This window comes from Balaenoptera acutorostrata, chromosome 3, assembly GCF_949987535.1.
Source record: "Balaenoptera acutorostrata chromosome 3, mBalAcu1.1, whole genome shotgun sequence".
Classification (NCBI taxonomy): domain Eukaryota; kingdom Metazoa; phylum Chordata; class Mammalia; order Artiodactyla; family Balaenopteridae; genus Balaenoptera; species Balaenoptera acutorostrata.
Window position 1 is genome coordinate 46,139,997 of NC_080066.1, and position 72,089 is coordinate 46,212,085.

General features: G+C 41.5%; 1 long non-coding RNA gene across 2 annotated transcripts; it reads left to right on the forward strand.

Moving 5' to 3' along the window:
- The first annotated feature begins 505 nt into the window (after positions 1-505).
- Positions 506-55,775, forward strand: LOC130707681 (uncharacterized). Of its 2 annotated transcripts, XR_009007688.1 has the most exons (6): positions 506-757; positions 1,202-1,285; positions 38,469-38,595; positions 46,204-46,281; positions 53,500-53,730; positions 55,669-55,775. It is a non-coding gene; the product is annotated as an uncharacterized LOC130707681 (long non-coding RNA). The 2 variants fall into 2 exon arrangements; XR_009007689.1 differs by lacking the exon at positions 46,204-46,281.
- The last annotated feature ends 16,314 nt before the right edge of the window (positions 55,776-72,089 follow it).

The window sequence follows — 72,089 nt, forward strand, 5'->3', positions numbered from 1 at the left end:
AAGGTTTTAAAAGTCCTGCTATTTGCCACAAAGTGTGCAGGCAGGTTGGAGAAACGAATAAGCTGAGAGATATAGCACCAAAACGGTGGTCTTCAAGGATTCTGAGCTGAAAGACCGGTTTTCACATTTCCAGTCCTTGGTGGACAGATATGTGGTCACAGTGCACAAGACTTGTTGTAGCCTGGGCCATGTGCACCTCCGCGCGTGAGCCCAGTGACGCCCAAACTGGTCTACATGCTGATCGACCAGCCAGATCCCTTGATCTCATGCTTGGATATCATGGTGAGTTCAAATTGCTACACAAGTTCCTAAGTGGTCATTCTCAATTTGTGGACCAGTAAGAACAGGTCTCAGATGGGCACTGGTCTGTGAATCACATTTTAAGTAACACTACACTAGAGGAAACTTCTAGAAAATTAGTACCCTTATAGTTTTCTTCCTGGTTCTCTTTTTTTTTATACACAGATTCTTTTCTCCTAGGTCTTAGTCACCTCCTGGGCTCAGCCGTGGCCTCTGAGCTTCCCCACAAAGCCACGTTGCCATCGGGAGGCAAGTCTCAAATGCTGCTGACAGGCGGTTTAGAACTGGAGCTGGAGCTCAGCCATGATCTCACGCCCTGCACAACCACACGTGATCTCAGCTCCAGTTTCCTGATCTCTGTGGATACTCCTGGATGCTCAGACACTCAGCCGTTTGGGGACCAGGGGAAGAAGCAGAGCTGGGAGCTTCCAGGCCCTCAGGCAATATTTAAAGAGAGGTCAGTGGCTAGGTGCGGATAGTTACCCGATGCAAAACTGTAATAATAGCCGAGTACTGGGAAACCTTTATTGAGATGTAGCAGTCAAACCACACAGTTGTTAAGCAACCATAACGATGTCTTAAATAATCAGTTCAGCTGGTCTCTATTTAACATAATAGCTGCCTATTAAACATAAATTAAATACAGAGTTAAGTGTCTCCAGGACACAAAAACCCCAAAACAACTGCCAAACCTAGGATGGAGCCTCTGGCTGGAATGAGCTAGGAGAGCGGCCGCCACGTCTGGGTGTGCTCTGGTCTGGATAGAGCAGGAGTCCCGTCGCACTGCCCAGCTGTCTGTGCTCGAAGAAGAAGATTTCCCAGGGTTGGGGTGGGGTGGAGGGACTGGCTTTGCAGTACACTTCAGTCCTGATTATGTTTCATAAGTCTTTTACTTTCATAGACATTCCCGAATATGCCAGAAATATAGAAGTGCCTCCAAGAAGTCTTGTGAGGCCTCTGTGGCCTCGAAAACGCCAGAATGATTGTAAGTTCTGCCCCTTCTCCCCACTCCTACTCCTCTGCCATAGACAGGTCTTTATCCTGTGCTTGGACCACAGTAAGAGATTTCCAGCCCTCAACCTCCTTCCAAACCATTCTCTACCCTGCCATTATCCACCCTCCCTCCCTCCCTTTTTCCCTCCCTCCCTCCCTTCCTTCCCTCCTTCCTTCCTTCCTTCCCTCCTTTCTTCCTTCCTTCCCACCTCCCTCCCTTCTGGAAATACTTACTTTGCACCTACTATGTGCTAAACACTCTGGTAGCGATACAGTAGCAGCAAAAACAGACCCCTGGGGCTTCTATTTTGGTGGGCGAGGCAGCCATTGATCAGCGTGCTCTTTCTAAGACACAATCTGACCTCAGACTCTGGATCTTCTCTCCCCTGATCTCTAAGTCTCCAGGAATAAAGACCCTGTTTATTTCCATGCTCATTTCCTGCATCTTCCACCTTCCTCCCTGCAGGCCAGCCACTAAGTACACCCATTTAGTTATGTTGCTTAGGGCTCCTTCTGGGGAGCATATTCCCAGGATCCTCCCCAGATCTACAGAACTGGAATTGTTTTGTTGGTTGGGCTGGAGAATCAGCCTTTAATTCTTTTTAAAATTTATTTGTTTTAAAAATTTTTATGGAATATAGTTGATATACCATGTTGTGTTAGTTTCTGCTGTACAGCAAAGTGAATCAGTTATACATATACATATATCAACTCTTTTTTGAGCTTCTTTCCCCATATAGGTCATTACAGAGTACTGAGTAGAGTTCCCTGTGCTATACAGTAGGTCTTTATTAGTTATCTATTTTATATATAGTAGTGTGTATATGTCATTCCCAATCTCCCAATTTATCCCTCCCCCACTTACCCTCTGGTAACCATAAGTTTGTTTTCTACATCTGTGACTCTATTTCTGTTTTGTAGATAAGTTCATTGGTACCCTTTTTTTAGATTCCGCATATAATGGATTGAAGACCATTAATGTTTTATCAGGCTCCCCAGGCAACTTTGCTGCATGCCAAGACCAGTAAGTCACCACTGGTCAGCCTTTCCCCAGTTTTTGCTGCATCCAGGCCTTTGCTGCCAGCCTCCCTTGCCCTGGATAGGCCCTCAATCCTGTAGATCTGCCTGGGGACTTCCATCTGTCAAGTCTCAACTCAGTGTCTCAACCCCTATATCTTTTTCTGACCCTCCCCCATAGCTGAGTTGTTGGCTCCCTCCTAGGGTCCCGCCTCTCTTTGCCAATGCACATACCCACAGAGATGGCTGGCAAAGGCCTAATCAGTTCAGAGCTCTGTTGATATAGCTGTGCCCTCTGGAACAGAGTCCCCTCAGGCCAGCTCCTCTGCATAGCTCAGTCCCTGGATGGCTCACTGCTAGCTGGCCCCAGCTCCCAGTGGAGGAATGCAAGAACTGCAGTGTATAGTGATCAAGAGAAAAGGTTCAAGTCCTGGCCCCTTCACTCTCTGGCTCTGTAGCATTGTGCACGTAACCTCTCGGAATCTGTTTGCCCAAGTATAAATGGGGATGTCGACTGAAAAAAATGACAACCTAAAAGTCGAGTTACGTTTTATTTGGTGGACAAAACTGAGGACTTAAGCCCAGGGCACAGCATCTCAGATAGCTCTGAGGGACTGCTCCGAAGAGGTAAGCGGGGGAAGCAGGACATATAGGAGTTTCTGCAACAGAGACCAGGTAGTTGGAACATCAAAGGATTCTAATTAAAGAAAACCAGATATCTCAAGTTAAAGAATTTAGCGCTTTTCTATGTATGGGAAGATGCAAGAGTCTGGGCTCACTGAAATCATTCCTTTGATAGCACCAGAGCTATCTGGGGCCAGTATCCTGTGCTTTCTCATCCTGAGTCTCCTCAGGGTGCACTGCTGGGGTGGCGGTGGCTGCAGCGGCTGATAGCTTGGTGGCAGGATTTCTGTTTCCATCCCGAGTTCCCTCAGGGCTCACCACTGCGGGCTGCTGTAGTGGCTGATGGCTGCAATATCCTTTGTTTACTAATATGGCAGGCAGCATTCTTAGTCCACAGGGATAATCCACCTGACTTGTGGGGTTGTCTCGAGGAATGAAGAATAAAAGCATGTAATAATTCTCCAGACCAATGCTTTCACACTTGAATGTGCCCAGGAACCGCCTGGCTGCCTTGTTGAAATGCGGGTTCTGATTCAGCAGGTCTGGGTGGCGCCTGTGGTCCTGCATCTCTAAGCCAGTTCCCAGGTCATCCAGTGGTGCTGCTCCGGGACCCCACTTTGAGTAGCAGTGGCTCCAAAGGTTGGTTATGAGTAGTGTTATTGACATTAAAACCAGCGTGCATATGAAAAATCCCAGGGAAGCTTTTCATTAAAGCACAAAGAACTTCAGTTTGGAAAGGGAAACCCTAGGGGTGTCTGCTACCAGTCAGTGTAGAGGCCAGAAAGTGGCTCCCACAACCTGTCAGTTATGCACCCCCAGATGTGATACAGTCCTGTTCTCCCCTCTACCCCGGCGGAAGTGGATGGACGGCTGTGAACACCGGGACGGCCACTGGCTTTTCCCTGGGCGGAGTTGCAGAGGTACCCGGCGCAGAGCCTGACCTTGCCCCGCCTCTGCCAAGAGCGTGCATGCGCAGAAACTTTGTATTTAATGCGTCTAAATGCTATGGGAGATATATTTGGGGCGCTTTGCATCACTTACATCTTCATTTTCTTACTGCCACTCTTCATCCTACCCCCCCCCCACACCACAGAAACAGCTCTTGCTAAGAACATTAATTACCTTCTGTCACTGCAAATACCGGATATTTCTCTGTCCTCTTTCTTGACCTCTCATCAGTGTTGAACAATGACGATCACTCCCTCCTTCTTGAAGCACTCTCTTCCTCTGACTATCCTGAGTGCCACTCTCCTGATTTCGCAGGATTGCAGGATTGCCCTTTTCTATTGGCGTTAAATGTCGGAACTGCTTAAGAACTGAATCCTAGGCTCTCTCTCCTCTCCTTCTGTCTTTATCCTGGGGAAGTCTCATTCACCCCAATTGTAAGTCTTAAGTCGGTAAGTCGTGTCAGTCTGGTACCACTTAGATGAGAATAGCACAGTCATTTATTTGTATGTCAACTCCACAGAACTTCTGAGCAATTGCCAACCCCCTCTTAGAGCTCTCAAAGGCACCTCAAGATCAGAACATCCAAAACCACACTTGTGATCTCTCTTGCTTCAATCTGTCAATTTCCAGGTTTCCCAAACCAGTGACTGACCCCAGTTTATAGGGGGAACACCTAAATATCATCCTCAACACTCCCCTTTCTCTCACTGCCCACATTTTATGCATGCACAAGTCTTTTTGATTTGACGTCTTAGAGTTTCTCTCAAAATCTGTCCACTTTGCTTAATCCCCATCACCACCACATCTGTAGGGCTGTGATTGTTATTTTGGTTTTGAGCATCACCTGTCTTTTCCTCTACTGGAGGAGACCGGGAAAGCCAAGTATCCCACAAAGTCGAGGACAAGCAATGGATTTCATCTCTTTTCTCTAAGGGTAGTTTCATTCAATATGGTGGGAAACAATTCTTGTGGGATGGCTTGGACCACTGATGCAGGATGGCTTGGACCAAATTAGTCCAGGCTTGGTTTTCTTTTGTGAGGTGGGATTGGAGTTCATCTCTTGCCGCCTACCAGAAAACTCTTCCTAAGGGTGTAGGCACTGCTGTTTCACGTGGATGACCTGACTGATAAGGATAGGAGTGAGAAATTGTATCAGTGTCTGTGGTACGATCAATTTTGCTTTCCACATTTTAAGAGTGAATTCATTTGCTCTACATAATAGTCTGGACACATGTTTTCTTTGTTCATCCATTTACTCATTTGTCTGGGAAGATCTGTTTTGGGGAGTAATTTTTGCTTTACTGAGGAGACAGTGTAATCCATAATGAGAAATTTTCCATCTTCATGCTTCTGCTGAGGACTGTGTGAGTGTAAGAAGCGTGGTGATGAAGAATGGCAGAGCCTGTCCTGGTCCTCGACTTTGCCCCTTGCCTGAAGGGCTCTCTGGGAGCAGGTGTCATAGCCCCCAACTCAACTTTGTGAGCTGAAACCTCGGTTTTTAGATTTGTTTGTTTGTTTATTTATAGAATTTTGTTATAAATCTAGATCCAAAGCACAAGTTTTAATCCTTGGTTTTCTTTTATTTAGCTGGAAGTCAATGTACAGTCTTTGCATTCAGACTACTTGGTTTCAAATTCTAGGTAAGCCTCTTACTTACTAGCTGTGCATTCTGGGGCACATGACTTACCTTTTCTTTGCTGTGGTCTCCTCAAGTGTAAATTGGGGATCATAATAATACCTCACCGTTAGTGTAGTGAGGATTAAACAGGATGGTGTGTGCTGTAGAGCACTTAGCCCAAGACCTTGTTTTTGGTGGCTATCTTTTTCTTTTCTTTTTTTTTTTTTGACATCACTATCTTTGTTTTTTTCCAGTTTGTTCTTTCTCATCATCTTTTCTTGGCATACTGTTTCTATCTATGCCTCAAACATGGACTTTCCTGAAGGTTCTATCTGTAATCTGTTTTTTTTTTTTCTTACTCAACACATATTTTGGAGGGTGATTTAATTTAATCTTGTGGTGTCAACTCTCCTTTCTTTGGCTATGACCCCAAGATCTGGGCCCCCAGCCCAGCCCCTTTACTGCAAAGCTCAGACCACATTGCTAGAGACCTGCTCGGTGTTTCCACGTGGATGTCTCTTGGGCACTTTTGAGTCTGAGCCCACCTTTCTGTCCCACCTCCTCTCCTTGACAACAGCAACTCAGCCTTCTCTTCCCCCCTTGGTGTCTAGATTCTAGCTCCTTAACATCCTGGACATCGCCTTTGAACATGTGTCAGGCTCTCTTAATAATAATCATAATATTACTATATGACTTCAATAACTTTTAAAAAAGTAAATCAGATAATAAAACTCTTATTCTTAAAACATGGTAATGCCTTTTAAATGCAAAAATGACTATTTCCTTTTGTCCAACTTGGCTACAAGTTAGAAGTTCCCAAGACCCCCTCCTCAGGTTCTATAAGTTGTTCACAGAACTCAGGAAAGCAGTTTACTTACTAGATTCCCAGTTTATTATGAAAGGATACAACTCAGGAACAGCTAGATGGAAGAGATGCACAGGGCAAGGTATAGGGAAAGAGTACAGGCTTCCATGCCCTCTCCAGGTGTACCACTCTCTCAGCACCTCCATGTGTTCAGCAGTCTAGACTCCAAAATCCTTAGGTTAGGGTTTAAAAAAAATTTTTTTTTTAATTTTTATTTTTTATAGAGGCTTTATTATGTAGGCATGATTGATTGAATCATTGGCCATTAGTGATTAACTCAACCTCCAGCCCCTCTCCTCTCCTAGGAGGTCAGGGGTGGGGCTGAAAGTTCTAACCCTCTAATCTTGTGGTTGGTTCCCCTGGCAACCAGGCCCCATCCCAGGGGTCACCCCATTAGCATGAACTCAGGTGTAGTTGAGAGGGGCTTATTATGAGTAACAAAAGACGCCTCTCTTTCCCCTATCACTCAGAAATTCTAAGGGTTTTAGGAGCTCTGTCCAGGAATTGGGGATGAAAGCCAAATATATAATACGCACCATATCACGGTATCACATCTTTTCTTTACATGTAAAATGAAACAAAACTCTTCACTGTGGCCAACTGTGTGGTCTTTATTCTATCGTCTTCCATTGGCTGAGTGTTGATAGACTCTACTGTTGATCCAGCCCAAGTGAAATAAGCACCATTTGGAGAAATGACTCTTTTCTCCAAAGAATAATGCTTTTCTGCCAAAAGCAGAGCTTCGAAATTGCTCACAACTTAGTACAGGACAAGAAATTACTGGCAATCAGAAATCAAGGTTAATTTTGAAAATGGACAGAAGAGGAGATAAATAGAACCATGAATAATGCCAGCATATCTCATAGCTTGTTGTTTACACATCTGAAGAGTGAGGGGGATTCCCACAATTTCAGCTAATTGCCCTAATCCCTGACCTGAGAGTTAGCAGGGTCTGAATTTCATCTTGGCTTTCCCTTGAACAAGTCACTTTTTTTCTCCGAACCTCAGTTTATCCCCCTTTATAATGAGGGGGATTGGACTAGATCACTGGTGCTTCTAGGGAACATTCTGAAAATTTGTGGGAACATTTCTGATTGTCACAAGGATGGGGCTGGGTTCTACGGGCATTTGGTGGGGGGAGACCAGAGAGTGACGGTATCCTGCACTGCACAAGGCATCCTGAGTCATGTCCCACCAACTTTTCTCTTCTTCACCTAGGTAAAAAACTTGTTCATAATCACCTGGGCCTTGAACTCAACTCTGTTGTACATATACACTCAAGCTATTGTTTCATGGTTATGCTGAATTTTCTAGAAAGGCAAGTAACATGTAAATGGAAGAAATCACGTACTTTCTCTTGTTCGTGGCTCTGCAAAGAGTTGTTCACCATTGTGAAAAATCATGCCACTGATGACAGCATCATTCCTAGTGTCTGAGGTGCCAATACTGCTCTAACTCTGCACTTGTAGGCAATGAGTTCTTGGTGATTCTATACCGATTGTTAATGTATTTATTTAGCTCTTATTTCAAAATGTCAGCTAGAAAGAATAAACGTGGATAATATATCAAAGCTAGATATAAGCTTCTGATTTATTCATTATGTCTTCTATCTGTTCACAAATACTTGAATGTTGAAATTCATCTTATTTTCTTATAAATTGCTTTATTTCTCATTGTTTATGGTATAGGGCATTATATTTATTTTTAAAGTTAAGTACTTAGGTAGGCTATACATCTGTAATTCCATTAAGACTAGCAAAGGGGATATTGCAAAATATGTGCTATAAAAATAGGATCTTGGGTTTAATAGGATTAGGACTCTTTGGACTGGGTACTTTTCAGTTCTAATAATTTAGGAAAATGAAATGACATCAAATAAAACAAAAAGGTCAGCCAGAACTCCTAACAAAAAGAATGAACAGCACAGTAACCGAAGAGACTGAATATGCCCTTCATAGGGGCAGGTCTCCCCCACCTGCCCCATTCAAACAAATGCCAATTATATAACCCTCCATGTCTTCATCTCCACTGGGAGTTGAGTCCACCCTCATAATCTTCCCTAGCAACTGTTGCTAGGAAGATGCTGCCTCTCGAGCTGACCTTCCAAAGATTTGAGATCACAGCTGGTTGTTTCCCAGCTGCTGATGAGGAGGTCAGATTTGCCCGGCCAGAGAGATGGAGAAACATGCAAACAGCACAAATAGCAACAACACATATAGGATGCCAGGGACGATATATAAGACTTGGTGATCAGGAGATGTTTGATTATTGCTTTCCATTCCTGGAGGTTTGGGAGGAAAAAAAAAGACCATTACTAATCTCTGCATTGCATTTTCTTGTTATAACAGTGATGGAGACACTGCCAGGGAACTTACTATTTTGACCCCTTTCATTAAACCTGTTGGCAGAGCTCATGGCTTTCAGGCAGGCAGTGTCCACGTTTCACTGCTTCAGCTTTGGCTGTTCTGTTCTTTTGATATCGCTGAATAGTGATAATGATTATGATAATGATAATGATAGCTACCATTCGTTGATACTTGCTTTGTTCCTGGCATTGTCCTAAGTGCTTTTCATGAATTGCCTCGTTTAATCCCCACGGCAACCCTATGAGGGAGATATCACAAACACCCCAATTGTACTAATGAAGAAACTGAGCAGAGAGAGATTAAATCTCTTGTCTAGTACCACTTAGCCAGTGTGCACCAGAGTAGGATTTGATCTTGAGTCTGAGTGGCCCCTAAGCCCTCCACTCGTACCTCCTTTGTGTGCTATGTTTTATCCACTGATTTTGATCATTTGCTTTTGTCCTGGCAGTGGCAGTGCATGCAGTAAGATCCATCCATCCATCCATCCATCCATTCTTCACCACATGTGACCCAAACATGTGCTTGCTGCCAAGCTCACTGGGAACTTGGGTGAGTGAGACCCATGCCCTTTCCCAGGGAGCTGAGGGTCCAGTTCTGTGCAGAATTGAGATTTCACTCTTTGAACCTGTTGGGTCTATGAAGGTGGGGCTATGGGGTGTGGGGAGTACCTGGGTGCACTCCACAGACTGTGGCGAGATGTTTGGCCACACAGGTGCTCCTGAGACACTGGTTGATTTTTTTATCTTCCATCCTCAACTAGGGCTCCCATCCTAGGATGCTGACAGGCTTAAGGAAAGGGGCCAAAATAGCAATTTTTTTTTTTTCCTCCCAAACCTCCAGGAATGGAAGGCAATAATCAAACCTCTCCTGATCACCATGTCTTGTATATCGTCCCTGGCATCCTATGTCAAGGGGCAGAACAAAAGTCACGCTGACAAAAGTCAGCAGCCAACACTGGGGTCAAGCATTGCACTTCGTCTCATTTAATCTGCAGAATGATGTGGACTTGGCAGAATAGGCTCAGGAGGAAGATCACTGTTCCAAAGGGTCAGACTGTCAGGAGCACCTACCTCTGCAGTACCTGCTGTCCCCTCTTTACACTCTGCTTGGGTTCAGCTAGGCCTTCAACCCAGGTTGCCGATTCTTCTTTCCTTCCTTCCTTCCTTCCTTCCTTCCTTCCTTCCTCCCTCCCTCCCTTCCTTCCTTCTTCCCTCCCTCTCTCTCTCTCTCTCTTTCTTTCTTGTTAATTGAGATAGAATTCATATACCATAAAATTGCCCTTTTAATGTCTACAATTCATTGGTTTTAGTATATTCCCAAGACAGTGTAAACATCATTACCATCTAATTCCAGAATATTTTCATCACCCCATAAAGTAACCTCATCCCCATTAGCAGTCACTCTCCATTCCCTCACCTCCAGCTCCTGCCAACCACAAATTCTTCTGTTACTATTGGTTTTTCTACTCTCGACATTTCATATAAATGAATTACACAGGATGTGACCTTTTGTGTCTGACATCTTTCAGTTAGAATTTTTTTTTTAAGTTTTTTTTTTTTAAGTTCTTAAAATTAATTTATTTATTTTTGGCTGTGTTGGGTCTTCGTTTCTGTGAGAGGGCTTCCTTTAGTTGTGGCAAGCGGGGGCCACTCTTCATCGTGGTGCGCGGGCCTCTCACTGTCACGGCCTCTCTTGTTGCGGAGCACAGGCTCCAGACGCACAGGCTCAGTAGTTGTGGCTCACGGGCCTAGTTGCTCCGCGGCATGTGAGATCTTCCCAGACCAGGGCTCGAACCCGTGTTCCCTGCATTAGCAGGCAGATTCTCAACCACTGCACCACCAGGGAAGCCCCTGTTAGAATATTTTTAAGGTTCATCCTGTTGTATCATGTATCAGTACTTCATTCTCTTTTCATTGCCAAATAATATTCCTTCAGATGGAGATATATATATATACACCACATTTTGTTTATCTGTTCGTCAGTTGATGGACATTTGGGTTGTTTTCTCTTTTTGGCTATTGTGAAGAATGCTGCTATGAACATTTGTGAACAAATTCTTGTGTGAACATATGGTTTCAATTCTCTTGGTTATATACCTAAGAATGGGATTGCTGTGTCATATGGTAACTCTATGTTTAAGTTTTTGAGGTACTGCCAAACTTTTTTCCAAAGTGGCCATGCCATTTTATATTCCCAACAGCAGTGAATGAGGGTTCCAAAGTTCCCACATTCTCTTTAATACTTGTTATTGCCCATCTTTTTGATTATTGCCATCCTAACGGGTATGAAGTGGTATCTCATTGTGGTTTTGTTTTCCATTTACCTAATGGCTAGTGATGTTGAGCATCTTTTCATGTGATCACTTAGGCTGCTGCCTCTGACTTCCACTTGTTTCTGTTCAACAGGCTTTGGGTCTAATAGAAGAGAAGTCGAAAACTCAGGTGGTTGTGGTAGAACCTCTGCCTGCAGACAGGAAACTACTTGATTAGACTGAGTAGAGGGCAACGAGTCAGGTGCTGGGAGATGCCTTTCTAGGTCTTCACTGAAGGTGCCCATGGGACAGCTCCAGTGACTTCAGGCTTCCCTTTGCCCACAGGCCCAGCGCTAGAGGGTAATGCTCCGTCAACTTCCCCATCGGGGTCTCTGTCTCCACTTATACACACACTGGACCCAGAGAAGGGCCACAAGCCAGGCTGGCTCTTTGGATTGAGCAGGGCTGAGATGCCCATTCCTGTGGCCCAGGCAGTGGTGCTTGTGTTTCTTTCTCTCTTTTTTCCTTTGTATGGACATTAATAACTTCAAAAATTTTTTATTTTAAAATTTATATATAGTACAATTCACTTTTTTGGTGTATCGCTTTATGAATTTTAAACAATACCACAATGAAGATCAAGAATGGTTCTATCAACACCCCCAAATATCCTTCATGCTGCCCCTCTGTAGCCAGTGCCTGCTCCCTACACCCAGCACCTGGCAACAATTTCTCTATCCCTATAATTTTGCCTTTTCCACAGTATAATATAAATGGTGTTCTACAATATGTAAACTTTTGGATCTATTTTTACTTAGAAAATACATTTGAAATTCATCCATGTTGTTGTATTTTTCAAGAGTTCCATTCCTTTTTATTGCTGAGAAGTAGTTTATTGTAAGGATGTACCACACTTTGCTGGTCCATTCTCCAGGGAAAGGACATTTGGGTTGTTTCTAGTTTTTGGTGAGTACAAATAAAGCTGCTATAAACATTCAGGTATAGGTTTTTCTGTGAACATAGGTTTTTACTTCACTTGGGTAAATATCTGGGAGCAAGATTGTTGGGTCGTATGGTAAATATGTTTAAATTTGTAAGAAACCTTTCCAAAATGACTGTACCATTTTGCATTCCCACCAACAATGTATGAGAATTCCTGTGGCTTCTTTTACTTCCCAATACTTGGTATTGTCAGTTTTAAATTTTAAAAAATTTAATTTAAGCCATCCTAATAGGTAAGAGATGGTATCTGTGGTTTTAATTTGCATTTCCCTAATGGCTAATGATGTTGGCTATCTTTTCATATGCTTATTTGCTATCCATGAATCTTCTTCAGTGAAGTGTTGGTTCAAATTTTTTGCTCATTAAAAAAGTCGCACTGTTTATTTTCTTATTATCGAGTTTTGAGAGTGTTAAAAATATATATATATTCTGGATAGCAGTCAGATATGTGATCTTCAAATATTTTCTCCCAGTCTGTGGCTTTGGAGTGACATGTGTTATTTCCACTTGAGACCCATTGGCTAGAATTAGTCATGTGGTCCCATGCAATCCCCAGGGGGCCAAGAAATGCAGTTCTACCCAGTGGCTGGAAAGACAGAGCTGGAGATGTCTGGTGAAAGCAGGGATGACCATTCCACACACTGCTCTTACTGTTTCAGAGTCTGCTTAACAATAGTTCATGAACATTCTTCCATGTTAGCCAGCATTCCTTTATAGTATAGGGACCAGCAAATGCAGACAATGGCCAGTTTTGGTCTGTTTATCTTCAGCCTGAAAACTAAGTGTGCTTGTTACAGATGAATATTTGAAATCAATTTGATGATAAGGAAAACTGTCTTTGAACCCCAATTCAGCAAATGTTATTAGTCCAAAAAGAATTAGATTATTCTCACTCATTGGTTTGTATTACAAAAAAAAATATTCAATCATTAATGCATTTTGAATTTGTCAATAAAAACTTTGTGGAAATTTGTTTTCTCTCATTATTATGAGTACTACGCAATATCCTTGATTTTTGCCTCTTGGCCCACAAAGCCTAAAATATTTACCCTCTGGCACTTGATAGAAAATGTTTGCTGAATCTTATTAGAATGGTTTTTCAGAGCTGCATGGCATTCCATAATGTTCTATATACGTGCCTATTGTAACATTCATACATTCATATTGTTCAACTGCATTGTTTCTAGATTTTTCCTAGTTAAACAATGCAGCAATATGGATCCTTGTATACATGTCACAAAGATAAGCACTGATTATTTCCTTAGAATAGATTCTTAGAAGTAGAACTGCTGAGTGAAAGGATGGGTACATTTTGCAGGGTTTGACTCAACATTTGTAAGTAATCTGCCAGAAAGCTACCATTTCACATTCCCTCATCCAGTGGAAATATGTGCTTACTTACTTGACTGTCCTTTTTCCAAGACTGTTCATTTAACTCTATAACATCAGTAGTGATTTGATTGGGGATAAAATGGTTCCTTATTGTCATTTTAATTTGCTTTTTAAAAATTATGGATGAAGCAACACATACTTTTGTATGTTTTTAAGCCATTTGCACCTCTTCTTCTGTAATTGGCTTCTTCAAGTCCTTTATCTAGTGTTCTGTGGGATAAGTTTTAATTCTTTTTTCAGCACCCAGCAGTGCCCTGGACAAGTAGCTGAAAAGTTATTTGCAAGGCTGAATTAAACCCCGTGCAGCCATTCTTCAGGCGAGCCATCCAGCTACATTCTCAGACTCAAGGCAGATTGAGTCACTTTCCTCTGCTGTGTTAATCTGTACTGTGATTTTAAAAGAGACTCTCCTCTTCAGTCGGTGGATGGACATCTCCTGCTTTGCAGGAAGACACAGTTCCATTGGCCTCATCGGCCAAGGCTTGGGATTCAAGGTACGAACATACAGCTAAGAACGTTCATACTTACAGATGTGTTGCAAAAAAGTCTTCCGGTTCGGGATTCATGAGAATTTCTTGGCTCCCAACCAGACCCAACTTCTAACGGTGGCAGATGCGTGGTGGAATGTGGGGAGGATTCGGAGAGCACCACGTGGCTATGAGAAGCTTAGGGTATCTTCCCATGTGTTAGAAATGCAATCAAACCAATGTTTTCAGAAGTGGTGAGCTACAGATGGGGGGTTAGGGCAGGTGTCCCCTTGCGTCGCTGAGGATCCTGCAGTTCTCTCAGGAGTCAGAGATCACTAGTGGGGTGAAGGAGAAAGCCAAGTGTCTAGAGCTAGCCTGGCCCAGCCGTAGCCAGACCACGCTGTTAGTGGGAAAGCCAGGATCACTGAAGCATCTCCTTTGCAGGCTCCGATCCTTGGGAGACCCCAGATTCATTCCCTTTGATGCTCATGGTGTTTAAGGCCATGCGTGGGTAGAAGAAGACTTTTTCTAACCTTGACACCACTGATTTCTGGACTTCAGTTTAAAAAATTTCCAGGCAAAACGTTCACCTTTGTTTTGGGTTATCTCTCCATCGATAGAGTTGCCACCTGCAATGCTGGAACACTGAGAGAATGGATTCCAAATGAGCCCTTGACACCAATTAGCAGCTTCATTTCAATTTCCTCAGGTTCGGAGATGCGGAAATATAAGGAAAGAAGGCACAGACTTTGCTTTTAAGGATCTTGCTGTGAGGTGGAGGGAACACGGCTTAACCAATGATTCTAGTACAGTGGGACAGGAGTCTAGAGATGTATGACCAAGTTGTTCTGCGACCATTTGGAGGGAATGGGAGTGGAGGATGGTGGTCGGAGAAGGCTTCCCAGAAAAGGAAAATTTGAGTTGAGTTTTGAAAAAAAAAAAAAAAAAAAGTAACCAGCCAAGGCAGTGGAAATTGCAGGTAGAGGGAAGAGTGGGTGGGTGAATGTAGGCGTTCAGTTACCCAGCAATCAGCTAACCCAAATATTTCTCAAATTAGGACATACCAGGCATTGCTCTTCGTGCTATGTTACAATAATGTTCTCTAAGTGAGTCTCAGCTGAAAGTTTTGGTGTTACTCAACTTAACTCTCTCCACCTTACCCCTTACAAATTTCCAGGCTGGTGGGAATGGAGCTGTCAGAAAGGGGCTTAGTAGATTAAAAAAACCAAATCACTCCATTCCTTGTTTTCCTGGAAAGTTCCCCAGGAATACGCTGCCAAGTCCAGGAAGATACACATGTATGCAAAATATTTGCTGACCTCCAACCTCAATGCACCAGAGGCGTCTGTTAATAACACTCATCCCAGATCACAGTTCAGTGCAATTCAGCCCTGACCCTCATGCACGAGAGTTGACCACTGACCTCATTACAATTTAGATTTTCGGGAAGGGGCTTGAAAACAGGATGAGATAATGCCCTGGGACAGCTGGGAACCAGAGCCCTGCACTGAGGGATGAAAGTTGGGTTGTTCTAGAAAGACGTTCAAATGATTAGAAGGATAAAAAAGGCTCATCTTTGCAGAGCTCCTCACGGTTTAAAAACCAGTCCCTTCACCCTGATGGAGGCCAGTTTCACGTTTATCTCCAATTTGCAATGTGGAAACTGAGGCCTGGGGGAGACTGAATGATTAGTTACTAAAGGGCCAGGACCTGAACCTAGGCCTCTGGTTCTGGGTCTGATGTCTCCTCCCTTTTATTAACCTTATTGAAATCTCCACAGACAACATGTTTTCTGTAAACCTTGCTGGAACAGCGATTCTTCCATCTCTCAGGAAACTTCACCTCACTTTACGGTAAAATGCCTTCTGAGTCAATAGTGTCTTAAAATCTGTTACTTATTTCTTGATCCTTCTGTTCTAAATCCAATTTGGTTTTGCAATTCTGAGGCTCACCTAGGTTTTTAGAGCTTGTTCTCTGAATGTTGAGGAATTTCCTCACGGTAACTTTGGGGCAAGGCAGGAGGCAGTTCTTAATTGTACTGAGGGGAAAAAAATCTGTATTTTGGGGGTTCACTTTGTGTTTCCGTAGTGCAAGACCTCAAGTACAACAAACACCAAGAAGTAGGTCTTCAGAGTGGATAGGGAGATGGGGAGAAAAGTAGGGGGAGCTGGTAAAAAAGCCACACTGTGCTTGGAAGGATAAGCACTTAGCAAGCAGGAAATGGCAAGCACAGGGATGAGAGAGAGAGAGAGAGAGAGGGCGTCTTTATTCACGATGGCCCTCCCAGGGCCCAGCCCCGAGCCTGGCTCAGTACTTACCAAGGTGAGTGATTCCTGCTCAGTGACTGTGGGAACGGGGCTGAAGGAACAGGCGTGCTGACTAGTGATTCTGGAAGTCCCGTAGGGAGAAGCGAGTCTGAAAGCAGGAAGGCTCAGTCATGGACGCGCCTGGTCGTCCTAAAGTGCAAGTGGGTTGTAGAAACTAGAGGGACGAACCGGCAGATTCCACCACAATGACCTCCCCCCCCCGCCATCTTCACCACCTCTCCCATGCTCCCCTGCGCTACCAGTGCATCACCACCATCACCATTACTGCCAGCGGATCCCGTGCTCCATCTTCACCACCACCTCTAACACAACCACCACCGCTGCCGTCGGCACCTGCATTTCCACCATCACTAGCGTCACCACCTCCACTGCCGTCTCATCAACCACCACTACCACCATCACCATTGATGGGGCCCTTGTTACATGCCTAACACCATGCTAAAGGCTTTACGTGGGTTTAATCCTCACAACACTCCTCCACAGTAGGAATTATTGGTCCTGATTTCAGTGGAGGGGACTGAAGCTCAGGGCAGTGAAGTCTTTTGCACAAGATCACACCCTAGAAAGCCGTAGAGTCAGGATTTCACCCCAGGCTCTGTGTGCTTCTGATAGGCAAGGTGGAGTGGTCCAGAAGGCTGCCCCACTGGACACGAGGCATGTGTTGGGGGCTGGTTTTATGCACAACTGGGTCTGAGAGGCTTCTGTGGGCTGTGACCAGGCCTACCGATCTGTTCTTCCTTCCTTTTTCTAGTTTCCTTTCACACATTCTGGATCCTATGGTCTTTCAGGTCAGAGCAAATAAAAATGCTTTATGTCCCTTCTTTTCTAAGCTTTGCATGTTACTGTTTGCACACTGTTCTGGAAACAGACGGAGGCTGATAGAAATCCCAGATGATAACTCAGACATGAAAGCTCTGTGAAAACACCCACGTGGCATAAATACCTCTGAGCATATGAGAGACAGAGAGGAGAAAGCGACAGAAACAGTGAGAGAGAAAGACAGAGAGAGAGAGAAAGAGAGAGGCACAGAGACAGAGAAACAGAGACACATAGAGAGACAGAGAGAAACTCAGAGAGAATGATATATATAGAGAGACAAACACAGCAAGAGACAGAGAGAGAGGGACAGAGACACAGAGAAAGACAGACCGAGAGAAAGAGGGAGAAACAGAGACAGAGAGACACAAAGAGAGACAGAGGGAGAATGAGAGAGAACGCCTCATGACACCATTCACTGTTCATGCTTTTGGGCCTAGTTGTGCCGGGACCACCCCTGGGCCTTCGGGTCACCTGAGCCAATGACTTCTCAGTTTCTGTTCCTTGCGGTTGAAAGAATATGATGAACAAATGTAAAGCACTTAGCTGAGTGTTGGGCCCCGAGTAAGCGCTTGAAGGATAGCTATTCTCTTCATGAACAAGAGCATCTCTTTGCCAGTCGTGACTCTGTCCGATGTCCCTGCAGTTCCCCAGCCCGTCTCATACTCAGGAGCGAGGGGAGGAGGATAGGGGAGCTTCCACCATCAGAGCTCCTGGCGGAGCTGAGTGCTGCCAGCCTTCTCCCGCTGGGCCTTCTCCGTGCCTGCATGGGGTGTGTCTCCTTCCCAAAGAGTCCCCGGCTGGAGGTCAGAGTCAGGCGCGAACACAGCACGTTGAAGTCTGTTGCCAGGTACGCAATGTGAATTCAGGGACATTACGGCGTGGGTGGAAAGCACCCTGGAAACTGCTATTTCAAAAGTAAAGCCCCCCCCCTGCGTTTAAAGGGAGGCTCAGAGCACGGTGTTCCAGCGAAACGGGAGCTTGATTAGGGTTCTGACCCGTAATCAATCATCTGGAAAAAGGCTTTACGGGGGCATATTTGGTCTGAGAGGGAGGAGTTGAGCTGCCTTCTATTCTGGAGGCATAGAATGTGTTGAGGTTGTTGTGTGGAGACCTCGCTGTGGACTCTGCAGTGGAGGAGGAATTGGAGGCAGAGACGCGTTGTCCGTGGTCCTCACTTTGCCTTTTCTTTCAGGATGCTTCCCTCCTGTTTTGCTCCCTCCTTCACTCCGCCTAGGCTCCCTGGGGTAGCCTAGGGCCGCCGGAGTTTCAAGGGGACAACCTGAGTCTGCTTTCATCCCCGCCTCCATCTATGCTACCTCAGCAGAGTCACCAATTTCTTAGAGCCTCGTCTATGAAGTGGGAATAATAGTAGCCCCCCCTGCATACCTCGCAGGGGTGTTGGAAGGACAGGAGGAAACAAGTCATGAAAGTCCTTCAGAAAGAGTAAAGCCCAGTTCCAAAGCCAAGGGTTGATTTCTAATTCTATTGTTTTTATTTGGGGTTATTTTCCAGAGGTGGAGATGATCACCAGCAGCTGGTGGATATAATGCAAGTGGCTCTTTTATATGATCTTGACCTCTGTGACCTTGGCCAAGTTCTCTGGAGCCTGAATACCTTTATCAATAAAATTGGGAAATAGTAATATCATTGCCTCCTGCTTATGACCATTTACTATCAGGGCCCAAAGTCAGGCTGCAAAGCTGGGTTACAAACAGGATGTCACGGACTAGTGAACAAGCTGTAGGAAAGGATCCAATCCCCTACAGGGCTGCTCTCAGTGTGGGGACATCATAAGCTTTTTTTTTAAAGACTATTTTATTTTATTTTATTTATACAGCAGGTTCTTATTAGTTATCTATTTTATACATATTAGTGTATATATGTTAATCCCAATCTCCTAATTCATCCCCCTCCCCCCTTCCCCCCCTTGGTGTCCATACATTTGTTCTCTACATCTGTGTCTCTATTTCTGGGGGGCGTCATAAGCTTTTAAATATTTATTTTACTTCATTTGTACTTTGTAGATTTTCCATAATAGCAACCTAAATTTCCCATAAAGTGTTACCTTTATAATTGGGAAGATTTAATGAAAATCCAAATTTGGGTCTGCAGTTTATTTCCCAGTCTCCTTCTGCTGCCCACCAGCCTCCTTCCCAGGCAACATTCCCCGGCCCCTCCCAGCCGGGCTAGTTCTGCCTCGGGCTCACTTGAGGGAGGCCCTGCTGGGGTGGACAGACAGCAACTAGAGAGGATCCAGAGGGTCCTGCTGCCTGGGGCACTGCCTTGCTGGAGGACCTGGGCTGGGCAGCGTCTATCGGTTTGGGATGGGGGTAGAAGACAGCGTGTGATGATGGAGGCTACCCTCTGCTCAGCTCCAATCCTGCACCACAGTCTTTGTGAGCAGCGTCTTGTCCAATCTGCCCATCAGCCCCAAGAGGAGTGTGTTGCCACCAGCCCTCTTGATTTTGCAGATGAGGACAATGAGGCTCAGAGAGGTTAAGCAACTTCCCTAAGTCACACAGCCCATAAGGAACTGAGCTGGGATTTGAACCTGAAAGACTTAAACTCAAAAAGTGGGGCTCTTTCCACCAACAGGAGCCCCTCAGGGAGTACTGGGGGGAGATGCCTAGCGAAATGCACTGGGTGGGGAAGGGGGAGTGGGGAAGGGGGAAAGGAGGGAATGTTTAAGATGGGGATACTTATGCAACCCCACCTTGATCATGTGTCAGCAACAAAATATGGCCCCTCCTGGCTACACAGAGGACGTTAGTCTAGTTTTCCTTGCAAACAGGAGCAGGTAGGGGCTTTGTGGATCCTGTTGACTCTGAGCCTTTCAAATCCCAAAGTAGGAAGTAGCCAGTCTGGGTAGAAATTTGACTTTTTTTTACAAATTGATTTATCTCTATCTCTTGTTAAAAAGAGGACCTTATTATTCAACACACAATGTGACAATGTGATTTTGTTAAGAGACAGAAGTCCGGGTCATGAGAGGTTGATGTGGAATGATGCGGGGCCTCCTTTCTGGGGCAGCTCCCCAAGGACGGGGCTCTACACTGAGAGGGGCAGGTCACGTGGGAGCATGATGGATGGGGCCCCTGGTGCTTTTTTTTCCCGTGGTGGTCTGGGCCCTGTGGGGTGGGGTGGGAAGGCTGTTGGCACTATAGTGTGCCCCCGAGGCGCTGCGCCTTTCCTCAGACCCTGCCACCACACCCTGACCAGATCCTCGCCGAGGTGGCTGTGTATCCCCGCCATCCACATGCAGCCTCCCCCCCTTCCAGAGGAGGGAAGTTACAGGCAGCTAAGAAAGGATGTGCAGGATTCGAACCCACAGCTCTTGGGGGTCCAGATCACTTGCTGGTTCTGCACTACCTTGTTCCCCCAGGCAGAGCGGGAGCCCCCAGACAGGGGAGGTAGTCTTTTTGAACTAACAGTAGTGAAGGGGGAGGAGAGAGCAGCCCCCCAAGCACAAAGTTTCCTTTGACTGCACTGCTAGGACAGGACGCGGTCCTCTCTCCCCACCAGGACAGGGCACCGCAGGCGTCTGCCTTTGATTGGAAAGGGCTGCGGCCCAGCAAAGACACGACTCATACCTGTGGTCTGGAGCCTCTCTCACACACCGAGAAATGCCATTTGCAGATGGGGAAGATGGGGAAAATGTGAGAAGACAGGAAGGAGAAAAATCAACAGATGTAAGGCAGGCACCCTGGGAGGTCAGGTCACAGCCCGGGAGAGAAAATAGGCCTCAGCCATGGGTCAGGGCATAAACACAGAGGCCCCAGGGCCTGATGTGCTGGAGGGAACCACGCTGGGCTGGCTCGGGGAGAAGAGGTTTGCCATGTGTGTGGTGACTTCAGAGGGAGCCCAGGCTTCTGAACTGAGAGGAAAGAAGAGTACCTTTCAGGAGGCCGGGCCGCGGCCTGCATCTGCCCCCAGAGGCTCCCGTCAGGCCCTTTCCGGCTCAGCCACACCCCTCCCGCAGGCCAACCCAGGCCTCAGTGTGGGGCAGGGGAGACCTGTGACACTGTCCGAGGGGAACATTCTGGCCAGGAGGAACCCAAGGAAGAGACTCACAGGTCCTGGCACACGCAGGGGAGTGAGGGCCTCAGACCGTCTCTTTCCTTTCTGCCTTTTATAGGTAAAAACAATACTGTTGACCTGCTGAGGCTGTGAGCTGCTTGTCTGGGTGTGGAGGTGGCTCCTAGTGGCTTCTTCCACTTCTAGTCTGGGGACTGGCTAACTGTCCACTGGGCAGGGCAGGCCTGCTCTGTTCCAGGGCACCACTGTGTGCTCTGGGGGAATGGGAGGTCCTACTGGGGGCAGGCTTGTCCCCGGCACTTTGCTGGGTCAGCTTCCTTAGCCCTCAGGTGACTCTTTCTCCTCAGCAGGAGTGAACTGTGCTTTCCAGGTAAAAACACTGTGAAGAGCTGATTGCTGAAGTGGTCTGTGCTGGGTCACAGAATGACCCTGTGACACTGTGACTGGAGAGACCCTGCCCGGCTCCCACCCTGAGACTTGGTGTTACAGCCCAGAGGAAAAGACACACTTGAGACCCGCCTGTGCTAGCTTGTAAGACCAAGTGGAGGTACCAACAATGCCATTCTGTCCCCATGCCATGCAGATAAGAGAGGACATGGTGTCAGGAGGCCTAAGCTGCAGCCCCAACTCTGCCTATTATTCCCTGGGTGAAGCTGGAACTTTTCTATCGGGAGGTGGGGGCCAGGGAGGGGAAGATGGTGATGATTATGAGGATAACAGCAACAGTAATAATAATGCTTATTCTCCTTACTGCCTGGGTTTACTGTACAGCCAGAAGAGGTAACAAATGTGATTCTTTTCTGTGGACTACAAATCATGATTCACATATGTTATGGGCTGAATTGTGTCCCGTCCAAATTTCTGTGTTGAAGTCCTAACTCCCAGCACCTCAGAATGTGTCTGTATTTGGAGATAAGTTCTTTAAAAAGGTAATTAAGGTAAAATGAGGTCATTAGGGTGGGCCCTCATCCAATATGACTGGTGTCCTTATAAGGAGAGGAGATTAGGACACAGACACGCACAGACAGAAGAAAGACCATGTGAAGACACATCTACAAGCCAGGGAGAGAGGCCTCAGAAGAAACCAACCCTGCTGATGTCTTGACCTTGGATTTCCAGCCTCCAGAACTGTGAGAAAATAACTTTTTGTTGTTTAAGCTGCTCAGTCTGTGGTATTAGTTACAGCAGCCCTAATGCAATGTGTTAGTCATGACTGTCACTAGGGCTCCGCAGATATACTCAGACAGAGATGAAGAATGACACATTGGGGCCTGGGGGTGTGGCTATGACAGGCTCCAGAGAAGGGTGGGAAATGAGAGGAAGGTGAAAAACTGTCAGCTGGGGTCAGTCAGGACAGGCTTCATGGAGGAGACAGATTCAGCTTTGGTTTTCTAATCTATAAAATGGGGATGACAATAGTTCCTCTCTCAGAGCCATAGGGAAGATAAAATGAGGGAATCCATGTAAAGTGGGGTATGGTACCCAGCACAGAAGATGCATTTGGTGAATTTTACTGTAATTTTTACTATGATCATTATTCAAGGATGCTGAGATCTAGGAATGGAAAATAAAGTAGCATGGGAAAAGCAAAAATTAAGGGGTGGACAGTTAGAAGCCCAGTTGGCCTGGGGAGGGCAGACCTCATATGGTTGCCATGGAGAATGGAGGGAAAGGACGGGGTTGTTATGGATACTGGGAGGGTGGTGATTATTTACATATATCTTGTCATCTGAGCAGAACTCCCAAAATCAGTCTTAAATGCTCCTATCTGATCCAATTCCCTGGTGATAAAATCACCCATTAAAAACCGTAAGATCTTGGGACTTCCCTGGTGGTCCAGTGGTTAAGATGCCATGCTTCCGCTGCAGGGGACGTGGGTTTGATCCCTAGTTGGGGAACTAAGATCCCACATGCTGCATGGTGTGGCAAAAGCAAACAAACAAACAAAACAACAAAAAACCAAACCAAACAAAAAACAATTATCTAAAAAACAAAACAAAACAAAACAAAACAACTGCAAGATCTCAAAAAAGCAGAGAAAGAGTAAAGCCAGGCCCCTCAATTAGCACAGGGTTGTGTAGGGGTAGACCTGCAACGTCTCCCTAGATCCTCTGCTGTGGGAGAAAACCCTTATTTGGGACTCATCAGCCATTTTATATGAGGGTCAGGGGGCCAGGCTCATTGGAGCCTCTGTTTTACACTTGTCACTTGGTTGGTCTAATACCAATTCACTCCTTCCTCCCTCCCTCCCTCCCTCCCTCCTTCCTTCCCCCCTTCCTTCCTTCCTTCCTTTGTTCCTTCCTTCTTTCATCCCATAGATATTTATCAGTGTCTTTTGTGTGCCAAGCCTTTCAGCTGTGCACTGGACACTGGGCAGACAGCTGTGTACAAGGTGGACACAGCTCCTCACTTCCTGTGGCATTTATCTTACTTCAGTCTGTCTAGGTCCTCTGGCTGGGCTAATTCCTGCAGAGGGGGAAGAGGAGCAGAAAGTCTGTCTCACTAGCACTTCATCCCAGGCCCCAGTGCTGAGTTGCTGAATGTGCATTCAGTAGGAAAGTGAGGTTTGCTGTGGACATCAGTGAGGCAGCTGTAAGAAGAGGCTGTGAAAAACACAAAGGCAGGTCTGGGATGGTTGCCATCAATAACACCTGGGCTTTTAATCCTACTCCAATCTTAATGACTGCTGTAACGAAAGTTCTATGATGCATGCTAATAATAGTCAGTGTCTAATGGAAGGAGTGTAGCTTATTTTGGTAAGATCTCTTGCCAGAAGTTGCAGAAGACTGATATCTTGCAGTATGGAACAGCTGTGAAGCTCATCTTGGCCCTTGATCAGGGTTGGCAGATACACATCAAGCAGACCCTTATTCCTATTCCTGCACCCGTGGCAGGCAGCACTAATCAATCTGCTGATCTTGTGATCACTCTCAGGAAAGCCACTACCCACTGAAATTAGCACAGGGATCAAACCTATTTATTATCTCACCTGGGCCCTAGGGGCTTGTGTTAGTCCATTTGGGCTGCTACAACAAAATACCACAGACTGGGTAGCTTATAAACAACAGAAATTTATTTTTTACTGTTCTGGAGGCTGAGAAATTCAAGATCAAGGTGTCCTGGTGAAGTCCCTCTTCCTGGTTCATAGATGGTACCTTCTCTCTGTGTCCTCATATGGTGGAAGAAGCTAGGGAGCTCTGTGGGGTCTTTTTTTTATAAGATCACTAATCCCATTCATAAGGGCTTCCCCACCTCATGAATTAAGCACCTCCCAAAGGTACCACCTCCTAATACCATCACCTTTGGGAGTTAGGATTTCAACATATCAGTTTTGGGGGGACATAAACATTGAAACCATAGCAGGGCTTTTATGTTGACCTAGACCCAAGGTCCCAAGGTCTCATTTCCCAACTGGTGGTCCTTGAGCCAAGTTTATCAGAACCATTAGAACGCTGACAGCTTGTTTAACATGTAGATACCTAGGCTCCACCCCAAAGCTATGGAATTAAAATATTTGGGGTTGGTGCCTCATTTCAAAGAAGGTGCTCAGGTGATTCTTCTACAGATATTGCTGATCAGTATTCTAGGGACCAAGACTCATACTAACTATTTTCTTTCTTTTTTTCTTTTTCTTTCTTTTTTTAATTTGATTTTGCTGGGTCTTAGTTGCGGCAGGTGGGCTACTTAGTTACGACTCGTGGGCTCCTTAGTTGCGGCAGGTGGGGTCCTTAGTTGTGGCAGGCTGGCTTCTTAGTTGTGACATGTGAACTCTTGGAATCCACAGTGTGGAGACCTGAGTCCTGGCTCCCTCACATGAAGCAGCAAGAGAGGACAGTCATCAGAGCCTGGGCTCTGGAATCAGATGAGCCTTGATTTCATCCTGGCTTCATGACTTACTGCATCGAACAACCAAGGGCAAATAGTTTTCCTCTTCAAGACTGCAATTTTGACAAGGAGGTATCACCTAACACCAGTCAGAATGGCCATCATCCAAAAATCTACAAACAATAAAAGCTGGAGAGGGTGTGGAGAAAAGGGAACCCTCTTGCACTGTGGGTGGGAATGTAAATGGATACAGCCACTATGGAGAACAGTATGGAGGTTCCTTAAAAAGCTAAAAATAGAACTACCATATGACCCAGCAATCCCACTACTGGGCCTATACCCTGAGAAAACCATAATGCAAAAAGAGTCATGTACCATAATGTTCATTGCAGCTCTATTTTCAATAGCCAGGACATGGAAGCAACCTAAGTGTCCACTGACAGATGATGGATAAAGAAGATGTGGCACATATATACAATGGAATATTACTCAGCCATTTAAAGAAACGAAATTGAGTTATTTGTAGTGAGGTGGATGGACCTAGAGTCTGTCATACAGAGTAAAGTAAGTCCGAAAGAGAAAAGCAAATACCGTATGCTAACACATATATATGGAATCTAAAATAATAAAAAAAAAAGGTTCTGAAGAACCTAAGGGCAGGACAGGAATAAAGACACAGACATAGAGAATGGACTTGAGGACACGGGGAGGGGAAAGGGTAAGCTGGGATGAAGTGAGAGAGTGGCGTGGACATATATACACTACCAAATGTAAAATAGATAGCTAGTGGGAAGCAGCCACATAGCACAGGGAGATAAGCTCGGTGCTTTGTGACCACCTAGAGGAGTGGGAGGGAGACGCAAGAGGGAGGAGATATGGGGATATATGTATATGTATAGCTGATACACTTTGTTATAAAGGAGAAACTAACAAACACACCATTGTAAAGCAATTATACTCCAATAAAGATGTTAAAAACAAAAACAAACTGCAATTTTGCAAGGGTAAAATTGTAAAAGTGGCAGTAGTAATGATAACTCATCCTAAGAGTGTGCTGTAAAGCAATGCATATAAAACATTGAATGCAGGGCTGGACGTATTAAAAATGCTCAATAAATGTTGCTGATGAAGGTGATGACGTGGTCGCCTACCCATAAATATCTGCTCTGGTTGTCTAGTCTGCTTGTATATGTATACATACAGGACTGCATGTATATGAAAAGCTGAAATCCATCCATATATGTGTATATACACACATGTATATGACACACATACATATGTATGTACACATATATGTGTGTTTTAGCTTTTCATGCACATGCAGTCATGTCCTGGAGTTGGCTTATGTGCATCTATCTCTTCCCGCCTCTGGGCTCTGTAACATCATGTTGGTAGCTTGGCCATGGTAGGAATATTTTATAGCATGGAAATTGGCAAACCTACACATCAAGGTTCCCCAACCACCCCACCCCACCCCGGAGAGCCAATTTACTGGGATACCACTGTGTCTGTGTACCTTGCATCTCCAATTAGACTCACCTCCTTTAGGGCTCAGGATGTGCTGTATTCACCCTTTGATCTCCACAGGGTTTTGCATGTACCTTTTGTACAGTAGTCTTCAAAGTATAGTCTGAGTCAAAAAGACAAAGGGTGAGTGGATGAAAGCAAAGGAGAGAATATGCAGAAATAGAGTTAATAAAAAAGAAAAAGTTGTTTCAGAAAAACTGGTAGATGAGTAGCCAGGAAGGGAGAGAAGGATCAAGAGTGGAGTGTTTGGATGGGTAAAAAGGTTTGGTGATAGGAAAGAAGGACTCTAAAAATTAAAAATCCAGAGAGAAAATGAAATTCAGGGTAAGAGTGGACTCCATACTATTTCAGACCACTGCTGGTAGTGTAGTTTTGGGGTTCCATTCTTTCAGATGAGTGCATTTGTTTAGAATGTTGGGACAATTAAGGAATTGTTTATAAGAGCAAAAAATTGGAATCAATCTAATGTCCAAGAGGAGGGGATTGGTAAAGTAAATAGGATACATTCATTTTATAGAACACTTTGAGGTCATAAAAAGTGATGGAAAGGTCCAATAAAGTACAGTCAGAGCAATGAGAAAAAGCATGGAAAACTTGAACAATGTTATTCACAATGTTAAGGGGAAAAAGCAGCTTAAAAGCAGCATGTATAATCACACTTTTGTATAAATATGCATGTATAGAGAAATATCTGGAAGAGTATATATTAAAACACTAAAGGCAGTTACTTCTGGCAGGGGATATTTTTCCTTCTCTATTTTGCTTATTGCATTTTCTGTTTTTTTCCTACTTATAGGAAATTAATTAATTCTAATGTAATTCTGTAATTAAAAAAATGAAAACATTTAAAATGTGTTTTCCACCCCTCCCCCTCCTCTGTCTGTCTGCCCCTCTCTCTCTCCAGACGTGTGTGTGTGTGTGTGTGTGCGTGCGTGTGTGTGTGTATATAACTGACTTTTAAGGTCACGGCTTCCTGAATATTGTTAGCAAAGTGGCTAAGAAAAATGTGTGGACTAACAAAGGATTTTCTCTTACTTGCAAATTTATCTACATAAAAAGTCTTATATTGACTTAACAAATCACAGTTATAACTCTGAAACACTTAGTAAATTGCTTAGATTGAGAAAAAGTCAGCTTTATGAAATTATGATTGTCCTAAGGAATTACGAAGTCTGCACCAGTATTGGGGGCAGGCGTGTTGCATTGTTGAATGGTGACTCCCCAAGAGCAGCTGGAAAAGTTAGAGGGTTCCAGCAGAATGACAAGACAATTCCAAACATACCAGCCTCCCAGAAATGCTGTGCTGGTGATCTAAAGACCTCCAGACCCCACAAGAGCTCCACTGGATTCAGTGTCTAATGAATGGCAGGTGTTAAGATGCAGGCAAGAGTTTCCTGTGGCAATCCTGATTCACAGATGGAAGATGCATTTCTGCCCACAGGGAAGTAGTTTAGTGGGAAGTAGACCAGTGAGCTGAGATTTCCAATAAAGTACCATCAGAGCCGTGAATGAGCAAGCACAAGAGAGAGAGATTTGTTGGGGACTCAGTTCATCTTCCAGTAGAACAATGGATGAATTGGGAATTTTCTCCATATTCCATTTTCCCAAGAGGCAGAGTGGCGTAGTAGCAAAGAGCCTGGACTCTGGTGCTAGAGGGAAGGGGTTTAAGTTCTGGCTCAGTGTGCATCTTGGGTAGGTAACTTAACTACTCTGTACCTCAATTTATCAATCTGTGAAATGGACATAGTATGAGTCCCTGACTCATGGGGTTATTGTGGGGATTAAATGAGGTAATATATGTGAGGCACTTAGAGCAGTGCCTGGCACTCAGGAGGTGCTGTGAAAATGTTTCGTGTGTTATTATTTCTTGGTCTCCTTCTTCCTTTTCTCTCCTCCCCTTCCCCCCACCATTCTGTCCTCTTTTTTCCTACTCCTTTTTCTACTCTTCTCTGCCTCTCTCATCCTCCCCAAGATTTAGATTTCCATAATCGATGGATTAATCCCTGCCTTCTGAAAGAAAATTGAATTTTTCTTAGAGATTTTTTTCTTCCAGGATAAGACCTTTTGATACTGGTGCAACAGTTTGATTCTTCACACAATGTCCTAAGTGAATTTACTGAGTAGATTACTTATTTGTTTACTAAGAAAATACCTTAGTATTTACGCCTTAGAAGGCGTAACGCCTTCTCTACGCTAGGCATGAGGTTGTTTAACCTACATCATTTCATTTCATTGCATTATCATCCCGACCTCAGAAAAGATGTGACCCATTCAAGGTCCAACAGGTAATGGTTTCTGCCATTTGTAGCCAGGTGAGAACTGGCATCACACAGTTCTCTACAGTGCAGATGACCTTGACCTTGCATTACAGTGTGGATCAATCCCAAGGCCCCTGGATGATGTCACAGATATGAGCATCCTATCTTCCGGAACCAGCCAATGTTGATTTACTACAGCTCTTAACAATTCACCAGCACAGAAAGTAAAGAAAGAATTCGCCTGCACCAGAAGAGGGATCTTTCATTATTTTTATGGCAGTCTCTATATGATAGGAATAATCTTGCCATTGGAAAACTCCATGTTGACTGTAAGATTATTAACTAAGTGAGAAAGAATATTATGTGTGCCAGGTAGTTGATGGGTGGGTGGGTCATGGGGCAGCGTGTGTGTGTGTGTGTGGGTGCACGCACGTGTGTGCGTGTGAGATGGGCTTACACCCTAGGAATACATACGGACTTGTGTAGGACACAGGAATTACATGTGGTGGATCCATAGTTTCAGATGAATTCAGTCATGTTGCTGATGATTTTTTAGGGGAAGAGGAGGTGAAGAGTCTTGGAAAAGGGACACATCATAAAGTATGCCCTCCTTTATTTTGCCTTTCCCTTTTTCCTCCTTCTTCTCTGTAACATTTTCTCCTGTAGGCAGATGTCTGCCCACATTCAGGTTTGAGAAGCTCAGATCCTACCCTTAAATGGTTTTAAGCAAAGAATTTTCACTTTTTCTCAGAGAAGGTGAGTATCTCCCCACAAGGATTCTTTTCCTGGCTGCCATGACACAAAGACAAAAAAGGCATGTTGTTATTTTTGTTGTTTATAAAGGTTAGGAATTTATAAAGTATTTTTACATTTATCATTTTAATCAACTATCAGAACAAATATTTTAAGACATTCAGAGATATGTCTTGTTCAAGGTCATGTTCTCACTGGGTCGAAGAACATATGCATTTAAAATTTTTATGTAGTCAGTCAAAACGCCTTCTGCAAAGGCTGCACTGATTTCTATTCCCATATCCATGGTGTAAGGGTCCTCATTTTCTTATACTTTTTCAATATGGTCTTTAAGTTTTGCTAATTTGATGAATTTAAAATGTCACCATTTTAAACATTTTCCAACTTACTAGTGAGGTTGGTCATTTTTCATATATTTGTCATCCACTTATAGTTATTTTTATTTTTTGAATATTACTTGTTCATATTCTTTTGTCATTTTCCTATTGGTGTATTAAATTATATATTCTAGTGTACCATTTTAATTCCCTTGTTGCTTCTTTTACTATATATTCTTTTGAGTTATTTTCCTAGTGGTTGCCCTGGACTTACCATTAATATCTTAATTTACAACAATCTAATTCAGATTAATACCAACGTAATTATAGTAGTGTATACAAAATTTTCCTCAACAATATCTCCATCCTCCTTCCTCCTTTATGCTATTACCACAAATTAGATACACCCTGTGATCATCAGCATAGTACATTTATAATCATTTTTAAATAAACTTGCAATATGCTTTCATAATTTATAGAAACATTTATAATTTATTTTATTCAGTTGTCTTTTAAATCATATACAAGAAAAAAGGACTTATGAAAACTAAATTTATACTGTCTTTTATATTTATATCTGTAGTTACCTTTATCAGTGCTCTGTATTTCTTTGTGTGTATTTGAATTACAGTTTAGTGACATTTTATTTCTGCCTGAAGGACTCTCTTTATTATTTCCTCTAGAGAATTTCTGCTAGTAAAGAATTCTCTCACTTTTTGTTTATCTGGGAATGTCTTAATTTTTTTTTCATTTTTGAAGAACGGTTTTGCCAGATGGGGAATTCTTGGTTGAGTTTTTTTTTTTTTTTTTTTTTCCCCTTTAGCTCTTTGGATATGTCATTCCATTGTATTATGGCCTCCCTACTTTCTGATAAGAAATCAGTTGTTAATCTTCCTGAAGATCCCTTGTACATGAGTCAGTTTTCTCTTGAAGCTTTCAAGATTCTCTTTTGTCTTTTGACTGTTTTATTATGATATGTCTAGGTGTGGATCTCATTGAATTTATCCTATGTAGATTTCATTAAGCTTCTTGGATATACAGATTAAAGTTTTGGATCAAATTTGGAAAGCTTTTGGCCATTACTTCTTCAAATAGTCTTTCTACCCCTTTCCTCTGCCCTTCTGTCCCATTATTCTTATGTTAGTACACTTGATGGTGTCCCATAGGTCTCTGAGGCTCTGTTTATTTTTCTTCATTTTTTCCTGTTTCTTATATTGGATAATATCAATTGCCCTATCTTCATGTTTTCTGATTCTTTCTTTTACCTGCTCAAATCTATTGTTGAGCTCCTCTAGTGAATCTCTCATTTCAGTTATTATACTTTTCAACTCCATAATTTCTATTTGGCTCCTTTTTATACTTTCTATCTCTTTATTGATCTTCTCTACTTGGTGAGACATCATTCTCAGACTTTCCTTTAGTTCTTTGATATGGTTTCCTTTAGTTCTTTGAACATATTTAAAAAAGATTATTTAAAATCTTTGTCTAGGCTGAGCTTTCTCAGAGAAAATTTCTGTTAATTTTTTTTTTCCATTGAATGGGCCATAATTTCTTATTTGTTTATAGTTTTGTAATTTTTTTGGTTAAAAACTGGACATTTAAAATCATATAATGTGGCAACTTTGGAAATCAGATTTCCCCCCTCCACAAGGTGTTTTTTTTTCTTCTATTTGTAATAATTGTTTTTTTTTTTGTTTAGAAACTTTTCTGATCTAAATCTGTAAAGTCTGTTTTCTTTGTTATGTGTACTCACTGAAGTCTCTACTTAGTTAGCTTAGCGGTCATCTAATGGTTGGATAGAGATCTTCTTAAATGTCTGGAACCAATAAATCTCCCAGTATTTGCCAAAGTGCTCTGTGTGTGTGTTGGGAGCATGCTTCAATACTCAGGCAGGCAGTTTATGACTCTGCCTTAGCCTTCACCTCTTGTTGGTGCAGAGCACCAGAGTCAGCCAGAAGTGAGAGCTTGCAGCCTTCTCAGGTCTTTTGTGGATGTGTGAATAACCACAGATACATGCACAGCCCTATGCATGCATGTGGCCTTTGAGATTCCCAGGAATATTTTGGACATTTTCAAAGCCCCTATGGACATCTCACTCCCCACCTTTTTCTTTTAATTAAAAAAATTTTTTTGATCAGATTTTTGTTTGTCCCAACTGTTATTACTGCCTCAGGCAGCTATAATGTTAAACAATTGCTGCTGATTTTTTTTTTTTTTCCTAAATAAAAGCTCAGGGGAATCCTATTTGTACTGAGCAAGCTCTGAGTCAGGTCAAATAAAGAAAAGCTCTGTGAGTGGAATTTTCCAGGGGAGGACCAGATAAGACAAATTATGACAATTCTCTGGGAATGGGACTTTGGGGGAGTTCCCATTTCGTTCTTTCTTTTCCAAAGGCTGCTAGGGTGCTGTTTCTCACTGTGATTGCAAGGGTGTTGATTTTCAAGGCTACTGCAAGTAGGCTGGGGAGAAGGAGTTGGGAATAGGGCAAGTTAAAATGTCACAAAACTCACTGTTCTTACCGAGATTCATCCAGTTTCCCGAAATAACTGCTTCATGGACTGCTACAAGACTTTGGTTAATTTCCAGAATTCTGAAAAAGTTAATTTTAACAATTCTTGCCAGACTTTAATTTCTTTAGTGGAGGGGAGGAACTTCAGAGGTCCTTATTTCACTATTTTCACTGATGTCACTCCTTATTAATTTTAAATTGTGTGCATAGATATGAATGAGCTTTATGCAAACGCACACACACATACACACACAGAGCTATATATTTTCCTCTATCAACTGCCTTAGTTATACGTCATGAGTTTTGATATGTGTCTTCATTGTCATTTAGTTATTAATATTTTTAAATTTTCTTATTTTTCTTCCTAATCACTCTCCTCCCATGTTTTTATTACCAAGGGAGTTTACTATTTCTTCTCCTTCTTCTTCCTCTTCTTTTTGTTCTTCCATTATGCTTCAGTATTTTTTTAGGTTAAATTAAAACCTTTATTCATTTATTTGTTAAACATTATTTCTTAAATTGCACATCTTTCTGTTTCTTAATTAATTTTTCATCTTTCCATCTAGTACTTCAGTGGGAGTCTTTTTTTTTTTTTCCAGTGGGAGTCAATGCAAATATTCTGAGGGTTTTTTTGTTTGCTTTTTTTCTTTTTTTTCTTCAGTTAAGTTTCTGTTTGTTTTTAAAGTATTGAATATAGTAAAATTCCATTTTGGTTCAACAAAAGGTTTTGACAGTTTCTTAGATTTGATTGGAATTAGGCTTGAAAATGTTTGCCTTTGGGACCAAAAAACAATTACCCTTGCATAGCAACTATTCATCTGAGTCTTTAATGGCTAAAAATGTCTTTATTTTATGGTTATTTGTTTTGCTGGATATAGACTTCAAGGTTCAAAATAATTTTCTCTGTGCATTTGGTCTTCTTGTCTTCCAAAATCCAATGTTGTTGAAGAAGAGTTTTATGTCAGTCTGTTTCTTGTTTCTTTATCTTATTGAGATACTTTTCTTTATGAACATTTTAAGGAATTTTTTTTGGATCTTAGGTGTACTAAAATTTCATCAAGCACATAGCTCCATTAATGCTAGTTGTATGAACTTGGGCAAAGGTTTTTAGTATTTCTCTAATCAGTTGCCTCATCTGTAGCATGGGGAAAATGATGGTTCCAAACTCAGGTTTACTATGAGGATTAAAATATATATTGCATGTAAATCACTTAGCCCAGTGCCTCACTTTGAAAGAGATTACTTTTTTTTTTTTGGTATTATATTATTTACTCTGTTTTACTCAGTGGGGTATTTTAATCTAAATGCTCCCACCTTTTTTCCACTGAGCATGTTTTCTATTACTTGTCTGATTTTTTCCTTTTCTCCTTTTCTCTCTTTTCTCCTCCCAGTGAAGTTAGACCTCTTTGATAGATTCTTCAAATGTCTTAACTTTTCCGTCATATTAAAAAAAATCTACCTTTTTACTATATAGTAAGAGATTTTAATCCTTATACGTCACATGGTTACTTTTCCTTAAGTCTCTAGGGATCTCATTTGCTTTCTATATTTCAGGAATTTCTTACTGTATCTAGTCTATAGATTATGTGCCTTCTTGTTTTTCAGCACTTTTATGAATTTATTCTAAAAACAACAACAAAACTCACAAAACTATTCTTTATTATTTTTAGAGATCTGGGAACAGCGTAAGTAGTTAATGTCTTAAATCATCATTTTGATCCCACCTATTGCTTTTCTCTCCCCCCCCAAAGATCATTTTAAGGTAACTTTTGTTTTTTTGTAGATTCCAAAATTCAGGTTCTCTATAGAAATTTTGGAAGATTAAAAGTAAGAAATGTTGCCATTAATTCCACCACCATTATAGAGAAAATATTAACATTTTCTTGTTTATAACTTCCAGTTTTTTATGCATATGAAAACATGGAATCCTACTGTACATTTGTTCTTGTAACATGCTGTGTTTATGCACATATATTGTAAACATATTTATGTTATTAATCTTCTAAACATTATTTCTCTGTAAATGTATAACATATATATATATATACTGACATTGACTCAATCACCTCATAGTTGAACATTTCTGCTTTATTAGTGCAGCCACTTGCATCCTCACAGATAAATATTTGCACAAGTCTATGGTTATATTTTCAGAATACTGGAGTGAAAGGACTTGTAGAGACTTTTCTCTCCCATTATTTGAAAAGGATGTCCAGAGAAAGTCATATGAAATCATATCCTACCAGCAACAAGGGGCTGGCTGGGATTTCGTGTAAGAATTCCTAAACTTTGGTGGTGGATATGAAGAAGGAACACAACTTCATCAAATACAGTGCTCTCCAAAGCTAGCCAGTCATCAAAATCACCTGCGGTGCTTATTTAAATCACAGATTCTTGGACCCACCCTTGGAAATTCTGATTCACTAGGTCTAGTGCTGGGCCCAGGAATCCATATTTTTAACAAGCTCCCAGGTGATTCTAATGATTAACTGAGTTTAGGAAACAGGATCTCGCAACTGAAGAGCCTGGGGGATGGGAGTAGGCAGGGCGGATGGTGCAGGGGTGTCCCAGGTGTTTCCCAGTAGGGGAGGTAGAGATGGGAACAGAAAAAGGGAGTTTTGAAAGTAGGACTGACCACTTTGGGGACTTTTTCAACATGCAGAGCAAAGGCACAAGCTCTCAGTGAGGACAAAGATGTGAGATATGAGACTGCAGCAGCTCTCTTTCCATCTCTGGTCCTCAGCGTTTGTGTAAACTGAAGGGGTTGGACCCATCAGGGACTTTTCCAACTGTGGGAGCCCAAAGCCACAATGGTGGAGGGGTGGCTGAGTGGGTGGAAGTCCAGGCTTTCCCCAACCCACCCTCCCCAGGGCCCCCAACTCTGCTTTATATTGAGGTCTCTTTTAAGATTTTGTTTGGAAAACCGTTTTCCGCTGCCAAGAAGTTTGAACATCTCCAGACTAGATGACCTTTCAGTTCTAAAAAGTCACATAAGTTTGTGAACAAAAGCCAGGGGGAGGAGGAACAGTCCAGAACATGGGGTTGAATGGATTAGAAGGGGAATCCAGAATGGACATTTTAGACCTCATTTTAATCTGAGGGCTGACCCTTTGGGTTGTGGCAGTAGCTCCCAAATTTCATCTCAGAATCAGTGTACTGCCTGAGTCAACTCAGAGTGACCTCCAAGGAAAATTCTGGCTGCCTTCCCATCAGATTCTTATATTAAATTTGCAGGGGAAGTCCCTCCCTTCCCAGGACCCGGAAGCCCAGAGAAATCAAGGTTCCTCTGCTAATACTTTGGTTGTGTCTTGCTTTTTGAAAGTGTTTCAACAATGGGGTATGTTTGACCTTCTTTCAGCCTTCTTTCAAGCTGGGAATTTAAGGTGTTCTCTGAATGCAGAGCAAACAAAGCTTTGGCTAACTTGCTGCTTTGATCTCTGAGAATTCATAGGAGCAAGAAGGGAGGAGATGGGCCAGGGGCCCTGGAGGAATTAACTGTGAAAACCTGGCCAGTCTTTGTTGGATGGGGAAGCTGGGGTGGGGTGTCGGGTGTCTGGGGAACAGATGTGAGCCTGACTTGATCTTCTGCAGCTGCAGACAGAGTTTTGCCAGAGGTGAATGTGAGTTCCCACAGAGGCCATAAGTGCTCTCAGTGTAGCCCACCAGCGAGTGGTCTCTTTTCCCCCCCAGAGCTGGAGTTAGTGCAGGGCTTTTGCAATTTGATTCCAGGGACTATGTAACGGGTTGGATGGAGAAAAGACTTATTTTGAGAAACCAGGGATTTGATGGGTTTTATCTCTGTGTTATTATATTCATTTCTAAACATTCCAGAGAGGTGATGGAGGGACAAAACCAGCCTTCCTCAGTAACCTTTTACTGTTTTGTGATCTCAGCTGAAATGATGGGCAGGGCAAGGTGGGGCTGAGTCAGAAAATGAGCGACTTCATCCAGAACAGCATGCCTCTGAGTTTGTTCCGTGGAATACTAGTCCCAAGAGATACTCCAAAAGGTTAATGATCAAATAGGTTTGGGAAATTCTGCCTGTCGTGTTTTCTTCTGGAGATTCACAACACACATTTGAATACTTGAGGCTCTGAAATATCCTATAGTCAAGAGTAAGTTGTCTTTGACTTTGTTGAACTGAAAACTTCTCCAACTTAATTGAACCAGGGAAACATCGTCTTTTTTGGTGGGGCAGAGGCACCAATTAATATCAAGTGAATTGCACTTCAGGAAAGCCTGGTCTACAGGCTGGGGAAATAGAGGGTTTTGCTTAGAGTCCACAGAGAGGGGGTTCCTGAAGCTCCTCCTTTTGTCCTTGGTGGCTTCAACCACCTGGGAGTTCTTCCTAGGGAACCCACTCCTCTGCATTATTCTAGTTAGAGTAGCTCTGCTTTTTATCTCATTTGGAGAAAAAAAATCTATAAGCTGAAACATGGTTGAGTCAAATTCCCATATAGAGGAAAAAAATTCAGAACTTAGAATGAGTCTGTTTCTAATCCCCAGCTCCATATTTTCTTCCTACAGAAAGAGCCAGAGGTGGTGACAAAGTGGCATCCTCTTGGCTATAGTAAATGATTCAGGAATGGGTAGTTAACCCATTAACCAATCAAGTCCCAATAAAGCTTATCTTGGGACTTTAGGTTGAGCAACTTACAGGCAAGTATTGTCTTTTCCACTGCACTTGTGAGGATGTGAGTCTGTTGACATCCATCTTGTCATGAGGGAGAACCTGATAAAGGAATCACCCAAGAGATAGGGAGAGATTGGATCCCCATGAGTCATTTGTGTGCCTGGATCCAACCAAGCCTGAAGTCTGTGCTATTTGTTTATGCCAATGTTAGTGGTGTTTTCTGTTATTTGAAACTTGAATTGCCTTTATTGATACAGTCCTCATCAGAGATCTCTTGGAACTAAACATGTCAGATGACAAGAATTCATTTCTCTCTCTTCTTTTTAAATTGAAATATAATTGATTTATAATGTTTCAGGTGTATAGCAAAGTGATTCAGTTACATATACATGTTATATATATTATATATCATATATACATACAATATATATACATATAAATTCTTTTTTGTATTCTTTTCCTTTATAGGTTATTATACGATATTGAATATAGTTCCCTGTGCTATACAGTAGGTCTTGTTGTTTATCTATTTTATATATAGTAGTGTGTATCTGTTAGAATCAAATTCCTAATTTATCCCTCTCCTCTCCCTTTTCCCTTTGGTAACCATAAGTTTATTTTCTGTCTGTCAGTCTATTTCTGTTTTGTAAATAAGTTTATTTGTATCATTTTTTTAGATTCCACATATAAGTGATATCACATGATATTTGTCTTTCTCTGTCTGTCTTACTTCACTTAGTATGATAATCTTTAGTTCCATCCATGTTGCTGCAAATGCTTTATTCTTTTTAATGGCTGAGTAATATCCCATTGTATATATATACCACATCTTCTTTATCCATTCCTCTGTTAATGGACATTTAGGTTGCTTCCATGTCTTGCCACAATGAACACTGGGGTGCATGTATCTTTTCAAATTAGAGTTTTCTCTGGATATATGCCCAGGAGTGGGATTGCAGGATCACTCTATTTTTAGTTTTTTAAGGAACCTCCATACTGGTTTTAAGGAACCACCATAGTGGCTGCACCAATTTACATTCCTACCAACAGCGTAGGAGGGTTCCAACAAGAATTCATTTCACCACATCTCCCTGGCTTACTCCGCCCTTAAAACCAGAGCAAGCAATATTAAAGAAATGAAGTTATAATAATCATCATTAATTAATAAAAATTAACTTTTTTTTTCCTAGAAGATACATGAAAGTTTATCTAGTCCAAAGCCCCATCTGATTCTTCAGATTTGAATTCTGCCTGCCTGTCATTTTACTTTCTGGTCCTGGACTGACTGCAGACCAAATCTAATCCCTCCTCCATAGAAGAGTTTCCAAATTTTTGAAAATAGCTAAGACGTCTCTCTTACATACCAAAACGCATCCCCCGCCTTTCCTAGTAGAGCCAGTTTGGGTTTTCCTCACTGTTGCACTATGAAGATACCCTAGATGGCTCATGAATTTCTTTCGTCTTGGGTTGTTTTCATGTATGAAGCCTAAGGCAATGTATGTCCATTGTAGAATATTTAGAAAAGCAAGAAGAAGAAAATGAAAACTCACCAGCGATCGAGCTGCCAAGAGATGGCTGTTGTTGACATTTTGGGTGACCATTCCTTCATTTTTCTTTTCAAGTATGTAGATGAGCACACGCATGGCTGTGCTGGACCTTTGCCTCCTTTCCCTTCTCTTCTCGTTGCCTGGGAGGCTGGCCTTCAGTGGACCACACCTGCAGCAGATCTTCTGTGCCCGCCAATTCCAGGTGGGTTTGGACAATGGGGTGCTCTGGGCGTAGATCTTGCAGAGGAGAGAGGTCAAGGTGCTTATGTCTCTGTTTCCTCCCGGGAAGTTGTCTGGGGCTTGTGTGTCCTTCAGCAGTTCACTGCCCCTTCCAGGGCAGCTTCCAGAATTGCTTCTGCCCTTGACCTTCTGCTACTAGCTCTGGCTATCCTCTTGGTTCCATTCTCCCACCCCTTCATCCATAAATTCTCCTGTAAGTGTCCTATTTGAATGTGCTGTCTGTTTCCAGTGGGGATTTTTTTTTTTTAATTTTTATTTATTTATGGCTGTGTTGGGTCCTCGTTTCTGTGCGAGGGCCCCCTCCAGTTGCGGCAAGCGGGGGCCACTCTTCACCGCGGTGCGCGGGCCTCTCACCATCGCGGCCTCCCTTCCTGCGGAGCACAGGCTCCAGACGCGCAGGCTCAGCAATTGTGGCTCACGGGCCCAGTCGCTCCGCGGCATGCGGGATCCTCCCAGACCAGGGCTCGAACCTGTGTCCCCTGCATTGGCAGGCAGACTCCCAACCACTGCGCCACCAGGGAAGCCCTCCAGTGGGGATTTTGACTGATAACAATTGTTATTTTACAAATATGAAACATACTGTACAGAGTGATTTATAATCTGCTGTGTCATTTCTTGAAAACCTCTCTTTATAGTGTTTAACATTCCTCTACAACATTATTATAAATGGCTGAGTAGGTTTTATTTTTTTTAACAAATGTATCATAGTTTATTTAAATCTTGAGAATTAATTTTTTTCCTATTACTTTGGAAGTACTTTGATGAATATCCTTGTAGGTAAATCTTTACTTGTATTCATCATTACTTCCTTAGGATACATTTGTAGAAATAAAATTTCTGGATCAATAGACATGAACATTTGGAAAATGTTCTCTGTAAGTTGCCAGATTGCCCTCCAAAAAGTTTTATAGCAATTTATACTGTTTCCAATTGTGCATAGGAAGACTGTTTCTCATACTCTTTCCACTGTTTAATATTACAGTGAAATAATACTGTTTCCAGTATAATAGGTGGTCTCTGTCCCTTTTAATATGTAGTGCTTAGGAGTGAGCACAGACTCTAGGATGGAGAGGAGTGGATTTATCACCTTCTTCCTCCTGAGCATAATACCTTTATTGATGTATCCTAAGATGATAGTCACTGTGGTGGGCAGAATAATGGCCCTCTAAAGATGTCTATGTCCTAATACGTGGAACCTGTGAATATATTACCTCACATGGTAAAAGGGACTTCGCGGATGTGATTAAGTTAAGAATCTTGAAATGGGGAGATTATCCCGGATTATCCAAGTGGGCCCAATGTCATCATAAGAGTCCCTATCACAAAGAAAAAGGTAATGTGACAATGGAAGCAGAAGGAGGCTGGAAGATGTTATGCTACTGGCTTTGAAAAGCTGGAGGAAGGGGTCACAGGCCAAGGAATGCACGTGGCCTCTAGATGCTGGAAAATGCAAGAGAGTGGACTCAGCCCTGAAGCCTCTGAAAGGTATGCAGCCCTGCTACCACCTTGATTTTAGACTTCTGACCTCTGCATTTGTATTGTTTTAATTCACTGAATTTGTGGTAATTTGTTGAAGCAGCAGTAGGAAACTAGTATGGTCACTTTCTTGTTTGCTCTTGGTTCACATTGAGAAGAACATCTGCTAAATCCCATGACCAAATGTGTATATATATATTTATTTTTTTTTTTTGATATTTTCTACTGTGAAGCCATATCAGTCCTCTCTTCCATCATGCCCTTGGTTCCAGGACCTCGGTGTGGAACTCCCTTGGTCTCTGTGTTTGAAGTAGGGGTATGAGAGCAATCAGATAGACATGATGTTGGAACCCAGCCACAGGGAGCCGGGTGGAGAGTGTTTAGGGAAATGGCGCCCCACTCTCTCCATGGCAGAAAGAAGCCCTTTGTAGATTCTCTCAATTTTATGCCTAAAGCATTCTTTTCAAATCCTATAATCTGAATTCCTTTCCCGCATTTTCATTTTTCTTTTCCATACTTTACCACTTTTTCAAATTGATCATCAGAATATAGTAAAATAATACAACTCCTCATACTTGTGGAAGGATTTTCCCTTACCAAGTGCTTTCACGTAAATGATCTCACTGAATATTCCCAGCACTGTGCTTGGCAAGTAGTAGGTGTTCAGTTAACGGCAATGCCCACCCTGCCCTTCCCCACAAAGAAATGTATTTTTACCCTCAGGGTTTCCATCAATATGAGCACCCACATGCACAGTCACACCCACAGATATGGGTGTACACCCACAGGTCTTCTCACTTATACTTGCACATTGTGTGTTACTCCTGTGGGCTCAGTTAGTACAGTATTTTATTTTATTTTTTTTATTTAAAAAAAAAAACGTATGTATTTATTTATTTATTTTTGGCTGTGTTGGGTCTTCGTTGCTGGGCGTGGGCTTTCTCTAGTTGTGGCGAGCAGGGGCTACTCTTCGTTGTGGTGCACAGGCTTCTCATTGAGGTGGCTTCTCTTGTTGTGGAGCACAGGCTCTAGGTGCATGGGCTTCAGTAGTTGTGGCATGCGGGCTCAGTAGTTGTGGCTCGCGGGGTCTAGAGCGCAGGCTCAGTAGTTGTGGCTCACAGGCTTTGTTGCTTTGCGGCATGTGGGATCTTCCTGGACCAGGGCTCGAACCCGTATCCCTTGCATTGGCAGGCAGATTCTTAACCACTGCGCCACCAGGGAAGTCCTGTCAGTTAGTACAGTATTTTAGAAGTGATGTCTTTATTCATGTTACCAAGAAAGCCATCACCCTTTTGTAAACCCCTGGACAGAAAGAGATCCAGAGAGTCCCAAGTCCATTTGTGTCCTGAAAAAGGAAATCACAAACTTTGTCACCAGGACATGTGCAGCTGGTACATCCCCTGCCAGGGCTCAGGTTTAGTTTGAGTTCACCTTGAGGATGGAGGAAGCAGGAGAGGGTCTAGTGGAACAGTCCAGAACCTGCTCCCTCTGCCGGCTGCCCTACAGCTGATGCTGAATATTCTCCAAGGCTCCTTCTTGCTCCTATGGCTTCTGACTTGAACTTAGAGGTGACACCCATCGCACCTGAGTTCCCACGGTCTGTACCGAAAGGAATGACTGCAAGCTGCATTTTACCATCTCAGCTTGCCTGGGAAGTCTCCTAGAAAACTGAATGTTTTGAGTTTGGAACATTGGACCTTTCATTACTGCTGGCTCCAGAGGGCTTAATCCAGACTTGGCTTCCCCAAGGACTCTCAGAAAGGACCTACTGATGGATGGGTTACAACACCCCATCACGTTCAATGTTCTGTTTTGAAACAGCTTTGTTAGCGATGTCCAGAACGCTGTTCTCTGGTTTTATTTTTATTGGAGTTTAGGAATCAGACGATGACGCTCTCTGGTCCCCAGGGGCCTAGAAAGGCAACTCCTTAAGCATTTCTCACAGGCTCTGCTCCATGTGAGACCCAGACAAACACACAGTGTGGAGACCCACCCCCACGTGATACAGGTTTCCCTGGGGCCCAGTCACCCCACAGGCTCTCGGCCATGGTGTGAGCTTTCAGAGGTGTAGAGGGAAGCTGACTGCAGAGTTTTCTGAGGCTCTTAAGTGCTGAATTGGGCTGAGTTGTTTAGGGAAGAGGCTTGTAGTTAAGTAAGAGCCACGTACAATGTATTCCTAACTCATACGATTTATGCTGGAGAAGCCGTGTGGTGAAGTGGGAGGAGTTCTGATTTTGGGTTTGGAAGACCTGGGTCTAAGTGCTGTTGCCTCTCCGTACTAGCTGTGTGATCCTGAGCAGAATACTTTGTGTTTCAGTGTCCTCACCAGTAATTATAAAATCTCACAGGGTTTTTGGGAGCCTGGAATGACATATGCATCTGAAACCATGTTGTTTCTGAGTTTTGGTTCCTACTAAGTTTTGATTTTTGCTGGTGGGAATATCCTGCTTTATGTAGTTCCAATGTGGAGCACCTAGTTGAGTGCTAGCATGCGATGACACAGTAAGCACTTACTGACTCAAGAAAATTCCAGATTAGTGAAAAACTGAAATTAGGATGGGTTGTTTGCTTTTAAAATAATTTACTTCTGTGTTCTTTTTGATACCCGAATCTTTTAGAGAACAGTAACTGACCAATAGAAATATATGTAATTTTTTAAAGTAAGAAATTCATTGTTTTTTGGAAATCACAACATAATACAAACTTTAAAAAACTGAAAAATACCATGTATATTATGATAACTTAATATTGGTATTAGTCAGCTATCTGATAAGTCTCTACAATAATTTCTCCTACATTTTTGGCAGCCAGGTCTTTGATCACCTGTTCCTGTGACAATGATTTTGCAGTATTAGTTTTTATAGAGGGAATGGCAAATATAATTCAGTTATTCTTCTAGCATCATTGCATCATTGATAGTTTAGAAAAATTTCTTTTACTTTGCTGTTAATTACTGGAAATGTCTTCTTATATATGTGTTAAATGCTATAAATTTCCCTGTAAACACTGCTTTTGCTGTATCCCACAAATTTTGATAAGTTATATTTTCATTTTATGGCTGCTTTTAGTAGGTCTTCTTTTTCTTTTGTTTTTCGGCCATCGCTTTATGTTTTGTAAAGGTTATCCTGTTTGAGACTTGTTGCAATTCCTGTGTCTGAAGTTTAACGTCTTTAAACAAGTGTGGAAAATTCCGACCCATTATTTTCTTGTGAAATATTGCTTTTACCCCATTTTCTCTGATGTAAATATTTGTTAAACTTCTTGCTCTATCTGCCATGTCACTTAATGTTAGGTTCACAATTTCCAAACATGTCTCTCAGTGTTGCATTTTAGATAATTTATTTGTATCTGTCTTTCCATTCTCTAATTTTCCATTTGGCTGTGTCTCCTTTTCTGTTGAGGTTTTAATTTCAATTGCCATGGTTTTCATTTCTAAAAGTTCTTTTTTTCAATTTTGCTTGGTCTTTTAAAAAGTCTTTTACTTCTTGTTTGTGTTTCAAATTTCTCTTTTATTCCTTTAAATATAAAATTTATACTCTGTCTGAAATTCTAATGTCTGAAATATTTGTGAGTCTGATTCAGCTATTATTGTGTCTGCTGATATTCACATAATGCTTTGTTTCTACGTGTCTTTTGTTATGTTTGGCTGTGAGTTGTTAATTTTCCCTGGAACACAGATAGGTAATCTAAAATTTTCTAGTAGCTATGTTAAAAAAGTAAAAAGAAACAAGTGAAATTAATTTTGCTAATATATTTTATTTAACCCAATATGTCAAAAATATTATCACTTTAACATGTAGTCAATATAAAAATTATTGAGATATTTATATTCTTTTTTTTGTATGCAGTCTGAAAAATCCAGTGTGTATTTTATACGTCCAGCACATCTCAATTCAGACATTAACTTTACCAGAAACACTTGATCTATATTTAGAGTTCACAAAATTTACAGTTGAAAAAGTAGATTCACACACCCAAGATGTTTCAAAAGGGTTTTCTGATAATTAAATTGAGTATCAGTCTTTAAATTTAGATTTAGTAAAATAAAGTAAAAAAATTTAACTCCTCAATAGCATTGGCCATATTTCAAGGGCTTAACTGCTACATATGGCTAGTGGCTATTGTATTGGACCATGTAGTCTTAGAACAATTAAATTTTGCTCTTGACATTCCAGTTCAGACATACTTTCTAGGGTCCAGTCTTTGGCAAATACTGAGGAATAGTTGTACAGGTTAGACTTGTGGTTCTCAGGTCTGGGGATCTATTAAAAATATCATGTATGGGTCCTCTTGGACTAAAGGAAATGAATTTCTGCAGGTGGGATCTGGGCATGAGTATTTTTTTTAAAAACCTTCCACATGATTCTAATGTACAGCCCCAGCTAGATGCTCTGGAAGATGAATTTGGGGCTAATATTGCAATATGATGCTTCTTATTGTCTGAGCAACCTATGGAAACATGGAAAGGAATAAATTGGCATAGAAGGCTCTGGTACTTTTTTTTTTAATGCCTCTGTCAGAACTAAAATCTTTTTAAATTTAGATTTTGTTAGTATTCTTACCAAGTGGGAGAGCTCTATCAATAAGTTTTCAGTTGCTTTATTACTTTAGAAATAAAAAATATTTAGCCTGTTAGTCAACATTAAGTTGATGTGTCCTTGTGGCTTTTCCCAAGAACGTGCTGTTGCTATTTTATTTCAGAGTGTTTAGAGAAGCTTTCCATTCTGTGTAAATGCATCTACCTATACTCATTTGTGAACTGTAAGATCCTAGTGAGATCTTACATGCCAAAATTATAGCACAGCTGCTTCTTGCCAACCTATATTGACATAATAGCTATCACTCCATCATGACTCACCACTGTTGATGAGCCAAATTGGTTTTAGCAACATGTCTGACCTAACTTCAGTGACATCATTGTGGCTGAGCCAGTTTGGGTGAATTTCATGAAGATCTTCCTGTTCCATGTCTGAATTTGCCAATTGGTTGTTTAGATACCTGTCCTAGTTTTCATAATTGGGCATTTGTATTACTTAATTAATTTACTATTCTTATTTCCAGAAACCTAATGATATGTTTTCATTTCACTAATGAAATTTTTTCATTTCACTTATTCAATCAACAAAATTTTATGGTGCAGCTACCCGGCTCCAGCCAGTATGTTAAGTCTGATTGGCAATTAGGCTTCATCTCCTGTGCCAACCCTAATCGTTGATTGCATGGTGTTGAAAAGCATTCTGAATTTCCACCTAGGCTTAGTGGGAAAGAAAGCCATGGATAATTAGTCATGTCTGCCATAGACATAGGAGGAGAGAGTGGGGTCCCACATGCAAGATTTTTAGCAACCTGTGCTAGAAACTGGGGATATAAAATAATTAGCATTTGTTCCAGCAGGGAAGACAGACAAAAAAAATAAGAAAATCATGTGGTAAGTTGTATGATATTGGTTTCTAGAAAGTTCTATCGAAACATAGAGGAGGTAGCAATTAATATAGCCTGGGAGGGTGCAGCGATGGTGGTGGGGAAATCAAGGGAATGTGAAGAAATTGTCACAAAGATAATATTTCAAGGGAATCAGGAAGGATTTGTAGGAATTCAGCAGAAAATAAGGAAGAGCATTCTTTCTGTGTGTGCATTTTCATCCTTTGATAGGTTACTATCAAAGTAAATGGGATTGACTAATGTTATCAGTGAAGTTTGGATACATAAAAAGTATCATACCTAATATAAACAATGAAATCTGATAAACTGAGAACACTGAGCAGTTGGGAACAGTTAGGCACATAGTTGGTGATAAATATTTGCTGAATTAATGAATGAACATATTTCATAGTCATATTCATATATTTAGCATAAGTAACTGAGATCCTACCTTATGCACACTTTTACATGCAACTTGTAAACATATCATATGTATTTTCTACATCATAAGTATTCTTTAACGTAGTTTTTAAATACTTACCATATCACTGTAGCTAGTGCATATGCAAAAATTTGCTACACGACTCCCCTGTTCCTAGGTGGTTTCAATCCTTTGCTGTTTGGAAGACAGTCTTGAATCTTTTCTTCATGTTCTCTTTTCCTGTGTTCCCAGAAGCAGTCTTGTTGGATTAAAAGGCATGAATAGTTGAGTTCTTGATCCACGTGTCAAACTGTGGAGCTTCATTTTGAGGTGGGATTGCTTCTTCTTGTCACCTGGTCTGGTAACGGGCATGCTCTTAGTTTTTGGGAGGCACAGACCACATGGGAATAGCTAAAAGGTCTATGGTGAGCCCCTAGGTGTACTAGGGCTAGTGACTGGGGTCTGGCCTTGGGTCCATGAGATGAATGACAGGAAAGTAGGGGTCAGGGTAGAACGTGGCATTGGGTGGGAATGACTTAGTGGTGAGCTGCTGTGCTCATCCAGAAGTGGCTTTGTGATTGCGATAGATCCCAGACATCTTAGAGTATTGAAAAGAACATGGATCAGAACACCTTGGTTCAATCCTGCCCTTTCACTGACCAGCTCTGTGACTCTGAGCAGGTGACAATCTCTGTGAACCCCAGTGCCTTCCCTGTAAAAATGGAGGTAATAACGTCTGTGTGAGTGAAGATTACTTCATAACAATTGACCTTGGCTATCTGAATAAAATCCCCAGTCACCCTCCTGTTTTGGTCCATTCCAGCTGCTATAAAAAATATCATAGACCAGGTAGCTTATAAATAATAGAAAGTTATTTCTCAGAGTTCTGCAGGCTGGAAGTTCAAGGTCAGGGTGCCAGCATGGTAGCGTTCTGATGAAGGACTTGCTCTGGTGAAGGACATTTTCTGGGTTGCAGACTGCCAACTTCATGCTATATCCTCAAGTGGTGGAAGGGAGCTAGGGAGTTCTGTTGGGTCTCTTTTATAAGGACACCAATCCTATTTGTGAGGGCTCCACCCTCATGATCTAATCACCACCTAAATGTCCCACCACCTAATACCATCATATTGGGCTTCAGAGTTTCAACATATAAATTTGGGAGGACACAAACATTCAGACCATAGCCCTTCTTAAGGAAGACCTACCTCCAATTCCTGAGTTTGAAGATGAGTTTTGAGCCTGAATTTTCTATGTACTACAATCCCTTTAGTTGCAGATTCAAGCATCTCAGAAGAGATGCCAAAGATTCTGGGTCCAGACTTCTCCCTCTTTCTCTGTCTCAAGGGAGAAGAGATGTTTCTACACCTCGTTTGCATGTCCTGACAGGCCCTTGGGGAGCAGGGTGTAGGGAGGGCAGCAGATCTGGCCAGTGTTTGCATGGGCAGCTCAGGATCTACAAGTGAACGTGGCCAGTTGATCTCCCATGAGTGCCAGCACAGTTATGAAGCCAGGAGACTTGTTGATTAAACTGGAGAACTGCTGTTCTTAGTGGCAAGCTGTCATCCAGCCCTTTTGAAAAAGGAGAGAAGCCACTCAGCCAGGATCTAAAAATACTTAGGGACTGACAACCAGCTCTGGCCAGAACTTGGGTCTGGAACCTGGTTGGGATATACTGAGTAGGCGAAGGCATAGTACATCAGCAGGACCTTGCAAGATCACAGAACCCAAGGCTCAAACAAATAAACAACACTTATTTTTTTGTATCTATGGCACTTTAATTATTATTTATTATAATTAAAATAAAATTTGTAAATATTTTATATTAAGAATAATAATGATAAAAGCTGCTTATAGAATATTTCCAACATGGTGTATGCTGTTCTAAGCCATTGTGCACATTATTTGATTGAGCCCCGCAATATCCCTGTGGAGTGGGTAATGTTATCATTGCCATTTACAGATGAGAAAACTGGACCTAAGATGTGAGGAATCTGGGTCAGTCTAGTTAGCCTGAAGATAGTCTAGTATGTGGAATGGCCTGGCTTGGCCTTTGATTTCCATCCCTCCTCTTTGACTGCTGTGGGTTGCTTGATATTGTTTTTCTGGTTGTTCACAAGCTGCTCTCTTTCAACGTCTCCAGGGAAAATCTTGGTCGTTGGACCTCTTAGGAAAAATTCTCAGTGGTGACTTGACTTTGGGTCTCCTTGTGGAATTTATGCGTCATGTTTGGTTGAGCACAGTGGTCTGGTTTAATGATGCCTGTTTCAATTTGCATAGAGACGACACTCCCCTTCCACTGACACAAATGTTAACTGAGTTACTTGCAGTGTTGCTCGTGGATTGACTCGGTGCCAACAGGCACCATTCCCTGTGGATATGTTTATAGGCTTTAGCTTTTTTGAGCCAATTAATTTTCTCCTCCTGTACATTGGGCCCTAGGCATGGTGGAAGCCTCAAAGGCTTTAGGGCAATACCAACATGGGTTCAAGTCTAACTCATTACAGTCCCCATGTGACATAGCTACTATGTAGGCATGTTCATTTCTGTCCTACATTTGTATTTCAGAGATTCTTGGGAGGGACAGAAGATGTTGGGTGGATGAATTTCAGGCTGCCATCTTGAACCGGAAGCCGGTACCTCCTAATCCAATTTACATTTCTGTGGTTCTGATACACTTCACTTAACAGTTTCTGTTTTATGGTTTTCTTGTAGCCACCTCAAATTCTATGTGGCAGGGGCTTGGGCACAAGTTAATAAATAAATACCACAAACAAACAAACAAACATAAAAATGGTGACAATGCTTCCTTAGTCTGAAAAGACTGCCTGCCGCATCCATGCTACTTTTCTAGCAGGGGAAGAGAGGGAGGAAGGAAGAAAGGGAGAAGTACTTCACTAATGCTTTTGACAGCAGTAAGTCAAAGCCCCCTTCTCAGTGTCTCTGTGGAGTAAGAGCTGAGGAGGTGAGACATAAAACAAGATGGAGCAATTGAGGTGGCAGAAGGCATGACAAATGGACTGCCTCTTGCCCTGTTGTTTTTTGCCTTTTTCTAGTGTATGGCTAGAGCCCTTGTTGACAGGGGCTTCAGCTGGTTCATCTTGTAATATTTTGGATTACATTTTGTCTAGGGGGTACTGACTTAACAAGCCCAGAGGAATCAATGGTCATTCTCTGCAAATCAGCCCAGATGAATTCTTCATTAGCTGCTTCCCTCATTGTGGACCCATTGGCAGATCCTGAACAATGGGGGCCCAGTTAGAGACAACCCCCATCAGGGAGGGGCTGGAGCTGAGAGGAGCAGGCATATTTTCCTTGGGTCCAGCTGCAAAACACACCACAGGGCTGCCCTCTTTGGAATGTACATTGCTGTCTGAATTTTGCCATCTATAAATGCCTCCTTGGACCAGCCCTTGCCCACTCTGAATCCTTGCTTCTCAGAACTGTTTATAAACTAAGTGCCTCAGAGGTGGGTCCTGGGTGATAGCTCAGCAGAACAGGACAGAAGCTAGGCTGGCCTGTTCTTCTAGAAAGAAGAGAGGGGCACAGCACAGAAGTCCAAAACCAAGCTCTCTGAAGTGTTGGCCAAGAAAAGGGAAAGAATGCAGACATCTTTCATAACCCCCAGATGTGTCAGCAGTCATAAAAATGACTGTTTCTGGGTGACTTTTAGGGTTTTTTTCCCCACGAAGGAGGAGAAATCTCCAAAAACAAAATTTAATCTTAAATAGGTGATGTATCAACTGACCTCTTTCTTATAACAACCTGTAGGGCCAAAACCTAAAAAACACTGATTAATTCAGGACATTTAGGCAGCTTATGAATATTAGAGTAGTTGGAAATATCCACAAAGCAATAGTCTAGCACTTGGAATATCTGTTCTCTGAGCACCTTCAAGGGCGTTCTGTAAGATAAGGCCAATGGGTAGCAACGTGGCAAGTCAGTGATGACTCTGGTACTGCTGATCACATCGCTGGCTCCTGTACCTTTTTTAAAGAGTCCTTTTGTTTCATTCAAATGCTCGAACTGTGTTGAGGAGTGACAGTGTGCCAAGGTGAGGGAGCCTGCATTCCTAGCTCTAAGGCAGATGTAGCTTCCACGTGTCCAGCCTGCTGCCAATCAACGAGTTGAGGGATACAGCCAGTCACCATCGCTGTTACTCTAGGATCTCAGAGAATTCCTCTGGTGGCCACACCATCTGTGCAGAGCCCAGGCCAGTGGCCTGGCAGTTGGCCTCCGTGCCTCCCTTTCCCCATCCTCTCCCATCCCAGCAACTGTGTCCAGTCGATGCTACTTATCCAAGGTCCCAGGATTCATCCTGGTCCCTGTCTTCCTCATGGCAGCTCCTTGAGCTCAGGCTCCCATCATATCTCACCAGATGGTGGGTCTCCCACCACCAAGCTCTCTTGCCTCCCATACATTTTGCACAAGGCATGTGGATTTTCTGGGGTTCACGGCAGCTCCTAGCATCACCGACTCGAACCCCTTCAGGGGTTGCTTAGATGCTTGCAAATTCCGACCCTGATGTATGTGGACCTTCATGATCTGGACTCTTTTGGCTTTTTTATCTCTGGACAGCCCAGGCCTCCAATCACCTCTCCCTCTCCCACCCCTCTAGTCGTTTTGAACTACTTTCAGCCACTCACTAGCTGGGGGATCTTGGGGAAGTCAGTTAACCTTTCCATCCCTCAGCTTCCTCATTTGTAAGCTGGGGATAATAGGGGTTGCCAGGGGGTGTTGAGGATAAAATAAATTAATACAGGCACCGTGCTGTGATCAGAGCCAGGCACTGGCTGTGCCACCTTCTCTTGCTTCTTTGTTGCAGAAACACCGTTGGATGGACATAGAGATTATCACCCTAATTGAAATAAGTCAGACAGAGAAAGACAAATTTCATACGTTATCACTTATGTGTGCAATCTAAACACATGATACAAGTGAACTTATTTACAAAACAGAAACAGACTCGCAGACATAGAAAACAAAATTATGGTTACCAAAGGGGAAAGGGAGGGGAGGGGAGGGATAAATTGGGAGTATGGGATTAACAGATACACACTATTATATATAAAATAGATGAACAACAAGGGCTTACTGTATAGCACAGGGAACTATATTCAATATCTTGTACCTATAATAGAAAAGAATTTGAGAAAGAATATATATGTATATACATATATACATATATATGTGTAACTGAGTCATTTTTTTGTACACCAGAAACACTGAAAATCAACTATACTTCAAAAAAAAATAAAACTGTTTAAAAAAAGTGTAAAATCTAGGCACATTAGAATGCAAGCATATTGTTTTTCTGTAACCTGAGTAGTAAGAATAAATATCTCTATTTAAAAAAAAAATGTTCTACCTTAAACTACTTCTCACTTTCTTTAGCTCCCTCCCACTCACCCTGGAGGTCTCAGCTAAATAGTCAATGCCATGATAGCTAATTATCACCCAGAAACCCCCATCCCCAACTGGGCAGGGTCCCCTGCAAGGTGCTTTTGTAGTGCAGTGATCAGCACTTCTGGAGAATGGGCCCCATACACATTGTGTCATAATCATCTGCATCCCAATCTGTCCCTACAGCAGACTGAAAGCTTTTTGAGGTCAGGAACTTTCTCAGGTACCTGTGGCCTCTTGGTAAATAAATATTTGCTAATATATATATATATATATATAAAGAGCAAAATTGGCTCGGTAGGAGAGACCAGGCCAGCCTCCAGGTGGATGCTTGTAGACCCTGGGAGGGTCGTATTTCTTTTCATTAATGGATAAATGGTTAATTCTCTTTTAATGAGCCAAAGGAAAAACAAATTTACCAAGCTGACATTTAGCAAAAGTCATTTCGACATCTAGAGATGTTCCTGGTTCTGGAACTCAGAATGACTTTACACTTTAAAATGTCAGTGCAAGTTTGCTGGGCTGATTAGGTTTGCCTTTTAGCTCTTGCCTCTAACCCCCTTCCCTGCCCATTTCTTGCCTCAGCTGGGCTTTCCTCCAACACAGCCCAACTTTGGCTAGAATGCCACGCTCCCTGCTCTCCCCTCAGCCCGAGTTTCTCCTAGGCGCTGAGAACAGCTGGGGAAATAGACTCTGTATTTAGGTCTCATGTGGTTGTGACTGGATACAGGGTGGTGTCCTGGGGAGGAGGTATCTTTTGCCTCCCTGGACCAGCTGTGGCAGCATTGACATGGCTGAAGGATTCCGTCATTCCAGTTAGCCATGGCTCATTAAAATGCGTGGGATTGCTGGGGGCTAATATTTCCAAATCTGTGCAGCTCACAGGGCCATGGAAACAGATTATGATGGGTCTTTTCCAATGTGTCTGATTTGTCCATTGTCACATGCACTGGAGAGGGGAGGAAGGTGTATGATGCACAGAGCTGTTTCCCAAAAGCTTGCACCGGGAACCTCCCTCTGGGAATATGTAATCTCTTACCTCTTCTCATCCTATAGGAATTAAAAGAAAAAACCCAGTTTGTCACTTTTGCGTGTTATAAAAATTGAATTTAAGAATTTTTAGACATGTTTTTCCCATCTAATAAGCGATGCATGCTGTTCAATTTACTTTAAATTAATTATGTAAGAAAAGCATGATTTGTCAACGAAGACATTCATGAATTACATAGTTTATCATACTTGGTCAAGAAACACAATTTTAAAATGCAAATGGAAATTTAATTATGTATTGGCATTGAAAATAGGCAAGACCTGCTTTTGCAACCTCATGTTTGGAATTTCTGCATTTCGACTTAAAAAAATTCAACTGCGTAATTTTGAGTTTTATTTTTAAATGTTGACATAAAAGAGGAGAATAGGCCACTTGCCATTATTTCTTTAAAGTATCCCATTGGTGCAGTGGATAGCTTCATTCCCAGTAATGGAAGAAGCATGGATTTAATTCTCATTATAGTTTTCTCACTTTAACATTGGCTTCTGGAATGTTGAAGATAGCCTAAAGGACTACTAAGGCTTTTGACTAGATAAATGAAATATAGAGATTAGGCTCAGAAAATGTACGAGTGATTTGGCAGAATTATCATTTTTAAAAAAAATTTATTTATTTATTTATTTATTTATTTATGGCTGTGTTGGGTCTTCATTTCTGTGCGAGGGCTTTCTCCAGTTGCGGCAAGCGGGGGCCACTCTTCATCGCGGTGCGCAGGCCTCTCACTGTCGCGGCCTCTCCCGTTGCAGAGCACAGGCTCCAGACGCGCAGGCTCAGTAGTTGTGGCTCACAGGCCTAGTTGCTCCACGGCATGTGGGATCTTCCCAGACCAGGGCTCGAACCCATGTCCCCTGCATTGGCAGGCGGATTCTTAACCACTGCGCCACCAGGGAAGCCCCAGAATTATCATTTTTAAGCTTCTTGTGTAGGAGGCAGCTTCTGAGATGGTTCCTTCTTCTTGAGTGTGGGCTGAATCTAGTGACTTGCTTCTAATGAAGAAAGTGATGGGATATTTCTTCCAAGATTAAGTTGTAAAGGACTATGACTTCTCTTTTGCTCTCCCTCTCCCTCTCTCTTCTCACTTGCTCACTCTGATGAAGCTGGCTGCCATGTTGTAAGGAAGCCTCCACACACACCCTCCAGGGCAACTTCCAGCCAACAGCTAGTAACTATCTGAAGCTCTCAGTCCAATGTCCCGTGAGGAGCGGAATCCTGCTGCAACCACGGAGTGAGCTTGGAAATGGATTTCTTCCCAGTCGAGCCTTCAGATGACTGCAGCCCCCTCAGCACCTTGATTGCACCTGTGAGACATCTTGAGCCAGAGGACTCAGGTAAGCTGTGTCCAGAGTCATAGACATAATGTGAGATAATACGTGTTTTTATTTTAATCCACTAAGGTTTAGAATAATTTGTTATCCTGCAATAGATAATTAATATACTTTGTTATTTTCTTGTTGATTTCAACATCACTGTTCCTTATGCTTCTGGTCTTTAACCAGTGGTTACACATTAAGGGAAATCTGATGTACATGGTGTAGTATCAGAAATACAACAAGGTCATTCAGAATCAGCCTGGGCAGCTGAGCCCCAAACCACCCAAAGGTCTGAATCATGAATGTGCCCATCTGCCCTCTCAAACAGTCTCACTAAAAATACACAAAGAGGCTCTCACATAGCTTTGTTTGTTTTAAAGAGAAAACATATTTATTTCCTTGGTTGATTTAAAAATGATGCCATTGCCACCTTTTGTGATATGAAGCCAGGTGATGGCTAAGGGGAAAAAAGAACATCCATCTGGCAGCCAGGAAAAGAGAGCGTGTGGGGGACCCTATGGGAGGTTTTGATAGGTCAGGACTGGAGGTGGAAAATAGCCCCTCTGCTCACATTTGATTGGCTAAAATTAAGTCACACGACCATGTCACACTGCAAAGGAAGCTGGGAAATATAATCTACAACTGTGCCCAGAAGGTGGAGGAGACAGATTTTGGCAACACATAGCAGTGTCTGCCAAAATGATGAACTCTTATGAAGTTGAATTGAGCCTCTAGGACAGCAGTCCCCAACCTTTTTGGCACTAGGGAATGGTTTCGTGGAAGACAATTTTTCTATGGCCCAGTGATGGAGGCAGGGGGGGAAAAAGTTCAGGTGGTAATGTGAGCGATGCGGAGCAGCAGATGAAGCTTTGCTTGTTTGCTGCTCACCTCCTGCTGTGCGGCCTGGTTCCTAATAGGCCGCAGACCGGTACTGGTCTGCGGCCCGGGGTTTGGGGACCACTGCTCTACGATGTACAGACACCATACTAAGCATTACAGACACAAACAAGGTAGAAAAGTGTGGTCCTTGTTCTCAAAGACATCACAGTCTAGCTGGAGGAGTCTGTTGATGAAAAGTGGTTTGGAAATCAAGTCTTATGCCAGCTTTCACCATCCCCATGTGAAAAACAGTAGCAGCTACAGAGTGTTCTGTTCATGGGCTGAACAGTACATGTTCATCCTGCAAAGGTTTTATCCCCAACGCCAGGGGGACACAAAACCACTCACCTTGAGACTCTCTTTGTTAGAAACTACGTACATGACAGAACCTCTCCCTCCCCTGGTAGAATGTTTGTGACTGTGAACTTGCAAGTGGCATGTGTGGGAACCAATTCGGCCAATGGTCTGAAACTCCAGCAACACCTACTTGCAGGAATGACGTTTTCCAGGGTGGTTTTCAATGTTTTTGCCAAGAATTGGGGAATCGGGTGTAAACTGGAGCAAGCTCTTTGGAAACATAATTTTGGACTATAGACTGAAGTTGAAAATATGCATAACCTGTGACCCAACAGTGTTCTCCCACCTTGGGGAATATTTTGATCATGTACACCAGCATAAGAACGTTCATTGCAGTGATGTCTGTAATAGTAAAAAACTGGCAACTGCACAAATGTTCATAAACAATAGAATAACTTATGGTATAGCCACATAATGGAATATTATACAGCAGTGAACATGAATAATTTATAGCTTCATGCATCAACATGAATGAATCTCAAAAACATAATCTTGAGTGCAAAACACAAGTCATACAGGAATAGATAAAGATGATTTCATTTATAAAAAGTTCAGAAACATTCCAAACTAAACAATATGTTGCTTAAGGATATGTATATAGTGCTGGTGATTCATGCTAGCACTTTGTTATGCTCTGGGGGGCAAGGGAGAGATCAAGCATGGAGGGACCTAGCTTCCATTATTCAGTCTCTCTGCTTGTTTCTGCTCTTTTACCATCAGAAAAATTAATGACCTTGGCCCTACTTGCCCAGCTTCTCATGCCAACCCTGGCATTATAGTGAAGTCCCACCCAGCCAAAGCTGAGAGGGAGGATGGAGGAAGGAACAGAGAAAGAGAGAGGAGAAGAAGAAAAAGAAGAAGAAGAAGAGAAGGAGAAGGAGAAGGAGGGGGAAGGGGAGGGGGGAGAGAGAATGAATATGTGTGTGTGGAGGGTAATATGGCTTGAGAATGGAAGAGAGATCCAGGTTTTCTGACCCCACTTACATGTTCAAAAAATGCATATGTGGACTGGACATCTATTGAACAATTTTATATCCCTTTCACTATGCAAAGCAATTCCATATATTTCATGTCATTTCATCCTCACAGCAGCCCTGCAAGGGCATGTAGTTGTTCCCATTTTCCCTATTAGGGGTGTAAAACTCAAGGAGGTTAAGGGATTTACCCAAGGTCATCATGGTGGGGATGGGAACTTTGGTGTTCAGTCTCAAAATGTATAGATGCAGAAGTTCAGGGAATATGCTTGGAAAAATCTAGTGGGAAATAACTTCATCTAAACCACTGCCCCTTTGAATACTGCCATCTCAGCCTGGCATGTCCCCATTTTAATTTATTATTTTTGCTCCAGGGTACATCATTTGGAGGTCAAATAAAGTGCTAGCAGCGTTCTCCCTGCATTGGCTCTGGAGGCCCACTCATTTGAGCAGGTGGCTTGGTCCTTGCAGATGTGGTTGAGCTTACACATCTGGCAAGCATTAATTAGTGGGCAGCACATGGTATTTCACAGCCCTAATGAAATTTGGGTCTGCTGCATTTTAATAAACCATCCAAGGAAGCAAGATCCCTGGCATTTTCTTGGCAGTAAGGTTCTGGAAGAAACAGAAAAATTTCTATCATCATGATGGATTTGGTTATTTTCATCTTGTACAAAGTTACTCACAGTTGAAAGGTTGGACAAGATAGCTCTTGATTAAATGAAAACTGTGTCTGACTAGTACATAAATTATGTAGTGGAGGAGCAGAAAAATCAGAGTGTGCTTTTATTAACTCAGTCCCCATAATGGTTTAACTCAGACTGGAGAAGCTCTTCTACCTTGCAAGTATGTCAATAGGTACACAGTTGAAACATGTCCTTGAAGAAATGAAAACTCTGGCTGGAGACTGAATTTTGGTAATGGGCACTAGCTGTTCTGGATATTGTCATTTTCATCTTTGCAGTTGTACTGCTTTGTTTTATGCCTATTAATCCATTAGTCCTGCCCCTACCACATCCACACCCAAGGGTCCTATTTCTATATCTTATGGTTTATTTGCTTGGCCTGTGAGCCCTTGAATTACCTTCCTCATCCTCACCCATCCATCCCATGTTCCTAGACATATATTAAATGTACAGTTTCGTCTTTCCCCAGGAGTCACTAAGCTAGCTAATTGAAATGGGGAGGACAATGCAGTCAGATGGAGTCAACTGCATTTTTTTTTTTCTCCTGGGAACTTGAATTTAGAACGGAATGGTTAAAAAAAAAAAAAAAGAATAAGAGAATGGTAGTAAATAATGCTGTTCAATAAATATTCCTGATTCTCCTTCTGAGCACATGGTAGGACTGCATTTCTTGGCTCCACTGTGGTTGGACAGAGCCTTTGAATAGTTCTGACCAAAGAGTTGTGAGCAGAACTGACATGGGTTATTTCAAGGATACACAAGAACCCTAGAATTTGTTTCCCCTTTGTCATGGCAACCCGCTGGAGCTCCAGAGCAGCTCTGATGAGCAGAGCCCCTACCAATACACCATGGACTCTAAAATAAGTGAGAAAACTTTGTTTCTTAGAAAACAAACTTATGGTTACCAAAGGGGAAAGGGGTGGGGGAGGATAAATTAGTAGTTTGGGATTAACATATACACACTACTATATACAAAATAGATAACTAACAAGGACCTACTGTATACTACAGGGAACTCTGCTCAATATTTTGTAATAACCTAAATGAAAAAAGAATAGATACATGCATATGTATAACTGAATCACTTTTCTGTACACCTGAAACTAACACAACATTGTTAATCAACTATACTCCAATATAAAATAAAAATTTAAAAAAACTCTAAAAAAAGGAAAAAATAAATAAAATAAAAGCCACTGAGATGGAATTGTTTATTACTGCAACATAATCTAGTTTATACTGACTGATACAGCGGGAGAGAAAGAAAAATACGGGTAAGCAAGAAAAGGAAGAGTGATCAAAGAGAGAGTTTTTATGTCTGTATGCTGGGATTGTAATATACGATCTTGGGAGTGGTGGTTGTCCATTGGTTGTCCATTCATACTGTATGTAACCTTTTGATTCTGGCTTCTTTCATTGAGCATAATGCATCTGAAATTAATATGTGCTGTTGCATGTATCATTAGTTTGTTTCATTTTATTGCTAATTCAGAATAAGTAGCTGAGAAAGCTACCCCACAGGAAGCTCACCATCACTGCATTGTCAAATTTTCTACCCTAACCACTTGCAACCCCAATATAACATGGACACCTTATTTTGCTATTGGCAGAAAAGAGATGTAAAATTTTTAATTTGTTTTTTTAAAAGAAAACTAGGAATCCAGAGATTTCGGGGTAATCCATGAAGCACTGGAAAGAACCTGTCATTTCCCAGAAGATCATGAAGATTAGTTAACATTACTACGGTATGTCTCGAACTGCAACACATGTGCTCATGTGTGTCAGAGGTTATTTGAAGCTCCCAGGGTACTTTTCTGGAGCACTTGACTCAACTCTTTGGAATAAATGCTTAATAACGTTTTTACTTAAAAAATCAACTGAAAAGTACTTATGGAAAAGTATACAGATCACAAATGTACATATCACTGAGTTTTCAAAAACTGAACACACCCTTGTAACAGAGAACTCAGATCGAGAAATAGTACCTACTCCCTCTAAGGTCACCATTACCCTGCCTCCTAACACTGGAGGTTAGTCTTGCCTGTGTTTGTGCTTTAAATGAATGAAAGCATATGTGATGTACTCTTTTGTGTCTAGGTCTTTCACTCAACATTGATTGTGGGATTCATCCATGTTTTGAATGTAGTTGTAGTTTGCTCATCCTTAATGTACAGTATTCCATTGTGTGACTGTCACACACTTCATTTATCTGCTCTAGAGTGGATGCACATATGGGTATTCTCTAGGTTTTGGCTCTGATATAGTGCTGCTAAGAACATTACAAACCATATTCTTTGGTGAATATATGTATGCATTTCTACTGGGTATCTATATCTAGGAGTGAAAATGCTGAGTGATAGGGTACACATATGTCTGCCTTTAGTAACTATGACCAAATAGTTTTTCAAAGTTACTTAATTTATTATTAAAAAATTTACATAGAGTACATTTGTATGGATGTACCACAGTTTGTTTATCCATTTACATGATGAAGGACATTTGGGTTGCTAACTTTTGGTGATTATGAATAATGCTGTTATATATTAATTAAATTAAAATTGTTGCTGGTGTTCGGGTCTTCTATATTTTTCTGATTTTACGCTTCTTGTTTTTTTTCAATTTTTTCATTTTGTTTTTTATTTTTATTAAGTATAGTTGATTTATAATGTTTCAGGTGTACAGAAAAGTGATTAATTTATATATGTATACATACTTAGATTCTTTTTCATTATAGGTTATTATAAAATATTGAATATAGTTCCCTGTGTTATACAGTAGGTTGTGCCTATTGTTCTATTGATTTTTGAGAGACGAGTATTAAAATATCCAAATCTGTGGATTTATCTGTTTCTCCTTCCAGTTTTATCAGTGTTGCTTCATGTATTTTGAGGCCTGGTAGTTAGGTGCATGCTCATTTGGGGTTGCTTTCTCTCATTGAATAGACCCTTTCATTGTCATATACTGTAATGTCCCTTCTCATCTCTGGTATTTTCCTTGTTATGAAGTCTACTTTCTCTGAGATTAAAATAGTCACTTGCAAATTTCTTCTGATTAGTGTTTGCATCATATATCTTTTTCCCTTTGTTTATTGTTAACTCATCTATATCATTATCTTTAAAGTTGGTTTCTTATAGATAGCACATAGTTGAGTCTTTAAAAATCTTTCCTAAGTGCAAGCTGATAATTTCTGACTTTTAATTGGTGTGTTTAGGCCACTTACATTGATTATTGATATGGTTGAATTTAGGCTGCCCTTTTATTATTTGTTTTCTTTCCTCTGTTTCCTCTCTTGCTTTCTTTTGGATCGAGAATTTTTTAGTCTTTCATTAAATTTTTTCTGTTAACTTTTTCGGTTTCTCTCTTTGTGTAGATTTCTTTAGTGTTGATCTAGGGATGATAATTACATATTAATTTTTACAGTCTAATTAGAGTTAATATTTTATCACTTCAAGTGGAGTGTGGAACCCTGAGAACCATTTAAATCCTTTTAGCCTCTGTCACTTTAAGTTTAGTTGTTATATGCATTATATTTATATACATTGAAAATCTCACCAGACAATATTGTAATTTTTGTTTTTAATAGTCATAAATATTTTTAAAAACTTAAGAGGAGAAAAATAGTTCAATACATTACTCAGATATTTATCATTTCTGTTGGTCTTCCTTCCTTACAAAATTCCACATTTTCCTTGGTATCACTTCTCTGCATAAATAACTTCCTTTATCATTTCTTTTTGAGCAAGTCTGCTAACAATGATTATCTCACTTTTCCTTCATCTAAGAGTATCTTTATTTTACACTTATTTCTGAAGGGTATCTTCACAATAGAGAATTCTGCATCAACAGTTCTTTTCTTTCAGCATGCTATAAAGATGTTTTCATTCCTTCCGATACACATTGTTTTGAAAAATAATCTTCAGTAACTTGATTTGTTGCTCCTTTATGTGTAATGTGTCGTTTATCTTTGATTTTCATCAGGTTGATTATGATGTACCTAGGCACAGTTTTCCTTGAGTTTCTCTGGTCTGGTGTTCATTGAGATTCTTAAACCTTAATTTATGCCTCATAATATCTGGGAAGTTTTTAGCTATGCTTTTTCAAATATTTTCTTTCTGCACCAATTTATTTCTTCTGTCTTCCGGAAATCTAATGACAAATATGTTAAACCTTATTGAATTGTTCTACAGGTCCTTGAGACTCTGTTCATTTTTTAACACCATTGTTTTTGTTGTTGTTGTTCAGTTGGACAACTTTTGTTGACGCATCTTCATGTTCACTGACTGTGTCATTTCCATTCTTCTATTTAACTCAAATAGTGAATTTTCTATTTTGGTTATTATATTTTATGGTTTAAAATTTTTCTTTTGGTTCTTTTGTATACTTTATACCCTTTCTGCCCAGAATTTCTATCTTTCCATTTGTTTCAAGAGAGTCCTAACTTACTTTATAGAGCATGGTTATCATACCTGTTTTAAAATCTTTGTCTGATAATTCCAACATTGGGCAACCTCAGTACTAGCATCTGTGGTTACTTTATTATGGTTTTTGTATGTCGTGTAATTTTGGGTTGTATCCTGGACATTTCAAATATTATGTTATGAGATTCTGTGTTCTGTTGAAATTCTCTGGAGAATGTTGAGTTTTCTTTTTTTTGGCAGGCATCTTCTTAGTTTTAGGCTTCAAGTCTTGAGCTGTCTCTCATGGCTTATGGTTCCAGTGTTAGCTCAGTTTTTTTCTTTGATTGTCTCTCATTTTTTATTTTTAACTAGACTTTATTTTTTAGAGAAGTTTTAGGTTCACAGAAAAATTGAGTGAAAAGTACAGAGAATTGCTAAGTAGCTCTTGCCCTCATACACACACAGCCTTCCCCATCACCAACATCCAGCACCAGAGCAGTAATTTGTTATAATCAATGAACCTACACTGACACTCATTATCACCAAAAGTCCATAGTTTACATTAGGGTTCAATTTTGGTGTCGTACTTTCTATGGGTTTTGACAAATGTATAATGAAATGTACCAACCATTGTAGTATCATACGGAATAGTTTTGCCGCCCTGAAAAATCTTCTGGGTATGAGTTCAGTTTTCAAATGTTTGCTGTGCTATTTTGACCTGCTGCATGTATGTTCCTTTTGGGGACAAGTTTGGGACCTGAGCGATAATCTGGACCTAAGTTCATTTCTCAAAACCTTTGGTATGCTGTTTGAGGTCAGTTCCATATATGCACAGTTCAGAAATGGATGTAGAACTTGATCCACATCTTTTTGCCATCCATTTCTCAAAACTCCATTCTCTTCATGACTCCTCCAACACTCCCCAGATCTTTGGGTTCCCTTTTTCTGGTTCTTAGGCTAGAAAGGTGAGAGTTTAGCCTCTCAGTACTGTTGTGCATTTCCCATGACTGGGTCTGGCTCCAAGGTGAAGCAGCAAGAGGGAAGAGAGAGAGAAAAAAGCAGCCATGATTCCCACCTGCTTTTTCATTCATATGATCAGAAAGGAGGATTTTCAGGTGACTTCATGGCTGCTGCTGCAACTCTCAGGGGAGCACAGTTCTGGGACATTTCCCAGGGACAAGACACAGAGAGAAAGAAAAAAGAGCGGGTTTTCCTCACTCTGTCTGTTCCACAGGGCCCTCTTTGCTGGTCCTCTGACCGTAAAAAGATGACTTCTTGTCATACTTTTCCCTCCGTGACTGTTGATCAGTCTGGGATTTAACCTTCCCCAAGTCTGAGCTGGGAGACATGGAAGGAAAGAAGCAACCAGAGACTCCTGGCCGTGTCCATCTGCCTTTGAGTGTTAATCCTCCCTCCATCTGCCCGTTATCATTTCCTTTTCAGACTTCTCTGATGATTGTTTTATGTGTCCTGCCCAGGGTTTTAGTTGTAATCACTGGGAGAGGCAGAGTGGAGTGAGGTTGCTCCATCTACCCAGCTCTAGAAGTCTGCTTAATAGTTTAACTGGAAAGGAATTCTAAATTTTATTTTTATATGAAAACATGCAGAGTAAGACTGCAAGATTGGCACGAACTTTTCAGATAAAGCTTAAGTGTTTGAGTACATTTAAGATTGTAGGGGACTTCATCTCTCTGCTTAGAGAGAAGACAAGCTGGAGAAGGGGTGCCCCCACTGGAGAGATAATAGGGTTAACAAAGACCCCTGTTCATTGTGTGACTGACCAGCCCTCTGAGAGTCTGCAGTCCCTCTTTCCTCATTAAGACTTTTTTAAAAAAATTTTTATACAGCAGGTTCTTATTAGTTATCTATTTTATACATATCAGTGTATATATGTCAATCCCAATCTCCCAGTTCATCACACCACCACCACCACCCCTGCCACTTTCCCCACGTGGTGTCCATACATTTGTTCTCTACATCTGTATCTCAATCTCTGCCCTGCAAACTGGTTCATCTGTACCATTTTTCTAGGTTCCACATATATGCATTAATATACGATATTTGTTTTTCTCTTTCTGACTTACTTCACTCTGTATGACAGTCTCTAGATCCATCCACATCTCTACAAATGACCCAATTTCATTCCTTTTTATGGCTGAGTAATATTCCATTGTATATATGTGCCACATCTTCTTTATCCATTCATCTGTCAATGGGCATTTAGGTTGCTTCCATGACCTGGCTATTGTAAATAGTGCTGCAATGAACATTGGGGTGCATGTGTCTTTTTGAATTATGGTTTTCTCTGGGTATATGCCCAGTAGTGGGATTGCTGGGTCATATGGTAATTTTAGTTTTAGTTTTTTTAAGGAACCTCCATACTGTTCTCCATAGTGGCTGTATCCATTTACATTCCCACCAACAGTGCAAGAGGGTTCCCTTTTCTCCATACCCTCTCCAGCATTTGTTGTCTGTAGATTATCTGATGATGCCCATTCTAACTGGTGTGAGGTGATACCTCATTATAGATTTGACTTGCATTTCTCTAATAATTAGTGATGTTGAGCAGCTTTTTATGTGCTTCTTGGCCATCTGTATGTCTTCTTTGGAGAAATGTCTATTTAGGTCTTCTGCCCATTTTTTGATTGGGATGGTTTGTTTTTTTAATATTGAACTGCATGAGCTGTTTATATATTTTGGAGATTAATCCTTTGTCCGTTGATTCATTTGCAAATATTTTCTCCCATTCTGAGGGTTGTCTTTTCATCTTGTTTGTAGTTTCCTTTGCTTTGCAAAAGCTTTTAAGTTTCATTAGGTCCCATTTGTTTATTTTGTTTTTATTTCCATTACTCTAGGAGGTGGATCAAAAAAGATCTTGTTGTGACTTATGTCAAAGAGTATTCTTCCTATGTTTTTCTCTAAGAGTTTTATAGTGTCTGGTCTTACATTTAGGTCTGTAATCCATTTTGAGTTTATTTTTGTGTATGGTGTTAGGGAGTGTTCTAATTTCATTCTTTTACATGTAGCTGTCCAGCTTTCCCAGAACCACTTATTGAAGAGACTGTCTTTTCTCCATTGTATATCCTTGCCTCCTTTATCATAGATTAGTGGACCAGAGGTGTGTGGGTTTATCTCTGGGCTTTCTATCCTGTTCCATTGATCTATATTTCTGTTTTTGTGCCAGTACCATATTGTCTTGATTACTATAGCTTTGTACTATAGTCTGAAGTCAGGAAGTATGGTTCCTCCATCTCCATTTTTTTTCCCTCAATACTGCTTTGGCTATTTGGGGTCTTTTGTGTCTCTGTACAAATTTTAAGATTTTTTGTTCTAGTTCTGTAAAAAATGCCACTGGTAATTTGCTAGGGATTGCATTGAATCTGTAGATTGCTTTGGGTAGTACAGTCATTTTCACAATATTGATTCTTTCAATCCAAGAACATGGTATATCTCTCCATCTGTTTGTGTTATCTTTGATTTCTTTCATCAGTGTCTTATAGTTTTCGGCATACAGGTCTTTTACCTCCCTAGGTAGGTTTATTCCTAGGTATTTTATTCTTTTTGTTGCAGTGGTGAATGGGATTGCTTCCTTAATTTTTCTTTCTGATCTTTTGTTGTTATTGTATAGGAATGCAAGAGATTTCTGTGCATTAATTTTGTATCCTGCAACTTTACCAAATTCGTTGATTAGCTCTAGTAGTTTTCTGGTGGCATCTTTAGGATTTTCTATGTATAGTATCATGTCATCTGCAAACAGTGACAGTTTTACTTCTTCTCTTCCAATTTGTATTCCTTTCATTTCTTTTTCTTCTCTGATTGCCGTGGCCAGGACTTCCAAAACTATGTTGAATAATAGTGGCAAGAGTGGACATCCTTGTCTTGTTCCTGATCTTAGAGGAGATGCTTTCAGTTTTTCACTACTGAGAATGATGTTTGCTGTGGGTTTGTCATATATGGCCTTTATTATGTTGAGGTAGGTTCCCTCTATGCCCACTTTCTGGAGAGTTTTTATCAGAAATGGGTGTTGAATTTTGTCAAAAGCTTTTTCTGCATCTATTGAGAGGATCATATGGTTTTTATTCTTCAATTTGTTAATATGGTGTATCACATTGATTGATTTGTGTATTGAAGAATCCTTGCATCCCTGGGATAAATCCCACATGATCATGGTGTATGATCCTTTTAAGGTGTTGTTGGATTCTGTTTGCTAGTATTTTGTTGAGGATTTTTGCCTCTATATTCATCAGTGATATTGGTCAGTAATTTTCATTTTTTGTAGTATCTTTGTCTGGTTTTGGTATCAGGGTGATGGTAGCCTCATAGAATGAGTTTGGGAGTGTTCCTTCCTCTGCAATTTTTTGGAAGAGTTTGAGAAGGATGGGTGTTAGCTCTTCTCTAAATGTTTGATAGAATTCACCTGTGAAGCCATCTGGTTCTGGACTTTTGTTTGTTGGAAGATTTTTAACCACAGTTTCAATTTCATTACTTGTGATTGGTCTGTTCATATATCCTATTTCTTCCTGGTTCAGTCTTGGAAGGTTATAGCTTTCTAAGAATTTGTCCATTTCTTCCAGGTTGTCCATTTTATTGGCATAGAGTTGCTTGTAGTAGTCTCTTAGGATGCTTTGTATTTCTGCAGTGTCCGTTGTAACTTTCCTTTTTCATTTCTAATTTTATTGATTTGAGTCCTCTCGCTCTTTTTCTTGATGAGTCTGGCTAATGGTTTATCAATTTCATTTATCTTCTCAAAGAACTAGCTTTTAGTTTTATTGATCTTTGCTATTGTTTTCTTTCTTTCTATTTCATTTATTTCTGCTCTGATCTTTATGATTTCTTTCCTTCTGCTAACTTTGGGTTTTGTTTGTTCTTCTTTCTCTAGTTCCTTTAGGTGTAAAGTTAGATTGTTTACTTGAGATTTTTCTTGTTTCTTGATGTAGGCTTGTATTGCTATGCACTTCCCTCTTAGAACTGCTTTTCTTGCATCCCATATATTTTGGATCGTCATGTTTTTGTTGTAATTTTTCTCTAGGTATTTTTAAATTTCCTCTTTGATTTCTTCAGTGATCTCTTGGTTATTTAGTAACATACTGTTTAGCCTCCATGTGTTTGTATTTTTTACATTTTTTTCCCTGTAATTGATTTCTAATCTCATCGCTTTGTAAGAATTTTCTTTAGAGGTTCTCTGCTTCTATCTTTTTTTGCTGATAATGGGTCCTGTCAGAAATTTTACCCAGACTTACTGATTCTTGAAAACAGTTGAAAATACCCCTGGCTGCATGGAGCACTGACATCTATTGGCAGTGCTCCTGTATCCCAGCACAGTCGTCCTGGGAGATGGCATCCCTGGGAACTCCATTTCTCTGACATCCTTGCCTGAAGGGGAAGGGGATGAAGGGGATCTCTTGCCATAATGATGAAGGGGATCTCTTACCATAATGATGCATTGAAATTATGCTTTGAGATGCCATTTTTGGGGAAAAATATCATTTTATTTTACATTTGCTTCTTGTTGAAGAACAGGGTGGAGATGGAAGATACTAAGGGCTGAGAGGTGCCCTCCCAAGGTGGAAGCAGGAATGAAAGTCTTCTCAGCCTTGGGCCTTTGGGAATGAGTGAGATGGCTCTGGGACCTGGTAAGGGTAGAGGGAGTGGACTGGAGAGAGTAAAGGAGACAGAGAAGGTGAGGTCTGCAGATGCCTGAGAGAGGCTGACTCTGTAGGGACCAAGTGAAAACCAAAAGAAATCAGTGAAGCTTGTTGCATTGTCTACTGGCTTCCAAGTGTGTTTGTGGCTGGCCACCAGTGAGAGTGTACTAATCAGTGACCTTCATAACCAACCCAGAGTACCTTGAAGCAGAGTGGATTTGCCAGGAGTATAGAATTTCCTCATTTTCATTCTAATCTTATTGAATGTATTTGAGGGGATGGGGTGAGGTGAAAAGCTATTTGGACTTCTTCTCAGGCTACTCTCAGCTTCAGAATATACAGGACAATCTCAATCTATGTAAAAAATATTTTTTTTTGAATTATAGTTGATTTACAATGTTGTGTTTAATTTCTGCTGTGCAGCAAAGTGACTCAGTTATACATACATACATTCTTTTTTATATTCTTTTCCATTATGCTTTAATCACAGGATATTGAATATAGTTCCCTGTGCTATACAGTAAGACCTTGTTGTTTATCCATCCTATATAGAATAGTTTGCATCTGCTAACCTCAAACTCTCAATCCATCCCTCCCCCACTCCCCTGCCCCATTGGCAACCACAAGTCTGTTCGCTATATTTGTGAGTATGTTTTTGTCTCATAGATATGTTCATTTACATCATATTTTAAATTCCAATCTATCTTTTTTTAATGCCCAGTATTCTAGGATCAAAAAGACCCTGCCATCCCCGTAGCCTGGCTACTGCTTCTGTAACCTGCCGTGAAATGTGATCAGAGCTTTGTGAACCTCAGTTGCCTCAGTCACTCTTGTGAGCTGGCTATTTTCTCTCACTGGTGCTGTGATATGAAATTGGATAATCTTAGGTGTTGGACCCTTGATTGTATTTAATATTTTGAGTTATTTTGTGGAATCTCCTAATGTTAGAATGCAACCTTTGTCCCAAGATTCTGTCTCCTACTTGCCCTCACATCAGCTTATTGTTATTGTTAAAAACAATAACTGTTATTTAACAGTTACTGTTGTTCTTATCTTTAGACGTCAAATAATGCCTCCCTCACAGCATCCCATCTGCTGTGTCCTCCTGGTTTTCTCTTCTTCCTCTTTTATACCATTCATTACTTACCCATGGGTCATGTAGAAAGCCATGTGTGGGTGAGGAGATGGTGCTGTCAAGACAAGAAAAAGAAAAGCCTACCCTCCTTTCATTTAATGCTTCTTATTGTGGAAACACTTGTACTGAAAACTGCTAAGAAACGAATATGGCGGAGAGAGGCCTGGAGGTGGGGATGAGCCCAATCCCCAGACAAGACAGGGAAATGTCAACTACAGGATAAGGAAAGAAATAAGAAATTCTTGGGGTGGGGGGGAGACCAACCTATGTGTGGTTGGCTGGGATAAACCTCAGGGAAGCAGGAGTGGGATGAAGGAATTTTCCACAGTTAACAGTAGACCCTCTTGTGAGGGATGAAGTAGGGGTTGGCTGGTCTGGTGCCTAGGACTCGGCTTAGCAGTGGCTGGCAAGAAGAAGGAAAGACCAATGATAGAACTTAAGTGGGGGTGGTTCTTAGTCTTGGTCCAACATTTGGGGAAATTAAAAAAAAAAACCCAAACATTCCTGGGCTTTACTCTAGACCAGCGCTTCTTGAGCCCTACTCTGCATTAGAATTATTTGGGAATCTTAGTGAAATACAGATTCTGATTAATGAGGTCTCCAGTGAGGTCTGAAATTCTGTTTGTCCACTGAGCTCCCTGGTGCTGCTGCTGCTGCTGGCTTGAGGACCATACTTTGAGTAGCAAGGGTCTAGAACAATTAAATCATAATCTCTTGGGGGTGGATCCTAGTCATGGATTTTTTTAAAAGACTCCCCAGATTTATAGGGTTGAGACCCATCAACTTAGAGCCTAATAAAGGATGGGAGTTCAAGAACTTGCGGGCCACCATGATGAAAGTTCACACCACTGTGAAGATGTGACAGATGGTCTGAGAGGGATCGCCGCCCCTGTGTGGAATTAGAAGGATCTCCAAGTTTGCTTGGGGGAGCCAGAGATAATTCATCATAGCAGGTGGCATTGGCCTCTCTTGGAGAAGAGGTTCACTCTGTGGGGTCTGGGTGCTCTCAGCAAATCCATGTCAAGGATCTCTGTGGTCAACATGTCCCTTAGTGGTGGGAGACTGTTACAAATCTCCCCTCACTCTGGATCCTCCTAGCTACTATTGTTCTCCTTTTAGAGGGATACTTTTTGGACTTCAAAGACTTCTCTTTTACCCTCAAAATGGCCCAGTCAGGTCTGGGTCAAATGTATTTTTTACCTGATGGAAGATGGGACCATATCCAGAACTGTCAATCTAGAACTCAGATTCAGATGAAGCAAAATTAAAATAAAAACACTTTGAGAGAAGAAGGAAGTAAACACAACACAAAAAACGAAACTGTCGTGGCTGGTTGGGGTCAGTTTGTAGCCCATCAGATGTCCCCCTAAATTACATGGTGCGTCATCCATTTCTGGGCTAGTGTTTGCCTTATAAACGTATCGTTATTATTCTTTGGGCAATTTAAACTACTGGCTTGGAGATTATTCCTTTGATTTGCTGCATGAGCCTAATGCTGCTCCTGCAGAAGCCAGAATTTACCCACCCTTCCTCCACCTCCTCGGGTCCTATCATTCATTCTGATTTTGATTGCCCTGTCATTCTGTGACTTTGGATAATAGGCCATTATTCTACGAATTACCATTATATTTTATTAATAAGAGCCAGGAGAATTTATAGCAGTGAAGTGCTGAAAGATTTGCAAGTGCAGCCCTCATATCTGTTGTCAAGTGTAACTCCGTTGGCCAGTGATGGATGAGGACACTGCGTGCTCCCTCCCTGCCACCCGCCCTTAGCAGCCAGGTGAGTACCAGCCAGACCCTGGATCTGGGGACTGTTGGCTGAGCCTGGCTCAGGGCCTCCCTGAAGGGACAAGAGTAGGAAGGGAGGGTGACACGGAGGACTTACTGTGAGTGGGGTGGCCAGTCACACCTGCAAATGGGGTCATGGTCAAAACTCCAAGCACGGGCTGACGAAGGAGAAAGCTATGCATATCTCACATGCAATATTTTTCATGATGTTTCCCCTGATGATCAAAGAAATATCTGCTTATCATAATAGACACATTTGGAAAGTACTGAAAAGTGAAGAGTTAAAGAAATATATCATTTAGAGGCAGCCACAAAGCTCACATTTTGGCATATTTCCCTCTCATTATATATTCTTGTGCAGATTTTTCTTTCTATAGTTAAGCTCATTCTATCTACATAATTCTGTATACTCTTGCTTCCTATGGCAGTGCACTTACCCAAATTGTTCAAGAAAACTCTTCTTAAATATCATTTGACAGCTGCTTTAACGTACTACCATAGAGTTAAATCATGGCTTACTAACCCCTGGGCATATTTACCACCGATCAGGAGGGATCCTTTCTCCACTGATAGATTCCCCTATAAAGCATGGTGCTTGGGGAAATTCCATCAGTCACCTGGGTCATCCTTCAGCTCCAACATTTTCTAGATCTGTGGCCAAACTCCCCTTGTAATTGTGAGTAAAATGGGAGTCATAACAATTAGTGGTGCAGAGTTGCTGTATCTCTGAAAGAAGATCATTGCTGTAAAGCATCTGGCATAACAGCAAGGGCTCTTGAAATCAGTCTAAATCAGTTGCACCAGAATTTCGAGTGTCTTTGCACTTGGTGTCCCTTCCATCTGGAATGCTTTTCCCCTAGAAATCTGTATAGGAATCTGCTTGGTTTCCTACTCAGTAAGAATTTCCTGCCCAGCTAATTTGCTCAAAGATGACAATGACAAGAAAGCCATTTTTTTTTAGTGGAGAAAGGGACTCACATGGGTTCCTTCAAGGCCATTATTCTGCATGGCCACAGTGCTTTGACTACACAAAGGAGAGCAAAATAAGGCCATCCTTTTTTTAAACTGAGGTGTAGTTGATTTGCAATAGTATATTAGTTTCAGGTGTACAACATAGTGATTCTATATATTTATAGATTATATTCCATTTAAAATCATTATAAAATATTGGCTATATTCCCTGTGCTGTACAATATATCCTTGTAGTTTATTTGTTTTATACATGGTAGTTTGTACTTCTTAATTCCCTACCCCTATCTTGTCCCTCTTCTCTTCCCTCTCCCCTCTGGTAGCAACTAGTTTGTTCTTTATATCTGTGAGTTTTTTTCTATTTTGTTATATTCATTCATTTGTTTTATGTGTTTCAATTCCACATATAAGTGATAACAAATGGTATTTGTCTTTCTCTGACTTATTTCACTAACCTCTTGGTTCATCCATGTTGTTGCAAATGGCAGAATTTCATTCTTTCTAATGGCTGAGTAGTATTCCATGGTGTGTGTGTATATCTATATCTATATCTATATCTATATCTATATCTATATCTATATCTATATCTGTATCTATATCTATATATACACACACACCACATCTTCTTTATCCAGTCATCATATATAGGTTGCGCCCATATCTTGGCAATTGTAATAGTGCTGCTATGAATGTTGGGGTACATGTATCTTTTCGAATTATTGTTTTTGTTTTCTTCTTGTATATACCCAGGAGTGGAATTGTTGGATCATGTGGTAGTTCTGTTTTTAATTTTTTGAGGAACCTCTATACTGTTTTCCATAGTGGCTGCACCAGTTTACATTTCCGCCAACATTGTACTAGGGTTCCCTTTTCTCCACACCCTCACCAACATTTGTTATTTGTGTTCTTTTTGATGATAGCCATCCTGACAGGTGTGAGGTGATATCTCATTGTGGTTTTGATTTGCATTTCTCTGATGATTAGTGATGTTGAGCATCTTTTCATGTGCCTGTTTGCCATCTGTATGTCTTGATTGGGAAAATGTCTATTTAGGTTTTCTGCCCCCCTTTTAATCAGGTTGGGTTTGTTTGTTTGTTTGTTTGTTATTGACTTATATGAGCTATTTAGATATTTTGTATATTAACCCCTTATCAATCATAGCATTTGCAAATATTTTCTCCCATTCCATAGGTTGTCTTTTTGTTTTGTTGATGGTTTCCTTTACTGTGCAAAAGCTTTTAAGTTTAATTGGGTCTCAACTGTTTATTTTTGCTTTTGTTTCCTTTGCCTTAGGAGACAGATCCAAAAAAATATTGCTACGACTTATGTCAAGGAGTGTTCTGCCTATGTTTTCTTCTAGGAGTTTTGTGGTTTCCAGTCTTACATTTAGGTCTTTAATCCTTTTTGAGTTTATTTTTGTATATGGTGTGAGAAAATTCTTCTAATTTCATAAAGTGAGGCCACCCTTTGTATGTTTCACGCAAAGCTCTTCTCTTCCCTCTCTTTGGCTCTCATTCCCTGACCTGCCCCTTCTGCCTTCCTTCT